The sequence below is a fragment of the Haliotis rufescens genome, unplaced genomic scaffold (assembly GCF_023055435.1).
Source record: "Haliotis rufescens isolate VD_foot unplaced genomic scaffold, xgHalRufe1.0.p SCAF_34, whole genome shotgun sequence".
Classification (NCBI taxonomy): domain Eukaryota; kingdom Metazoa; phylum Mollusca; class Gastropoda; order Lepetellida; family Haliotidae; genus Haliotis; species Haliotis rufescens.
Genome location: NW_025964046.1, coordinates 1,490,306 through 1,562,394, shown reverse-complemented (window position 1 = coordinate 1,562,394; position 72,089 = coordinate 1,490,306). Strand labels below are relative to the sequence as shown.

The 72,089-nt window shown below is 39.8% G+C and overlaps 2 protein-coding genes across 11 annotated transcripts; both read left to right on the top strand.

Moving 5' to 3' along the window:
- Nucleotides 1–23,131: 23,131 nt before the first annotated feature.
- On the top strand, nt 23,132–37,339 carry LOC124126523 (mucin-5AC-like). Of its 7 annotated transcripts, XM_048380999.1 has the most exons (15): nt 23,132–23,265; nt 24,815–24,876; nt 28,917–29,207; nt 29,784–30,083; nt 30,247–30,546; nt 30,994–31,293; nt 31,742–32,041; nt 32,205–32,504; nt 32,953–33,252; nt 33,701–34,000; nt 34,306–34,605; nt 34,951–35,130; nt 35,829–35,867; nt 36,650–36,701; nt 36,732–37,339. In XM_048380999.1, exons 2-15 carry the CDS (start codon nt 24,825–24,827, stop codon nt 36,895–36,897), a joined length of 3,180 nt encoding a protein of 1,059 aa, XP_048236956.1. In that variant the 5' UTR covers nt 23,132–23,265; nt 24,815–24,824; the 3' UTR covers nt 36,898–37,339. The 7 variants fall into 7 exon arrangements, with proteins under 7 accessions (XP_048236956.1, XP_048236959.1, XP_048236955.1 ...); XM_048381002.1 differs by lacking the exon at nt 35,829–35,867; XM_048380998.1 differs by having other exon boundaries at nt 36,650–37,339.
- A 6,193-nt stretch (nt 37,340–43,532) lies between these two features.
- On the top strand, nt 43,533–64,952 carry LOC124126521 (mucin-5AC-like). 4 transcript variants are annotated; one of them, XM_048380973.1, is made up of 13 exons: nt 43,533–43,712; nt 46,653–46,722; nt 51,965–52,264; nt 53,131–53,430; nt 53,827–53,859; nt 54,808–54,846; nt 55,261–55,302; nt 56,272–56,331; nt 56,961–57,263; nt 58,204–58,503; nt 59,148–59,447; nt 60,431–60,490; nt 62,091–64,952. In XM_048380973.1, the coding sequence occupies exons 2-13, from the start codon at nt 46,674–46,676 to the stop codon at nt 62,462–62,464; spliced, it is 2,160 nt and encodes a 719-aa protein (XP_048236930.1). In that variant the 5' UTR covers nt 43,533–43,712; nt 46,653–46,673; the 3' UTR covers nt 62,465–64,952. The 4 variants fall into 4 exon arrangements, with proteins under 4 accessions (XP_048236930.1, XP_048236933.1, XP_048236932.1 ...); XM_048380975.1 differs by lacking the exon at nt 43,533–43,712 and adding an exon at nt 43,881–43,900; XM_048380974.1 differs by lacking the exon at nt 43,533–43,712 and adding an exon at nt 45,996–46,194.
- Nucleotides 64,953–72,089: the final 7,137 nt, after the last annotated feature.

Sequence of the window (72,089 nt, the reverse complement as noted above, 5' to 3'; positions counted from 1 at the left end):
ATATAACTGTGACACTATTGCTTTTCAGGTGTTATTGCATTGCTATTATTATACTCACATATCCGATTATAATGCAGATACCAGAGAAAGCGCTTTCTGCAACAAAAACCAACCAGGAACCATTTTGAGTATTTGAACAGGGCAGACATTGACGACATATTACGGGGATATGTTTTTCCTTCATTTTGATTCTTGATTATTTGATTATTTGAAAAGTATCAGGACACAAAAAAGCATCGGCGTGTATGAAATGCACCATTTGTATAAGTTATAGAAATGGTTTGTGCATTGCCACAGGATATTTTGGAGATAAGCTTACTGTTTCTATTTTAAATGTGAGGTAGCCTAACTGTAGAATAGATACTTTCTATTTCAATTTGGAACCGAACGCTCTATTTCGAGGTTTCAAGTTAAAAAAAATGTTATACATACAGTTTAACTATGTAGATGAGCAAAAACGCTTTAAAAACCGTTCTCTTTTGTTCTCTTATGTAATCTTAGACCGTTCTAAAAAAACAACTAATATTACTGTAGTTCAAGATTAATTCCTTTTATTTTTAACTGGTTTAAAGTAATGGTTACAAAATACTTAGTATTATCAAATAACTCTCTCTATCTCTATCTCTCTCTCTCACTCTTTCCCTCTCTCTCTCTCGCTCAAAGAAATCTCTGTCAAAAACAGGATCGATTGTACGATTCCGCATGTATCACAAGCATATGTTTGTGAATCTTTCTCTAATAGTGATGAAACTTGATGATGTATCTCAGTGTACGTTATCGGTTGATTGAGGTTTTCATAAACATATTTTTGTGTGTGAAAAGACTCGTCAATTTTGAAGTTTCTGATAGAATTAGCTAGCAGGTTTCAACTGTATTTTGATCAGTTAGTGTCCTTGTAGAATTTTCGCTCCTTGCTTCACCACCAAGTTTCCTGTCAAACCAAACGATCTTTTCTTCACAACTATTTTTTTTCATGTCATGTCAAGCGAACAATTTCTCTTTTGAAACATGACAACAAATTATTCGTTGTTAATTTGAAAATATTTTAATATTTGTATGTTTATGCAAGATATGTAAATGAATCATTATTCATACTGGAAACATAAACAGTTTCAGGATTCATTCATTTCCTGCTGCGCTCAGGGTTCATTGTTAGGACGTTCAGGGGACACAAAACCTAACTTCACATTGTTCTGTACTTTCCTGTCACATTTGCATTTACTTTCAATGAATTCTGTTTAGATTTGCCCTTAGGTATGAACATAGAGGGAATGTTGTTGTCGGTGTGACAAAGAAGCAAATAAAACACGGTTTAGGTGTATGCCTTTTCTCCCCTAAGTTCTATGTCCATGCACAAGGTTCTCTTGTTAAACAATACATTGTGTAGATCAGGAGTTTAAACAGCCATAGGGGTGTGATATTGTTATTTATTCGAAAGCAAAAACACGAAATATGATACAGTAAATAATTTAATTGAGTATGTACTAAAACTCATTTAATTCTGTCAGCATTTAAATAAGCATGTGAGGTGTACTCCTCCTAATATACCCACGTGCATATTTCATAAACGAAGAAATATTTAAAATAAAATTTGGTGGAAGTGTGAACACAGCATAATCAGAATAATAAATGATCTGGAAAAGTGCAGCGTTGAGGTAAGCAATCATCAATAACCCGTGACATGTAAAAACATCTGACATCTCATAATTTAACTCACATCGGAAATGAATACACCAGTGACACTGATGTACACATCACGAGACACATCTTATCTCGACATATACAAATAAACAAAAGCAACAAAACCTTTTCCATAATCTTATGAACTCTGTTCTGGGCCCATTATACGATTGCGACTATCAGATATCTGATAACTTAATGCACATCGGAAATAAATCTACCTGTCGTATTTCAATAGACAAACGTCAGACACCTCTTATCTCAGCATATACAAATGAATGAATGCGACAAAGCCCTTTTCATAGAAATCCGAGAACACCAAGCCCTTCCCCAGAACTCTGTTCTTGGTCCATTGTACAAATCTCACTATATCATAAACATAAAACCTACCTTTGTAATGATTGCTCAGAGAGATGGAGTTTATTGCAGTAAAGGGGCCACCGGCCCATTATACAATACATATTTCATTGATTTTTTCAATTCAATTGAGCGCCATACAATATTATACATTGGTCAATCAAAGTGACAATTAATTAATATTGAGTTGTTTACATCTTTTTTTCATTGACAGGAAAATATATTTCGCTAAGACATTTACAGTGTAGGCATTTTGTGATGACAGTAGTTGTTGGAATTTAAAAAGAGTTGGGTTTTGTACATAGTATTTCGGTAATAGACTTCTTATATCATTATAGAATGGGCATATCATACAAAAATGGTATTCAGTTTCGACACAAGGTACGATACACAATGGACAGAATCTTTCATTCGCACTTATTCCAAGTGTACGTCCGTATTCAATCATAAGTTTATGGTTTGAACATCTAAATTTAATCAGAGCATTTCTATAAGGATGTACAATGACAAGTGATAGGTATTCTTCAAATTTAAAGACAGTCTTAACAGACTGGTACATTTTCAATTTAGAATATTTTGACAAATCCTCAAACCACATTTGGTAATCAATCTCTTTACAACGCTCTTCAAACTCTGACAAAAAGGAAGTGATACAATTAACATTTTGGTTTTTCCAAACAAATCCAAAACCGTACTTAAATAAAAGCATTTTAACATTATATGCCCAACAACTCTTGTCTAATTCAGCTAACCTACATTGAAAAGAATATGCCTGCTGTAGAATCACATTATCTTGTTGATAAATTAATCTCAGCCAATACTTAATTATTTTATACCAGGAACCACTGCTAGAGAACTGAACACCTAAATATTTATAGGAAGGAACTATTTCAAATGGTCTATTGTCAAGATAAAACTTTTCATAGTTCCTAAGTCTACCACCTTTTCTAAAAACAACTACTTTTGTTTTCTCAACATTAACACAGAGGCTCCATTTTTTACAATAAACAGATAATTTGTCAAGTCTTTTTTGTAGACCCTTTACTGTACTATCGAAGAGTGCCATGTCATCTGCAAACAGTAACATAAAAATATTACAAATACCCAGTTCTATACATCTGTCCTCATCTACATTCAAAAAATCTATAATATCATTAATATACAATGAAAAAAGTAGTGGAGATAGTTGGCATCCCTGTTTCACACCGTTTAAGCAGTTGAAAAAATCAGTAAAACCATCCTGCAGTGAAATACATGACTGAACATTGGAGTACATATTTCTAATAAGGCGAAAAACACTTCCTTTTATGTTGTACAACCAAATCTTATATAACATACTTTTTCTATTAATTGAATCAAATGCAGCTTTAATGTCAATAAAACAACAATATAATCGACCTTTATACAAAGCAAAGTATTTAGCGATCAATGTATCTAAAACAAAGATGTTGTCCAGTGTTTGAAATCCATGTCTAAAACCAGCTTGTTCAGGGATAAGAATATCATTAGTTACAACAAATTTGGTCAGTCTTTCACATATAATTTTAGCAAATATTTTACCAGAAACTTCCAATAAAGTTATGGGGCGATAATTTTTAGGATTGTTAACATTTCCTTTTTTATGAATTGGAAGTATTGCACCAAGTGACCACTGTTTTGGATAGATGCCAGTTCTCAATACTGCATTGTATAAAGTCAGTAATAGGTTAACGCAAGCAAATGGAGCATTTTTGAAAAAGTCAATTGGTATACCACTATATCCTGGAGCTTTGCCCTTTTTCATACCTGAAATAGCAGCAGTAATTTCATCATAACTAATATCTCTATCTAAATCATTCGTATTTACAGTTGTATCTATCAGATCATCGGTGATTGAGTCAATAAAGTCCATTAGGCTTTCAATAAAGGATTGTTCATCGGGTGAAGTGCTTATACTATTAAAGTGGCTTTCAAAATGTCTTATCCACTCAGCAGGTGTGATAACTGGGTTTGTGAATTGTCGTTTTCCCTTTAGAATTGACCAGAACAGTTTGTTGTCCCTATTAAGAAGGCTCTCCTGAAGTTTTTCCTTTTTCATATTGAGAGCACGTGTACATTTCAGGTGATACAAATGTTTGTATGATTTCCATGCCTCGATGTAGGTGAGGCGGTCGCGTGTACAGTTAGTTGCATGAAATGCACGAAGTTTACGGCGTGCGTCACACCTGGCTTGGTAGCATTCCGCATCCCACCAGTTATGTCCCTTGTTGACTGTGGATACTGACGATTTCTTGAAGTCCTTTGAACATGACAGTAGCAAGTCGTGGAATTTTTCAGCCACTTCCTCGACACGCCCACATGCTGCTTTTGTTGTTATTTCTAGGATAGAATGTTCCGATATTAAATTCCAATTTTCAGTATATTTTACCATTTTGTTCTCGTTCCAGACATATCTTGACTTTTTAGATAATGTATCGTTGGTCAACTTAGGTGATCTATATCCCTTGAACAAGACAGAGTATGTGATAGGAAAGTGTGTGGATTCAACTTCGTTACAAATATCGAAACTGGTAAACTGGTGAAATATGTTATTTGAGCACAAAACATAATCTACAACGCTTTGGCCCTCATTCACAACACAAGTTATTTTCCCAATGTCTTTATCTTGAAACAAACGACCATTGCAGATACGGAGTTCATTTTTCTTGCAAAAGTCTAACAATGACTTTCCCCTTTTGTTTACATTGTTGTCTTGAGATATTCTTGGGGCGGGTTCATCCATTATATAGTTTATATTTTCGTCAATTGGCAAATAGGTGGTATCATCATTTTCTAAATAGTCTGCTAAATTCCCAGTTCTGGCGTTAAAGTCACCATGTAGAATGAATTCACAATTAGGAAAAGAACTTCGAAACGTATCAATATCCTCTTCTAGAATATCAAACAATTGTTCCTTTGAGTGTGAGCTGGTTGATCCTTCTGGAGAGTAATACACAGTGCCTATCACCACAGTAATGTTTAACTGAAGTTTTATCCACTGGACATTATCTGTTTTAGTACAGCCATGTAATTCACAGACGTTAGTTGAAATGTCTTGATTCACGCATGTGAGTATCCCGCCTGAGTTTCTGATAGCACCACTTGCTTTAGTTCTGGTTTTGCTGTATGTATTATATCCATTAATGTCTACTTTATCTTCTTTATTCAACCAGGATTCCACGAAACATGCTATATGATGTTTATTGATAAAATCTAAAGAAAGACTCTTTTGTAGTAATCTCTTGAAACCTTCACAGTTCCACACTGACAGTTTTAGGCTGATATCTGTGCATAATGGACGTTGGCCACACCCCTAATCATCATCATTCGTATCTGTTGCTTCCGCTGATTCCGTCACTGCTGCTGCGTTGTTTATACCACTCCTAGTGACTGGTGAGAATGTCTTTATGTGTATTAGATTTTCATTTATGTGATCAAATCTGTACAGTTTCTTATCAATTTGAATCTTATCATATCTCAGTACTGCATACTTCATTTCATCTCTTGCTCAGATGTACAACACAAGAGAACGGGTGGAGGACGACATGGTTTTAGACTGATTACATGACGGCCTTAGTCACTGAGGCAGTGAATGCCGCTCAATTCTCTGACTGGGATATTTTGACGCTCGTGGTATTTGATTGGCTTATGTTTGTTGCAGGTTGATCGTAGTAATAATTTTGTTAATTGCATATAATTCCACCATTACGTCACAATCAACAGCCTCCCGCACCATGATTGTCTAGGTGGTTTAGCACAGATATCAGTAATGACGTGGGCAAAATGAATAGAATCTTGAACCTTGGTCGTCGTGTCAAGTTTACATACATGTCATTAATGACGTGGACAAAATCAATAGAAGCTTGTACCTTGGTCGTCGTGTCAAGTTTAGCATACATGTCATTAATGAGATGGACAAAATCAATAGAAGTTTGAACCTTGTGTTAATTTGTTCCTTGATATATATTAGTAACATAACACAGATTATTTCTGCAATGTTGAATGGCGTAGAATGGCGAAAAAATACCTTTTGAAAGGAGAAGTAGATATGTTTTAATAAATGTCACCATAAATATATTGTACCAGCGCGAGGTTGATTTGCTGGCAGCTGGGGTGCACGTGACTACAGAGGCTATTTGAAGGGATATCATGATATAATGTGATACGATCAATTGATTTTGTGTCAATAAAAAGGAAAACATGGGGCAATGGTACTAATTTGGCTAAAAGAACGATTTTTGTTCAAGGAAATCCAATAACATGATTAAAGTGGTAGCTGCAATAATCCACTCTCGTGTGAAAGGTGATTTTGTTATGCTATGATCGAGATACTGTTTCTAATCTATTAACCTTAAATAACTGAGGTCGGACAAGGAGTAGAGTCTTTAGTTTCTGAATGCTGGCGCCCATTATAGTTGTGAATAGAAGAATATGCAAACAAATGTCGGCACACTGACTTAGTGATAGATTAGTTTCCGATATGTAACATTATGAAAATACGAACACACTAAAACCTCAAGGCGTGTGCATTGTTAAGCATGCATAAAGAGAGCAGGGTTTTTAATTTTCTCACTGATTACCCAGAATAACTATTACTTGAACCTATCTTGAATTGCCTTCCTTCTACATTAATACAATCAGTGAAAAATAATGTTTGTACAGAGACTGAGTTGATAATTGGATGAACAGTACATACATAATATTCTGTGAATAAAATCATAATGTTCTAACATAACTTCCCCCCTTCTGATAGTTAATCCCTCAACGTATGTTAACGTGGCTCGGGACAGTGTGGTCTTTGGCTGATGTTAGAAACAGCACAGATGGAATTAAAAACTTGGAGAAAGCATTTTAAGCCCTTCTTCCTCACATTCTTGTAGATGTGAAGATGATGAATAAGCTATGCCATCTTTAAAATGTTGGAATTCAAATCTCAATTGCCGCTTTTTTCTCTTAACCTTTAATTTTCCCTTAACCTCGGAGCACATGTACTTGTTTCTAAATGAACCTGATAGTAGCTAGCAATAATGGGGTTTCCAATATATATATATATATATATATATATATATATATATATATATATATATAGAGAGAGAGAGAGAGAGAGAGAGAAGGTTTAGCAATATGGATACAAAAGTTAATGACTGGTTGACACTAATGTATTGTCTTCGGTGGATTTTCGCCATCAGCATCAGTTGGTACTGTGTTGTAGTAGACACTTCCTTCAATGATGCCTGAATGTTCTCCTCCCGTTGGCACTGTGTTGTAGTAGACAATTCCTTGGCTGATATCAGAATGACCTCCTCCTCCCGTTGGCACTGTGTTGTAGTAGACAATTCCTTGGCTGATATCAGAATGACCTCCTCCTCCCGTTGGCACTGTGTTGTAGTAGACAATTCCTTGGCTGATATCAGAATGACCTCCTCCTCCCGTTGGCACTGTGTTGTAGTAGACAATTCCTTGGCTGATATCAGAATGACCTCCTCCTGCCGTTGGCACTGTGTTGTAGAAGACAATTCCTTCGCTGATATCAGAATGACCTCCTCCTGCTGTTGGCACTGTGTTGTAGTAGACAATTCCTTGGCTGATATCAGAATGACCTCCTCCTGCCGTTGGTACTGTGCTGTAGTAGACACTTCCTTCGCCGATATCAGAATGTCCTCCTCCTCCCGTTGGCATTGTGTTGTAGTAGACAATTCCTTCGCTGATATCAGAATGTCCTCCACTTTTCAACTGTGTGTAGGTGTTGTCGGTAGTGTCAACATGATCCAGTGTGATGTAGGAAGCTGTCTCAACTGGATGGGCAGAAATAGGAGTATGAACATACGTGAAACTATGTACTTCAAGTGACACAATGTTGAAATTATGCTTGAATGGAACAGTGTTATTCTGCCTGTGGGTGTGGTATGAGTATCAGTATGTCAAAATGTGTACAACGACTTACTGTAGGAATGACGAGGATAGTATTTAAGTCATTAGATGTATCAGCCCATGTATTTGGTAATGAAATAACTATCATATATCATACCTGGGACATAAACTAGAAGACCAAATCATGGAAACAAAGGTTTGAAAGTGTTTTTGAGTTTCCTGATGTAAACTGAACAATTTTGACTTGGGCTGGCCGGTTGAAAATCCCGGGCATTTTGGGGAAGGGTCAACAAAGGTCAAACAGGGGTTAAAATTCAAAATTGTGTCGATATGCATATCAAATTACTCGACCTGTCATAAGGAACCTAGAAATATATAGTTTGTGATACTTCCGACCTTAAATGGGGGAGCTATGGCCAAAAACGTTGAAAGGTCAACATACTTTTGACCTTTCAACGTTTTTGGCCATAGCTCCCCCATTTAAGGTCGTAAGATTAACAAACTATATATTTCTAGGTTCCTTATGACAGGACGAGTAATTTGATATGCATAACGACACAATGTTGACCCCTGTTTGACCTTTGTTGACCCTTCCCCAAATTGGCCGGGATTTTCAACCGGGCAGCCCAAGTCAAAATTGTTCAGTATACATCAGGAAACTCAAAAACACTTTCAAACCTTTGTTTCCATGATTTGGTCACGGGACCTACAGGTTGGTCCTTGACTGACAGGAAGGTAGTGGTGTTTCATGGGGCTGCCTCTGTTTTTGCATGTAATACAAAATGTTTCCGCACCCATCAAATGAAAAGATGAATGAACCAATAAATCAACAAATATTGAAATAGGGTCAATTGCATGTTATTACAAATGAAATGATTATGATTAACATCAAAACTTGTTATCAAATACCCTTACCCCTGTGGTTGGTAAAAGACGTACATAAATGTAGTTATCAAAAGAAGTGATGGAGTGAAAGAGTGAATATTTCACTACACGAGAAGGTCTGGCAAAGTACAGCCATAGAACTTACGATTGAAAAACCAAAATGAGAAAGGTCTCACCTGTTTCAGACGTTGCATTAACCGACGGGTCCACATTTCTGAAATAAAAAAAAGTTGTTCATATTGTACGCATTATGCATATTCTATTTCAATTTTACACAATAAATGTTGAACTGTTACAAATAATAAATACATAATTATATTTGCACTGCAGCAGAAGAAAAAGGAGTAACCCCAAATTTCAAGCATGGGAGATTGTTATTGTTATTGTAGTGTGCCACTTCTGGTGTCCGTCATGGTCCCATACATTGCTTTGTCCTTTTGAAAAAACCCATTAACACCTGTAGGAGATAGTATCATACCTGGTTCTGTTTCTATGGGTGATAACATTTCTGTACTCCTAGACTAGCCTACCTGGAACTTGTTGGCAATGCCAATGTGTCTCCTCCATCATCATTTGTGGCAGACTCTGAAATGCATTTTGTTTATCTTATATGGCACAATTGTTGACTTATTATTAGCAAAATGTCAAAATGTATTTCCCTCTGTTCAAACAAAAACTTCAATGTAAAGTAAGATTTAAAGGCAATACACAGACAACACAAGGTGAGGTGGGGCTTACGGCGTTTAAGATTATCCATGCACTTGTGTGGTGGATATCCCACTCAGACACCACATTCTGACTCACAATTCACATATCGCAATTAGCATCATCTTTCAACTTGTTTTGGTCAGGGGTTCTAACAAACGACCTCCGGCTCTCCGGACATACGATATCGCCTCTAGACAGCACTAAGGGAACAGTTAAGCAGGTCTTGATGTGAAGCTATATTGTTAAAAACCAGTTGCAAGCACAACCTGTAATCCAAGGTACGGATCGTTGCTCAAGTTATTACCCACAGGATAGCAAAAAAACGTTTCACGGCACTGCTACACGGGAAAAGACGTTGACATCTCCACCATATCAAGATAAACTTACTCTCTCCAGTGTGTCTTTGTTTCACCAAACAAGAAATCAGTACGACCATTGCAATGATGATGATGATGATGATTCCAGCAGTTGTACCAGCTACAGTTTAAACTTGACCTGGAAGATGAATCAAAACTTTCATCGGATGCTGAATAAGCAGAAGCTCCACTGTACCCTTACCTACATTTTGTCACAATGGTGAGTGAATCGAGGAACGCCTGTGACAGTATGTATCAGGCTTTAACAGCAGTGTAATACCCAATAAGTTATCAATCTAACATTGCAATGCAAACAATTCCTGCTGTAGCCTGACGCTTGAAAATGAGAAAGAGTTAGAAATTTCATACTGGAAATTGTCAATACAAATAATATTGTATGCTATAAAAATATATTTAAAGCCTACACTAAAGTACACGCTTACTCATATATTTCCACATTTCTATCGCTACCACATAAAACAGTTATACATGGTAAACTTGATTATAATGTATTGGAAGTCGATAAACGACTTTGTATGTATGTATGTATGTATGTATGTATGTATGTATGTATGTATGTATGTATGTATGTATGTATGTATGTATGTATGTATGTCTGTGTGTCTGTCTGTCTGTCTGTCTGTCTGTGTGTGTGCGCGCGTGTGTGTGTGCGCGCGTATATGTGCGTATGTATCTGTATTTCTGTATGTGTGGTTGTCTAAATGATATTGTATGTGTGTGACTGTGATTGTCTAAGTGATATTGTTTGAATCATTGATACCTGCAGCTCTTGTCTCATCAGTGGATCCAGGCCTTGTGACATGTGGAGTTGTTGATGTTGTTGATGTTGTTGCTGAAGTCATTGATGTCGGGGATGTCGTTGTTTGTGCAACGTCTGTATTTTTTTTCAAACACAGAGCAGTTCAATAAACGACACATTTTGTCCATAGATTTCTCCAAGAAAATTAAACTAAATTGCTATGTTCTCGTATTTGAACTTTTCTAACACGTACACATAAAGCTATGACCCATGGAAAGCTTGCATATAAAAGAAAATCATCATTGCTCTCACCTACCTATCGTTACACTGTTGCTCCTTGTGTTGTTGTCCTCCAGCCACCACACAGAGCCGACCTGAGAGGAATCCACCAACAGGGTCACAGAGGACTCATAGTGGGCACAGCTCACATTAACACGTCTTGAGTAGTATTGGTTTCCAACAATGGTGCCATTCAGACCAGATTGATGTCCAACAGTGAATGAACATCTTGGATGGTTCATTTGCAGCACTAACACACGATTCATGTACCACCTCACAACAGTCGTCTTTATGTCATTGTGACTAAATAAGCTGAACGTCTTCCCTTCGACTGCTGGCGGTGGGGAGGCAGTGAGCTTCAGAGAACCTGGAATGCATAGCGATAAGCCTTTTGATCCATTTATGTACATGTTGAAATCATGGAGGTTACTATGCACACCATGGTTTTATACACAACGTTTTGTACATGAGTCGAGAAACGTCTCAATCTGAGACAGCATTGTAATACCCAAACATGATAAACAGCTACTGGCTGTGGTTTATGGCTTTTCAAAATTAGGAAGAAGTTCCTGTATTATGCAAATATATGGAAAACGAATTATTTACGTTTGTTAGAAATTTAGTTCTGTCAATACTAATATTCCAGTAAACAATCCTACTTACCATGCACACACGTGACTCCACCCAGTAACATAAAGATTATCAGAAACCTTCTATGTATATATGAAACGAAACACTCTTTGATTCGAAAATAGTTTACAGACATATTAAATACCGATGGTGCAGAGTATGACAATACTACTTACCATACACAAATGAGACTCCACCTAGTAACATCAAGGACATCAGATGTATTCTACCCTCCATTCCTTCACATGCAGCACTCTAAATACACCTCACTTACTCCCAAGTAATGGTTTTACAAGTAATATGACCATTTCACGTCAGCCTTATAACAACGTCACAATCAGGAACTTTTATTCATGCTATTTTAGCAACTACAAATAGAGAGATAACATTGAAACAAGTTTCAAAACGACATACACATTTAAATATAAGTTCTGTTCAGTATATGTTGCAGCACATATAACTGTGACACTATTGCTTTTCAGGTCTTATTTCATTGCTATTATTATACTCACATATCCGGTTATAATGCAGATACCAGAGAAAGCGCTTTCTGCAACAAAGACCAACTAGTGACCATTTTGAATGTTTGAACAGGGCAGACATTGACGACATATTACGGGGATATGTTTATCCTTCATTTTGATTCTTGATTATTTGAAAAGTATCAGGACACAAAGAAGCATCGGAGTGTATGAAATGCATCATTTGTATAAGTTATAGAAATGGTTTGTGCATTGCCACAGGATATTTGGGAGATAAGCTTACTGTTTCTATTTTAAATGTGAGGTCGCCTAACTGTAGAATAGATACTTTCTATTTCAATTTGGAACCGAACGCTCTATTTCGAGGTTTCAAGTTAAAAAAAATGTTATACATACAGTTTAACTATGTACATGAGCAAAAACGCTTTAAAAACCGTTCTCTTTTGTTCTCTTTCATAATCTTAGACCGTTCTAAAAAAACAACTAATATTACTGTAGTTCAAGATTAATTCCTTTTATTTTTAACTGGTTTAAAGTAATGGTTACAAAATACTTAGTATTATCAAATAACTCTCTCTATCTCTATCTCTCTCTCTCTCCCTCTCTCTCTCTCGCTCAAAGAAATCTCTGTCAAAAACAGGATCGATTTTACGATTCCGCATGTATCACAAGCATATGTTTGTGAATCTTTCTCTAATAGTGATGCTACACTTGATGATGTATCTCAGTGTACGTTATCGGTTGATTGAGGTTTTCATAAACATATTTTTGTGTGTGAAAAGACTCGTCAATTTTAAAGTTTCTGATGGGATTAGCTAGCTGGTTTCAACAGTATTTTGATCAGTTAGTGTCCTTGTAGAATTTTCGCTCCTTGCTTCACCACCAAGTTTCCTGTCAAACCAAACGATCTTTTCTTCACAACTAATTTTTTTCATGTCATGTCATGCGAACAATTTCTCTTTTGAAACATGACAACAAATTATTCGTTGTTAATTTGAAAATATTTTAATATTTGTATGTTTATGCAAGATATGTAACTGAATCATTATTCATACTGTAAACATAAACAGTTTCAGGATTCATTTTAATTTCCTGCTGCGCTCAGGGTTCATTGTTAGGACGTTCAGGGGACACAAAATCTAACTTCCCATTGTTCTGTACTTTCCTGTCACATTTGCATTTACTTTCAATGAATTCTGTTTAGATTTGCCCTTAGGTATGAACATAGAGGAAATGTTGTTGTCGGTGTCACAAAGAAGCAAATAAAACACGGTTTAGGTGTATGCCTTTTCTCCCCTAAGTTCTATATCCATGCACAAGGTTCTCTTGTTAAACAATACATTGTGTAGATCAGGAGTTTAAACAGCCATAGGGGTGTGATATTGTTATTTATTCGAAAGCAAAAACACGAAATATGATACAGTGAATAATTAATAGAGTATGTACTAAAACTCATTTAATTCTGTCAGCATTTAAATAAGCACGTGAGGTGTACTCCTCCTAATATACCCACCTGCATATTTCATAAACAAAGAAATATTTAAAATAAAATTTGGTGGAAGTGTGAACACAGCATAATCAGAATAATAAATGATCTGGAAAAGTGCAGCTTTGAGGTAAGCAATCATCAATGACCCGGGACATGTAAAAACATCTGACATCTCATAACTTAACTCACATCGGAAATGAATATACCTATATATATCACGAGACACATCTTATCTGGACATATGCAAATAAACAAAAGCAACAAAACCTTTTCCATAATCTTATGAACTCTGTTCTTGGCCCATTATACGATTGCGACTATCAGATATCTGATAACTTAATGCACATCGGAAATAAATCTACCTGTCGTATTTCAATACACAAACGTCAGACACCTCTTATCTCAACATATACAAATAAATGAATGCGACAAAGCCCTTTCCATAGAAATCCGAGAACACCAAGCCCTTCCCCAGAACTCTGTTCTTGGTCCATTGTGCAAATCTCACCATATCATAAACATAAAACCTACCTTTGTAATGATTGCTTAGATGTACAACACCCGAGAACGGGTGGAGGACGACATGGTTTTAGACTGATAACATGACGGCCTTAGTCACTGAGGCAGTGAATGCTGCTCAGTTCTCTGACTGGGACATTTTGACGCTCGTGGTATTTGATTGGCTTATGTTTGTTGCAGGTGGATCGTAGTAAATTTTGTTGTTGATTGCATACAATTCCACAATTACGTCACCATCAACAGCCTCCCGCACCATGATTGTCTTGATTGTTTAGCAAACATATCATTAATGACGTGGACAAAATCAATAGAAGCTTGAACCTTGGCCGTTGTGTCAAGTTTACCATAATGTCATTAAAGACGTTGACAAATTCAATAGAAGCTTGAACCTTGGTCGTCGTCTCAAGATTAGCATACATGTTATTAATGACGTGGACAAAATCAATAGCAGGTTGAACCTTGGTCGTCGTGTTAAGTTTAGCATACATGTCATTAATGACGTGGACACGATACTCAAAGGACTAACTCAAGCTAGTTGTAGGGAACTTGTTCACCAGATAGAGCATGCCCGAACACCCGGTATCATCTCCATCTGATCAGTTGACTGTGCTTTTATAAGAGATTTCTTATGATTGTGGACATTGATTTGTCGCTTTATGCCGCTTATTTAAAAGTATAGTGATAATGGAAAATTTAAATGACTTTTTATATTGAAATCTCGCAATGTCTTGAAAAACACTGATCAAAAACAGAACTATTGAAGAAATCGACAACATGAGGACAATATAACCTACATGTTATAACCTAATGCTTCTAGAGCTGACATATTAAAGATCGACTATCTTTATCAAGGAACCAGTTCAACCAGACACAGTTTTTAAAACATGTAGTTGGCAGAAAACGGTAATGTTTGGAATTTCATATTTAAAGCAGATAATGGACATCTTGTGTTAATTTGTTCCTTAATATATATTATTAACATAACACACATTATTTCTGCAATGTTGAATGGCGTAGTATGGCGAAAAAATACCTTTTGAAATGAGAAGTAGATATGTTTTAATAAATGTCACCAGAAATATATTGTACCAGCACGAGGTTGATTTGATGGCAGCTGGGATGCACATGACTCCTATTACAGAGGCTATTTAAAGGGATAACATGATATAATGTGATACGATCAATTGATTTTGTGTCAATAAAAAATGAAAACATGGGGCAATGGTACTAATTTGGCTAAAAGAACGATTCTTGTTCAAGGAAATCCAATAACATGATTAAAGTGGTACCTGCAATAATCCACTCTCGTGTGAAAGGTGATTTTGTTATGCTATGATCGAGATACTGTTTTTAATCCTCATATTAACCTTAAAATAACTGAGGTCGGACAAGGAGTAAAGTTTTTAGTTTCTGAATGTGGCGTCCATTATAGTTGTGAATAGTAAAATATGCAAACAAATGTCGCCACACTGACTTATTGATAGATTGGTTTCCGATATGTAACATTATGAAAATACGAACACACTAAAAACCCAAGACGTGTGCATTTGCATGCATAAAGAGAGCAGGGCTTTAAATTTTCTCACTGATTACCTAGAATAAATATTACTTGAACCTACCTTGAATTGCCTTCTATATTAATACAATCCATGAAAAATGATGTTCGTACAGAGACTGAGTTGATTATTGGAAAAACAGTACATACATAATATTATGTGAATAAAGTAATAGTTATCATAATATTCTAACATAACTTTCCCCCTTCTGTTAGTTAATCCCTCAATCTCTGTTAACGTTGTTGGGACAGTACGGTCTTTGGCTGATGTTAGAAACAGCACAGATGGAATTAAAAACTTGGAGAAAGCATTTTAAGCCCTTCTTTCTCCCATTCTTGTAGATGTGAAGATGATGAATAAGCTATGCCATCTATAAAGTGTTGGAATTCAAATCTCAAATGCTGCTTTTTTCTCTTAACCTTTAATTTTCCTAAACCTCAGAGCACATGTACTTGTTTCTAAATGAAAAAGTAAATGAATAGTTGCTAGCAATAATGGGGTTTCCAAAAAAAAAAAAAAAATGTATATAGAAGGTTTAGCAATATCAATACTAAAGTTAATGACTGGTTGACACTAATGAATTGTCTCGGGTGGATTTTGACCATCAGCATCAGTTGGTACTGTGTTGTAGTAGACAACTCCTTGGCTGATATCAGAATGTCCTCCTCCACCCGTTGGTAATGTGTTGTAGTAGACACTTCCTTCGCTGATATCAGAATGTCCTCCACTTTTCAACTGTGTGTAGGTGTTGTCGGTAGTGTTAACATGATCCAGTGTGATGTAGGAAGCTGTCTCAACTGGATGGGCAGAAATAGGAGTATGAACATACGTGAAACTATGTACTTTAAGTGACACAATGTTGTCATTATGCTTGACGGAACAGTGTTATTCTGCCTTTGGGTGTGGTATCAGAATCAGTATGTCAAAATGATTACAACGACTTACTGTAGGAATGACGAGGATAGTATTCAAGTCATTAGATGTATCAGCCCATGTATTTGGTAACGAATAACCATCATACATCATACCTGGGACATAGGAAGGTAGGGGTGTTTCATGGGGCGGCCTCTGTTTTTGCATGTAATACAAAATGTTTCCGCACCCATCAAGTGAGAAGATGAATGAACCAATAAATCAACACATAATGAAGTAGGGTTTGTTGCATGTTATCACAAATGAAATGATTATGATTAATATCAAAACTTGTTATTAAATACCCATACCCTTGTGGTTGGTGAAGACGTACATAAATGTAGTTATCAAAAGAAGTTTGATGGAGTGAATATTTCACAACACGAGAAGGTGTGGCAAAGTACAGCCATAGAACTTACGGTTGAAAAACCAAAATGAGAAACGTCTCACCTGTTTCAGACGTTGCATTAACCGAAGGGTCCACATTTCTGAAATCAAGTTGTTCATATTGTACGCATTATGCATTTTCTATTTCAATTCTACACAATAAATGTTGAACTGTACAAATAATAAATACATAATTATGTTTGGACTGCAGCAGAAGAAAAAGGAGTAACCCCAAATTTCAAGCATGGGAGATTGTTATTGTTATTGTAGTGTGCCACTTCTGGTGACCGTCATGGTCCCATACATTGCCTTGTCCTTTTGAACCCATTAACACCTGTAGGAGATAGTATCATATCTGGTTCTGTTTCTATGGGTGATAACATTTCTATACTCCTAGACTAGCCTACCTGGAACTTGTTGGCAATGCCAATGTGTTTCCTCCATCATCATTTGTGGCAGACTCTGAAATGCATTTTTTTTTTATCTTTGTTATTATATAGCACAATTATTGCCTAATTATTAGCAGAATGTCACAATCTATTTCCCTCTGTTCAAACAAAAACTTCAATGTAAAGTAAGATTTAAAGGCAATACACAGACAACACAAAGGTGAGGAGGGGTTTACGGCGTTTAAGATTATCCATGCACTTGTGTGGTGGATATCCCACTCAGACACCACATACTGACTCACAATTCACAATTCGCAATTAGGATCATCTTTAAACTTGTTTTGGTCAGGGGTTCTAACAAACGACCTCCGGCTCTCCGGACATACGATATCGCCTCTAGACAGCACTAAGGGAACAGTTAAGTAGGTCTTGAGGTGAAGCTATATTGTTGAAAACCAGTTGCATACACAACCTGTAATCCAAGGTACGGATCGTTGCTCAAGTTATTACCCACAGGATAGCATTATGTAATAAACGTTTCACGGTACTGCTACACGGGAAAAGACGTTGACATCTCAAGCATATAAAGATAAACTTACTCTCTCAAGTGTGTCTGTGTTTCACAAAACAACAAATCAGTACGACCATTGCAATGATGATGATGCTGATTCCAGCAGTTGTACCAGCTACAGTGTAAACTTGACCTGGAAGATAAGTCAATACTTTCAGCGGATGCTGAATAAGCAGAAGCTCCACTGTACCCTTACCTACATTTTGTCACAATGGCGAATCGAGGAACACCTCTAGCAGTATGTATCAGGCTATAACAACAGTGTAATACCCAATAATGTCATCAATCTAACATTGCAATACAAACAATTCCTGCTGTAGCCTGACGTTTGAAAATGAGAAAGCGTTTCTTGTGTTATGTAATTGTATTTAGAACGAAGTACATGTGTATGTTAGACATTACGTACGTACGTATGTATGTATGTATGTATGTATGTATGTATGTATGTATGTATGTATGTATGTATGTATGTATGTATGTATGTATGTATGTATTTGTGTATGTGTGTATGTGTGTGTGCGCGCGTAAATGTGCGTATGTGTGCGTATGTATGTGTATTTCTGTGCGTGTGGTTGTCTAAATGATATTGTATGTGTGTGCGTGTGATTGTATAAATGATATTGTTTGATACATTGGCCTGCAGCTCCTGTCTCATCAGTAGATCCAGGTCTTGTGACATGTGCAGTTGTTGATGTTGTTGATGTTGTAGCTGAAGTCATTGATGTCGGGGATGTCGTTGTTCGTGCTACCTCTGTAAGTTTTTCAAACACAGAGCAGTTCAATAAAAGACACATTTTGTCCAAAGATTTGTCCATGAAAATTAAAAAATAAATAAATATAACAACACTACATTTGCTATGGTCTCGTATTTACCTTTTTCTAACACTTACATATGAGGCTATGAACCATGGTAAGCTTGCATGTGAATTTATTTCATGCTCCCACCTACCTATCCTTACACTGTTGCTCCTTGGTATGGGAGTTGAAGTAGCCTTGATGTCGGGGATGTCATATTTCGAGCAACCTCTGAAAATTATCCATACACAGAACAGTAAATACCAGAGGCAATATCGAGAGTTTAAAAGCGAAATGTTTGCAAGGATATCCCTAGTACAATGAAAAGGAAAATAAAACCACACTAAATATGTTAGGTTCACGTATGTTTACATTTCTAAAACTTAGACATGAGACAGTGAGCAATAGTAAACTTGATCAAAATGCATAGAGACGTAAAGGACACAATCACATACACATGAATGATTTAATTTGAATTAATTAAAGTAAATTCATTGTTCTCACCTACCTATCGTTACATTGTTGCTCCTTGTGTTGTTGTTGTCCTCCAGCCACCACACAGAGCCGACCTGAGAGGAATCCACCAACAGAGTCATAGAGGACTCATAGTGGGCACAGGTCGCATTAACACGTCTTGAGATGTATTGGTTTCCAACAATGGTGCCATTCAGACCAGATTCTTGCCCCTCAGTCATTGAACAAGTTGGGTGGTTCATTTGCAGCACTAACACACCATTCCTGTACCACCTCACAACAGTCGCCTTTATGCTGTTGCTGGCAAATAAGGTGATCTTCTTCCCTTCGACTGCTGACAATGGGGAGGTAAAGAGCCTCAGAGAACCTGGAATACCAACCGTTTGATGTACCCTTACTTACATGTTGTCACAATGGAGTACGAATAGAGGAACGCCTGTGACAGTATGTATCAGGTTATAACAGCAGTGTAATACCCAATAAGTTATCAATCCAACATGACAATGTAAACAAGTACTGCCTTACAAGCATTACTACGTTGAAAATGAGAAAGAGTTTCTTGTGTTATGTAATTGTATACAGAATGACGTTCATGTGCATGTTAGAAATTTAGTTCTGGAAATTGTCAATACAAATAGTATTGCATACTATACACATATATTTATAGCTTACACTAAAATTCTTATGCTTACTCATATATATCCATATTTCTGTCTCTACAACATAAAACAGTTATACATGGTAAACTTGATAAAATGTATTGGAAGTCGATAAAGGGCTTTGTGTGTATGTGTGTGTGCGTATGTGTGCGCGTGTGTGTTTGGTTGTCTAAATGACATTGTATGTGTATGTGTGTGTATGTGAATGTGTATATATGTGTTTATGTGGTTGTCTAAATGATAGTGTATGTGTGTGCGTGTGCGTTTGCGTGTGCGTGTGATTGTCTAAATGATATTGTATGTGTGTGCGTGTGATTGTCTAAATGATATTGTATGTGTGTGTGTTTATGTGTGTGTATGTGAGCGTGTATATATGTGTTTATGTGGTTGTCTAAATGATATTGTATATGTGTGCGTGTGATTGTCTAAATGATAGTGTATATGTGTTCATGTGGTTGTCAAAATGATATTGTATGTGCGTGCGTGTGATTGTCTAAATGATAGTGTATGTGTGTGCGTGTGATTGTCTAAATGATATTGTATGTGCGTGCATGTGATTGTCTAAATGATATTGTTTGATACATTGATACCTGCAGCTCCTGTGTCATCAGTTGATCCAGGTCGTGTGACATGTGCAGTTGTTGATGCTGTTGTTGAAGTCACAGATGACGGGAATGTCGTTGTTCGTGCTACCTCTCTAAGTTCTGCAAACACAGAGCAGTTCAATAAAAGACACAGTTTGTCCATATAAATCTCTATCAAAATATAAGAGGGAAAAAACATAACAACACTAAATTTGCTATGTTCTCGTATTTCTACTCTTCAAACTCTTACACATAAGCCAATGATCCATGGTAAGCTTGATAAAATGTGTTGGAAGGTGTTAAAGATCACATTAATATACGCATTAATGATTGCGTTTGAATTATTCAATTCATATGAATATTGCTCTCACCTACCTATCGTTACATTGTTGCTCCTTGTGTTGTTGTTGTCCTCCAGCCACCACACAGAGCCGACCTGAGAGGAATCCACCAACAGGGTCACAGTGGACACATAGTGGGCACAGGTCGCATTAACACGTCTTGAGATGTATTGGTTTCCAACAATGGTGCCATTCAGACCAGATTCTTGCCCCTCAGTCATTGAACAAGTTGGGTGGTTCATTTGCAGCACTAACACACCATTCCTGTACCACCTCAAAACAGTCGCCTTTATGTTGTTACTATATAAGGTGAACGTCTTCCCTTCGACTGCTGGCAGTGGGGAGGTAGTGAGCTCAAGAGAACCTGGAATGCAAAGTGATGTACCATTTCATCCTTTTTTCTACATGTTGAAATAATGGATGTTTAATACACAACGTTTCGTACATGAATCGAGAAACGTCTGTACAATTCTGTCTCCGTCTATAACAGCAGTGTAATACCCAATAACGTTAACAATCTAACATGGCAATGTAAACAGCTACTGCCGTAAAGAAGAGATTCTAGCATTGTGCAAATGTATACAAAACGAAATATGTATGTTTGTCAGAAATGTTGTCTGGAAATTGTCATAACTAATAGTCCAGTATAACAATCCCACTTACCACACACACACGTGACTCCACCTAGAAACTTCAGTAACATCAGAAGCATTCTACCCTCCATTCCTTTACATGCAGCACTCTAAATACACCTCACTTACTCCCAAGTAATCCCTTTACAAGTGATATGACTATTTCACGTCAGCCTTATTACAGCACAATCGGTGATTATTATTCATGGTATTTTAGTACCTACAAAAAGGAAGATAACATTGAAACAGATTATTTTATTACATTCAAAACGACATACACATTCAACTATAGGTTCTGACATAGCTATCATGTCATACAACTGTGACAGTATAGCTTTTCAGTTGTCATTGCATTGCTATCAATACACTCACACAACGCATTAGAATGCAGATAACAAAGGCGATCCAGGAACTATTTTGAGTAGGGCAGACATGGGGGGCATATTACAGGGATATGTATAAAGCCTTCATTTTGATTCTGTACCTTTCTGTGTTTATTTAAAAGGTATCGGGACACAAAAAGTTTCTGAGTGTATGAAATGTAGCATTTGTATAAGTTATAGAAACGGTTTCTGTATACATCAACATTCATTTCCGGTTGTGTTTATTGTTGTGATGTTCAGGGAACACGAAATATAACTTTCTATTATTCTGTATTTTCCTGTCATATTTCTTTCAGTGAATTCAGTGAAAAGTTCCCTTTTGCTCTGCAATAATAGATGCCATTGCAGCCGTTATATAGAGGGAATGTTGTTGTGGGTGTTCTTTTAAACAACAAAGAAACAAATAAACACTGTTCACGTGTTCATTAAGTACAAGTATTCTCCCTTAAAAAGTTAAATGTCCGTGCACAAGGTTCTTATGTCAAACAAACCAGTGTGTAGATCAGGAGTTTAAACAGCCATAGGGTTGGGATACTGTTATCTATTCGAAAGCAAAAAAACTTAATGTGTTTCAGTAACTACTTTAATACAGTATGTACAAAATCTCCTTGAATTATGTCAACAATTAGATAATTTTGAGAGACTCTCCAAATACACCTTATTTTGACTTACGTGATCAATTCATAAACAAAGACATATGTAAAATCAAATTTGGTTGAAGTGTGACAAGAGCATACTCATAATAACGAGTGTCATCTACTGTCCATCATCCTGTCCGTTATAAACTTCTACGTCAGGCTTTACGATGTCCACAGTTTCAGTGTAAAGTTATAATACGGGAGACCTATTCAAGAAATAGATCTAGCTAACTTAGCCTAGTGCTAAAAATTATGTGTGTACATCACATAATTTTTAATCATGGATGCCAGATACTGAGTACAAAATAATTGTCTTGTGAAAATAACACAATGGGACGACCACATCTACCATGTGTGATATACCACTGTAACCCAACACAGTATGTTATATCACTATACCACAGTGTGACACATAGGTCATTAACAACATGTGTTACAAATGTACTAACTGTAGTTTATGACAACTGCTCATCTCGTTATGAACAGTATCGCCAGTGTGTCACAGCTTGTAGTAAAGGATGTCTCTGATTATATAAGTGAAATAGTTCTGTTGTCAATACAAATGTTTGGTTGGTAGCAACTCAGTGATTGTTTGTAAAACTTCCACTTTCTATGCGCCACCAGGACAACTGTTTGTGTTATCTCCGTGCACACACCTCTCTGCACCCCCCAAACCCCCCCCCCCCCCCCCCCCCCCCCCCCCCACCCCACCCTCTCCCAGCCTCCCCCTGCAGGACGTACCGGGGTTACTTGGACGAACCATCACTCTAACATACCTCGTTGCGTGGCGTGGCAGTGCGTCATGGCACGACACACCTGCTGTAAAACAGGGGACACACCCATAAGTTTTACTTGCCCCTGAAGTCATAATTACTGGATTGTCCGATTGTCCGTGTAGAGACACGCAGATGTGAGTAGAATAATATCAGCAAATATATATTCTGGAAAACGAAATAATTTTAACATGTGTATGTATTAAATATGCATTTCCGGGGAAAATACAAAACTGCTGTTAACTGTTTGGGATATTTTCCACCACAGACCAGTCACAAATGTTATTAATGTAAACACTATTCTTAATGTGGAAGGAACAAGAATGAGAACATTCCGTTTGGTATTGACTTTTAGTTTTATTGATGAGTAATAGATGTATCGTACATTTATGTTCTATTCTATTCTAGTTTGTTTTATAAGGACACTGCGTTAATTTGGGCAAAAACGTTATTGACACCAAACACGATACATTATGCTGTTCTGCCCTGATCGCAAGAGCTTTGGTGTCTGAAGGTTAAGGTCACAGCATAGGAACCACTCGGTCATTATGCCCCGCCAGTATTCTTGATCAAACTTTGTACATATATTCGCCTTGCCAAGAACTTGTGCCTTTCGTTATTTTGGCATTTTGGAATAAGATATTTCTGGTTTCCATGTCAACAATTTGGTTTTAGGTTCAAATAAAGGTAGCTACTGAAATGGCTGAAGGTACCAGTCAGCTAGCAGCGTGTTAATCAGATTTTGTGTAAGGGGCTTGAGTCTTGCACTCATTAAATCATACCATTGGCGGGTGATGTGAGAAGTTCATGCTTGTTGATATAAACATTATTATGTAAGTAGCAATACTTTCAGTGATAACAATGTCTACACTACTGAAACTAAAATAAACGTAAGTAGTAACCAGCTGAACTAATAACTATACAAACTATATAATGATATTATAACTTTGAAAAAGGTGGTATTGGAAAAAAGTAAGTATGTGCTTGATCCACATCCCATCGATAAGCCTTATGGGTACTATTCCGGCGGGGGATACAAAAAACGTACTTGTTTGTGGAAACGGAACTTGGTCTTCATGAAATCATTGATATGGAATAAAAATGGAGAGTCCCATCCTCGTGTCTTTTGATATCAAATATATCTAAACGAGTTGATAAAAGTTTAATACTCCGAGTCTTGCCGACGTAGTTTGTAGACTGTAAAAAGCAGTGTCTAAGTGTAAAAAAGTACCGCTAACAGCTTCAGTAGCAGACCCATTTGGGATGTCATTTGATCTGCAAAGCATTGTGATGCAGTTTCATTGATGTAGATATCGGTTGATCTCGCCCAAGCGATATCTCCTGTGGTATCCTTTGGGATGATAAGTAGTGTGTGCTGAGGCTCGGCTGCTGTTCTTCTGAGTTTTCTATCAGATAGAGACGGCAATTCGCTGTTGGCAAAACACGTTGCTTGACTCATAACCTTACCCACTTGTTCTTAAAGGACAGGGAAGGGCGGTGTTACACCCATGACACAAAGAGTGCAATGCAAACAGTGTTTGAGCGATCAAGCTTATGAAGTTGGTTACATGGTTATGGATAATATGATTTTTCACTTGAGGAACATCGTGTTAAGTTATGGGTCTAGTTTTGTACACCTGTCAAAATAGCTGTTTTTTATTGTTGATGATTTTATTTTATTTGTAGACATATCAACATGAGGAACCACGTGCCAGTGATTACTGTACTAATTTCTTCTATCATCTGTGGTAAGCAGAAAATTGTTGCCACTGTTGCAGTGCTTAAACGCACTTCTCGCTTCATTGTTGCTGTAATTTTCTTTGAAACATGCAACTATTTTCCCTTAATATTGCTTAACACACGACGCTATACACCGCTCGGCCGCCATAGACCCCTCAACAACATATAGGGATTTACTACCTACGAGAGTCAAGCATTTCGGGCTTCATAAAAAAACAAACATATGTGCCCAATGGTCATATCGTTTCTCGAGGGAAGATTCCTTAATAATGATTGGTTGATATTGACCTGAGCCTCGCTTCCACAAATCACTACTTTTTTCATTCATAAAAGTTTACTATGTGCTGAAAATTTACTACTGCAGTTCAGAATGTACGCTGTCGCGAGCAACAATAACATTGTTTCAGTAAACTAAACTAAATCATTTTTCTGGTTAAGAATTTTCTTATTATTGTAATATGCTTAAATATATAAACACAAAGTATCAATAACGATTCCTTCTGGTCTGACGAACGACACCGTGCCACGAGGGACCTTATTTCCGATCCCTCCATTCACTACTTCCATGACACAATCAGCTTCCACGCCTTACTACATCATGCACATCATCTAGTTCAGAATTTGACCAATCTATGTTTTCTCTGGTATACACGAGATGTCTTTAAGGCCTCAGTAAAGCTTTCAAAACGTCGAGAACATGTGCAGGACATTTCCAATTTTGACGCATCAGTGACAAAATTAATGATCTATGTTGCATGACCCTATTTTGACTTGTAGCATATGATCCTGTGGTTTTTTTAGGTGAACAATTGACTTGCCTTTGCATGTGTTTCGATGGAAGCCACCGCTGAGCCATGATGCTGCTACCGGTGTCATCATTGTTTTATAACGCTTCATAGACACATGCTCATGATATAGTCGGAATCGTACTGTCGACTCTGCTTCATGCAGAGATTTCTATTGGATATGGGTATAGGGGTTTTGTTGCTTTATTTGTTATCAATATAACTATCAACTGCCCAAGGTCCAGTAATGAAATTGCCACGAATAACGGTGTTGTTCGCGGTGTAACGTGTTCATCCTGATAACATAGATGTAATAACAGTGACTGAGTATGGTTTTACGCCGCGTTTAGCAGTATTCCAGCAATAACCACAAGACTACCCCACCGACCCAGATGTAATAACAGTGACTGAGTATGGTTTTACGCCGCGTTTAGCAGTATTCCAGCAATAACCACAAGACTACCCCACCGACCCAGATGTAATAACAGTGACTGAGTATGGTTTTACGCCGCGTTTAGCAGTATTCCTGCAATAACCACAAGACTACCCCACCGACCCAGATGTAATAACAGTGACTGAGTATGGTTTTACGCCGCGTTTAGCAGTATTCCAGCAATAACCACAAGACTACCCCACCGACCCAGATGTAATAACAGTGACTGAGTATGGTTTTACGCCGCGTTTAGCAGTATTCCTGCAATAACCACTAGACTACCCAATCGACCCAGATGTAATAACAGTGACTGAGTATGGTTTTACGCCGCGTTTAGCAGTATTCCTGCAATAACCACAAGACTACCCCACCGACCCAGATGTAATAACAAGTTTTCGACGTGAATGTAGGTTCACATCTACTGATGTACTCAACCGAACTCGGACTGGTCATTTTATCCACAAAGCATTCTTAGCCTTAAGATGATCGTAACTCCCATACTTCAACATCGACATACATTGTATGACGTCGTAGCGTGGGATCGCTTGTCGAACGGGACCCTGACGTTGATATTGGTCCAAAGATTTGAAACTGTTTGAAACTAGTTTTTCTCCAAAAAAAACGCACGTTCGATGCGTGTGACAGAACAGAGTGTCCGCCAGCGTTCGCGAAACAAAGTACAGTGTTTTTATATTTACAGTTGTAAAGGAAAATGCTTATCAGAATATTGTACTCCCCCTCTCGCACGGGAAATATCAGAATATCTGCGCTCGTGTCGTTAACATACTTGGTATGATACGGACACGTGAATACTGTCATCTGTATCTGACATCAACAGTTTTAGTGAAGTGCTGTTTCCCTAGGGCGTTGCCAGAACCCTAGGATCATGGGGTCAAGTTCCAGATTAAGCACCTACTAAAGGGACTGTGTCACTACTGGAGGAAAATGCAAGTGGAAGATGTACCGTCAGTCGCCGCCGCCCTATAACGGTGGCCTGACATGGTTGCATGTAATATATCACCCGTGTTTAGATTGTGTCGTCATGTTATAGTGTGATCTTTTTACTATTCTAAAATTAGTGTTTCACTCCGTGATATATTACAAGTCATTACATAAGCTTTTGACCACAATGTGTTTGTATGACATAAATTCAAAACTTGTCACGATATGGCAGACGTCATGCTAATGTAATGATTTATTTTAACTTGTAGTATTTGCCCGTGTTTGTTTTGGCGAACATATGGCTTTCCTTTACATGTTTTCGTGACGGTTGCCACCGGTGGGGCAGAATATGCGGGCCTTTTCCCTAACACCTAGTACCATGGAACTGTGAAAATCCGTGGTAGAATAGATCTTCAGCAACCCATGCTTGCTATAAAATGCGACTATGCTTGTCGTAAGGGAGGATACATGTCATCGATCCCAATTACGTGGATCGATGCTCATGATGTCAATCACTGGATTGTCTGGTCCAGACTCGATTATTTACAGACCACCGTCATATAGCTGGAATATTGCTGAGTGCGGCGTTAAACAAACAAACAAACAAACAAACAACCAAAACTTGTTGATGATACTATACAGTGATATATAAAGTGAGGTGAAATTGGGTTTAACGTCGCGTCCAAGATTATTGCGACATGCATGCGCGTGTATGTGTGTGCGTGGCTGTTTGTACTAGTCCGGACTGATGCCGATTTATAGTGCTAGCTCACTAAGATACCATGCCGCAGTTTAACATACCCCACTCAGACACAGTATACTGACTCCGAGCCGACCAGTCCTTGTTTTAGCCCCTTAATGCCGAGCGCCAGACAGGGTACAAACAGGTACAATCTTTTAAAGTCTTTTTGTATGACTCGGCCGGATTTAACACTTTCCCAGTGATATCGCGGCGTGTCAGCTTAATGTGGAAGGAAAGCCCGAAGAGATGCAGGTCTCAGACGTTTACCACTTCGGTGAAACCCAAAAGCACAGGGAAGGTGCTTTCAAACCTAAAACCATAATCGGGCGAACCGGGATTCGAACCCACAATCATAGGTTTCTGGCGTGCCCAAGGGACGCAATACTGGACAGCGAATCGCGGCGCCTTATCAGTGTGACGAGATCACTGAGGCTGTTGTCGTATGGTATGATTGTATAGTGAAGTGGTTAAAGTAACAAGTACGTTTTGCCGATGACCATTTTTTTATGTATCACTATGAGTGACGTTTCGGTGCAACTACTGCTTGAAAAATAAAGACGTTGCCAGCCATGCAAATTTTAAGTTATGAAACATCATTGTTTTGGCTCGAGGGGAATTGACTTTATTTGAATATTGCTACAATATTGTTTCCGTGAATAATGTACATGTATATTGCCTGGCTTCATGCAACGGTAGGCGTAAAATTATACTGACTGATCATTTATTTTTAGAAAAGTCGACAGAAATCCCCCCAAAAATCTTTTTTAGCTAGAACCTATTTGCAGTCGTTTTACCGAGGGACCAGTAACCCTAACAGCATTCATGCTATAGTAATGTATGACTTGTATCCAAGTTGGGGGCACGGGTGGCCCAGTCGTCTAAGGCGCCGCAATTCGCTGTGCAGAGTTGCGTCCCTTGGGCACGCCAGAAACATATGATTGTGGGTTCGAATCCCGGTTCGCCCCGATTATGTTTCTAGGTTTGTCAGCACCATACCCGTGCTCGTGGGTTTCACCGAAGTGGTAAACGTCTAAGACCTGCATCACTTCGGGCTTTCCTCCCACATTCAGCTGACACGCCGTGCTATAACTGGAAAACTGTTAAAAGCGGCGTTAAACCCAACTCACTCACTCACTTGTATCCAAGGTGCTGCTCCTTCCAAGTGTCCAGGTGTGGGTCAACTCGGCAAACAATACACGATTGTAAGTGCCAGGCACTACACAGGATTTGTGTGGGTGCGTCCCAGTGGTGGCCGGTATGTCGTCACCTGCAACCCCAGCTGCAGCCCTATTGCTGGATACAGGGCAACCATGAATGACACACACGCCACACTTACTATAGATAGTCTGACGATGGCTGACGTTGGCGCATGGGGACTAGTGAATGCAAATAAGGTTGGAGCCGTCGCTGTCAGAGTGTGTGTGCTTTGTGCAGCTGGTAAGTATACGTTTATGTCTCTCTCTTCCCCTGTCTCTCCGCCTCTCTCTCTTCCCTCTCTCTCTCCCTGTCTTTTCCTCTCTCTCTCTCCCCCCTCTCTCCCTGCTCGTGTACATGAAAACGAATGTAAAAATACATTGTAAATCAGCTAATAGCAGCAAAATTGAAGGAATGTTTTCCTATCCACTTAATCACGTTTAAGTTATTACAACTTTATAGCAGACGCGTTCATAGTATTAACATGAACCTACTCTATTATGATGAACAAATATGTATTAGGATATACAGTATTGTATGTTATGTAACGTACACGTGAGACGTGCATCGCACACTGATTCCCCAGAGCTCAAGATGTGCCGTTCCTGGAGACACCAGACTGCACCTGAGCTTAATTATGCTAGAATCGAACTTGGTTTCATTCAGATCGTATGCACATTGATATTGCACTTTAACTTGTGATAACCAAAATGCTAAAACATAATAATACTGCCATTATATGACAGTTGAACTTGGCACATGTAAGTTAATCCTCCCATGTGAATGGTGTCCTCTAATGGCTGAATGTCATATTACCAGGGCTCCCACAGTGTAGCGTCCGCAGTGACGAGGACACCAACTCCCTGGAACCTGGAGCACAGCTGACTCTGACAGTAAACATCACCCACTACTACTGTTCTGTGGAGACTGGCTTTGATCTCACGACTGGTGCTGTGACTGACGAGTTGGTGGCGAAACACAACGTCACTGGTGTATCAACCGACATCGTCAACCAAACATTCAATGTTGATGTCACAAGACTGGGAGATTTAACACTGACCTTTTTGTGTGGCAAGCGCTGGAATTTCCTTTGTGACGGTGTTAAAAAGTTAATAAAAAGTGAGTTTTGCTTTAAACCCTTATCCCTATACATTTATTCTAATATGTTGGTACTTTGAATTTGTTTACATTATGGTTTAACATTCATCAATAAAATAATATTTGAGAGAAATTTAAATTTTCTGAAAGAAAGTTTTATCAACTGTTTGTTTTAAATAACCAGGTCCTCCTCAGTGTGACGTCAGAAGTGACACAGACACCAACACACTAGGGCTTGGTACAAATCTCACTCTGACTGTGGACATCAAGAACTACTACTGTCCCCAAGAGACTGGGTTTAATCTGACGACAGGTCATGTGACAGACGAGTTGAGGGCAACACACAAAGTCAGTCATGTATCTGACCTATCGGTCAACAAAACAGTCAGTGTTGACATCAGGAGACTAGGAGACGTTACGTTGAACTATGTATGTGGCAAAACTCTGAATCTGACGTGTAATGGCGTTCACGAACTGTTCAAAAGTGAGTTCGATTGTACACATCCTGTTTCATATCAATGTTGTTTGTTGTTATTACGGTTTAATGTATAACTGTATTAACTGTTTGATGTTAATTAATTTTATAAATTTCATTTCATTTGAAAACATAAAATTCTCTAACTTTGTGTTCAATCTACAGTGTGACACACCTTTCAGATGATTCTTTTCCTTTGTATATCTTTCAATTTATGTCGAAATTTGATATCAACATCATATTCTGATAGTCAAAATGTATGAATAGACTAAATATTTAGTAAAATAATAATTTAGATCAAGTCTTTGAAAGGCATTTAGAAGTGATACACATAAGGAAGAGAATTATGAATGTCAACTTCTATAGTTAACATCCAAAAAATCCTTACCTTAATAGTTAAAAAATATTTAATATTTTCCAAACGAATTTTATGAACTGTTTGTTTTAAATAACCAGGTCCTCCTCATTGTGACATCAGCAGTGACACAGACACCAACACACTAGTGCTCGGTACAAATCTCACTCTGAGTTTGGACATCAAGAACTACTACTGTCCCCAAGAGACTGGGTTTAATCTGACGACAGGTCATGTGACAGACGAGCTGAGGGCAGCACACAAAGTCAGTCATGTATCTGACCTATCGGTCAACAAAACAGTCAGTGTTGACATCCGGAGACTAGGAGACGTTACGTTGAACTATGTATGTGGCAAAACTCTGAATCTGATGTGTAATGGCGTTCAAAAACTGTTCAAAAGTGAGTTGGATTGTACACATCCTGTTTCATATCAATGTTGTTTGTTGTTATTACGGTTTAATGTATAACTGTATTAACTGTTTGATGTTTATTCATCTTATAAATTTCATTTCATTTGAAAACATAAAATTCTCTAACTTTGTGTTCAATCTACAGTGTGACACACGTTTCAGATGATTCGTTTCGTTTGTATATCTTTAAATTTAAGTCAAAGTTTGATATCAACATCATATTCTGTTAGTCAAAATGTATGAATAGACTAAATATTTAGTAAAATAATAATTGAGATCAAGTCTTTGAAAGGCATTTAGAAGTGATACACATAAGGAAGAGAATTTCTGAATGTCAACTTCTATAGTTAACATCCATAAATTCTCTACCTTTATTAATTAAAAATATTTAATATTTTCCAAATGAATTTTATGAACTGTTAGTTTTAAATAACCAGGTCCTCCTCAGTGTGACGTCAGAAGTGACACAGACACCAACACACTAGGGCTTGGTACAAATCTCACTCTGACTGTTGACATCAAGAACTACTACTGTCCCCAAGAGACTGGGTTTAATCTGACGACTGGTGTTATGACTGAAGAGTTGGTGGCGAAACACAACGTCACTGGTGTATCAACCGACATCGTCAACCAAACATTCAATGTTGATGTCACAAGACTGGGAGATTTAACACTGACCTTTTTGTGTGGCAAGCGCTGGAATCTACTTTGTGACGGTGTTAAAAAGTTGATAAAAAGTGAGTTTTGCTTTAAACCCTTATCCCTATACATTTATTCTGGTATGTTGGTGCTTGGACTTTGTTTACATTTTGTTTAACATTCATCAATCAAATAATATTTGAGATATATTTAACATTTTCTGAAAGAAAGTTTTATCAACTGTTTGTTTAAAATAACCAGGTCCTCCTCAGTGTGACGTCAGAAGTGACACAGACACCAACACACTAGTGCCTGGTACAAATCTCACTCTGACTGTTGACATCAAGAACTACTACTGTCCCCAAGAGACTGGGTTTTATCTGACGACAGGTCATGTGACAGACGAGTTGAGGGCAACACACAAAGTCAGTCATGTATCTGACCTATCGGTCAACAAAACAGTCAGTGTTGACATCAGGAGACTAGGAGACGTCACGTTGAACTATGTATGTGACAGAACACTGAATCTGACGTGTACTGGCGTTCAAAAACTGTTCAAAAGTGAGTTGGATTGTACACATCCTGTTTCATATCAATGTTGTTTGTTGTTATTACGGTTTAATGTATAACTGTATTAACTGTTTGATGTTTATTCATCTTATAAATTTCATTTCATTTGAAAACATAAAATTCTCTAACTTTGTGTTCAATCTACAGTGTGACACACCTTTCAGATGATTCGTTTCGTTTGTATATCTTTAAATTTAAATCAAAGTTTGATATCAACATCATATTCTGTTAGTCAAAATGTATGAATAGACTAAATATTTAGTAAAATAATAATTGAGATCAAGTCTTTGAAAGGCATTTAGAAGTGATACACATAAGGAAGAGAATTTCTGAATGTCAACTTCTATAGTTAACATCCATAAATTCTCTACCTTTATTAATTAAAAATATTTAATATTTTCCAAATGAATATTATGAACTGTTTGTTTTAAATAACCAGGTCCTCCTCATTGTGACGTCAGAAGTGACACAGACACCAACACACTAGTGCCTGGTACAAATCTCACTCTGACTGTTGACATCAAGAACTACTACTGTCCCCAAGAGACTGGGTTTAATCTGACGACAGGTCATGTGACAGACGAGTTGAGGGCAGCACACAAAGTCAGTCAGGTATCTGACCTATCGGTCAACAAAACAGTCAGTGTTGACATCAGGAGACTAGGAGACGTCACGTTGACCTTTGTATGTGACAGAACCTGGAATCTGACGTGTAATGGCGTTCAAGAACTGTTCAAAAGTGAGTTGGATTGTACACATCCTGTTTCATATCAATGTTGTTTGTTGTTATTACGGTTTAATGTATAACTGTATTAACTGTTTGATGTTTATTCATCTTATAAATTTCATTTCATTTGAAAACATAAAATTCTCTAACTTTGTGTTCAATCTACAGTGTGACACACGTTTCAGATGATTCGTTTCGTTTGTATGTCTTTAAATTTAAGTCAAAGTTTGATATCAACATCATATTCTGTTAGTCAAAATGTATGAATAGACTAAATATTTAGTAAAATAATAATTGAGATCAAGTCTTTGAAAGGCATTTAGAAGTGATACACATAAGGAAGAGAATTTCTGAATGTCAACTTCTATAGTTAACATCCATAAATTCTCTACCTTTATTAATTAAAAATATTTAATATTTTCCAAATGAATTTTATGAACTGTTAGTTTTAAATAACCAGGTCCTCCTCAGTGTGACGTCAGAAGTGACACAGACACCAACACACTAGGGCTTGGTACAAATCTCACTCTGACTGTGGACATCAAGAACTACTACTGTCCCCAAGAGACTGGGTTTAATCTGACGACAGGTCATGTGACAGACGAGTTGAGGGCAGCACACAAAGTCAGTCATGTATCTGACCTATCGGTCAACAAAACAGTCAGTGTTGACATCAGGAGACTAGGAGACGTCACGTTGACCTTTGTATGTGACAGAACTCTGAATCTGACGTGTACTGGCGTTCAAGAACTGTTCAAAGGTGGGTTTGGGGCAATAATCCATTTGATAAAAGAATGCTAAAAAGCCATGTGTGTGTGTGTGTGTGTGTGTGTGTGTGTGTGTGTGTGTGTGTGTGTGTGTGCGTGTGCGTGTGCGTGTGCGTGTGTGCTGTAAGTATCATAATGTTACGTTTGCATAGTTTTCACAATTAATATTTTGTTATTGGTATTGGTATATATATTTTTATTTTTATTTTGTTCGTTATGTTTTTGTGTATCAAACAAGGCTAATCATTGGATGTCAACGGTAGCTACACAATATACTAATGTTGCTGTTTACAACCAGCCCCACCACAGTGCAACATCAGCAGTGACACAGACACCAACGCACTGGAACCTGGGACAAATCTCACCCTGACTGTGGACATTAGGAACGTCTACTGTTCGCAACAAGCTGGATTTGTTCTGACCACTGGAGGCATCCAAGCCGTATTGTTACAGAACCTGACAACGGACAACATCATGAACACTGCCCTAACCACCTCCTTTATTGTGACAGCTGATCATCTAGGCGATGTCAGTGTTACCTACATCTGTGACAACACCAGCACATCACTCACCTGTGGTGGTATTGATAAACTTAAAGGTAGGCTTTATAAAGTGAACGGTAGGTTTCTAATTCTTCATAAGACCCCCAGAACTCCGATGTGCAAACCTTTGTAAGAATCCGCTTTGCGGATTCATACAGTTTGCACATCGGTTTTTCGATTCATACCTCAATGAACCGAAATAAATACACGGTCAATCCTTTACTAAATTAAAGTATTTTGTCTGTGTGTAAAGAAACAAGTTTGTCTCTTAAAACAGATCTACATGTGTAATCTTATGGAGCTTCAGAAACTTCTTCCATAAACGTTTTACCCAGCAGAATCTGTCAAACCTCTGGAAAGCAGAGGTAAATTGCATCATACTGATTGTTTGTATTCGTTAGTTCTTCCATCACCAACAACTCCTACAACAGCAACGTCTCCTACTACTACTCCTACAACAACAACAACAACAACAACAACAACAACAACAACAACAACAACTTCACCTACTACCACTGTTCTTCCTTCCACCACCCCAACGGCTGCTACCCCTACTACAGAGCCATCAACGACATCGACAAGTACGTCATGAAACTTATGAGTGATCAACAGAATGTTTATATATTTTTAGCGACACAAAATGTTCAAAAAAGTTCTGGTATCTTTAAATGAACTTGACAAACGTCTCTACAGACAGTAGAAAGATCATATCAATAACTTTTATCATGGTTGAAACTATTTTGACAATTGAGATAATTATTACCTGCAAATAATCACATGTATGGTGTCTTTTCCTTTGACTGGAACATAACTTTATTATATTATATTCACGAGTTGTCTCCTCAACGGGATCCTGACAATCAACAGTTTCCGATAACAAGCATAGGAATATACATTATTCTCTAAAACTAGTTCATCCTTCAAGTAACATTGCAGGCATATACAGAAAACTCATAACAACATATATAAATATTTGAATATGTTTCATATCTGATATATTCCACATTCCACATATTTTCAGAATTTATTAGGGCAATGTGAAAAATATTCTCGAAATATTGATAATTTATTTCAATGACTAAAGTATATAAGCTGTAATTACATAGATTTAGCTAAACTTCTGTGTTCATCAAAATGTATTATGATAATGTATGACATTGAAATGACATAGAATTTGTGTAGGAAGACAACTGATTTATATCTTTACTGTCTCCCAGTGTGAAACGAGATATTTCAATCATTGCTTTCCAGTTTAATGGTATGAGAAATACATTTTCAGCTGGTCCGTTGACACAAGCTGGATCGCCTGCCGCTACCGGTGTATATCTAACGTCCATAACACATTCATATCCATTCATTGGGTTATAATGATTGTTTGTTTCTACTGACCTGGAAAGAGATATTGTTTGTTTCCATCAAATACATTTTGCTGGTTCGCTATATTCATTCATTTCAATAAAAGATAACACTTTTTACAATCGCAAATTTCAATTATTGATGTGAATATACGACATTGCTTAGATTCTTTTGAGACACCGCTTCATGTCAAACCTCTCTAGACTTTGTATTCGTAACGGTTTTTTAAGTCAAATAGCAGTTACATTCTTCGCACGAAACTCTGAATGACATTGTTTAAAAAAATTACGTAATTTTCAATTCATAGTATTAGCTTATTCAATTTCCCAGAAGTAATTAAATCCCCTGCGGCAAACAGCATTTAACCAATGTATTTCAGCGTATTGAAAGTGCTGACTATATGATATACTACTTAATCGTTGTGTACAGTAAGGCTAATTTAAGGACTTTTCAATTGTTCTTATTCTTTTTTACCGATGACTACTCACAATACGAGCAGCGATGTTTAAAAGCTAAAGTCGGTCAAATTAATGGAACAAATAAGTCATGTAAGATTCAACAGTACTAGTGGATGTTATTCATTGTGAACCTTTCTTTAAATACAAATGCATGTTTTATTACGTTAGTTTCGAGTAGAAGCCCAGCGTTCGCCCATTCAGAACCATCAAGTTAAAATTGTGTTTGTTTTTCAAGTTAACGTGTTTTACTAATATACATCATTTCATGCACCATTCCTTTGTTTAGAACTCACGAAGTCCGTCGGCGTGTCCTCTCCAACCGTCACTCCAGAGACGAGGTCGCCACCAACCGTCACTCCAGAGACGAGGTCGCCACCAACTGTAACTGAAACGACATCATTGACACACACTACTTTGATCATTGTTATTGTTCTGCTTCTCATCGTATTTCTCATCATCATCATCATCATTATTGTATGCTGTCGCAGGAAATACCACACGTACCGTATGTCACAAAAGCAAACAGGTTTATAAACTTCCTGATGACCACAAGAAATATATAGAAGATATTTCATGTGTCGAGTGAAATTTGTTTCTCTCATTGAGTGGCGGGATGAGAGAAGCATGATATATCACGAGACACATGGAATAACCTATTTATCATATACTTTTTGAGTAGAAAATAAAATTATTTCATTACAAATGTTAACCTTTAAACGTAAATTCTCTATACCTAACACACAGGGACGGGTCACCACCCCTTGTATTTGCGACTAAAAAGTAGTTTCGTGTTTGCAAAATCATAAAAAAAAATATAAACAAAAGTAACGATAAATATTTAGGGTCTCCAAAATTCTTTATCATGCATGTATATATGAGGTCTTTGAAAGACATTTAGAAGTGATACACATAAGAAAGAGAATATATGGATGTCAACTTCTTTATTATGAGACCGCCTCCGTGGTCTAGTGGTAAAGCGTCCGCCCGGAGAGCGGAAGGTCCGGAGTTCGATCCCCAACCGCGTCATACCAAAAGATGGTACTTGTTGTTACCCTGTCTGGCGCTCGGCATTAAGGGGCTAAAACAAGGACTTTTTTTAAATACCTAAGCATTCAACAGCTATTACCTGTATGTGTGTGCACAGTTTGGCCTTAGAGCAGCAATAAAAAAATAAAAATGACTAGCTTAGTCAGCTCCTTTTCCGAGTACCGGAAGCTAAACACACCACCCCCAGTTTCGCACCAAATGTCACCTACTTGAAAATAGCTGTGGTCGCGTTCAGCATAAGTCATCATGTTGAAAAAGACAGTACTAAATATAGAAAAACATGGTCTGTTTTAATAACTGGATGGATGTACATTTGAAAGACATAAAAATCTTACAGAATATCCTCCAATCACAGCCTGCAGATATCTCTCGATCTACACTGAAGGCTCCCTACGAAAACCGCACTGTCCAAACTGGTTCTGATTTGGTGTAGTAGAACCTATAAATGCAAAACTTAAATAGTAAGTTCTTAAATGAAGTGCTTATCTCTATATTGTCAGAGAACATTTAAAAAACCACAACCGCAACAAGTGGTTCAATAGAAACAGGCGTATTTGGAACAATCCGTATGAGAAAACTGTTTCAGTAGTTTCTCAGTGTAGCTTTCTGTATTTTTCCTAATAGAGAGCTGCCGTGTAGGCATCTCCCGGACTGCTTATCTAGTGCTGGCCTCTTGCAATCGCCTCTTGGTTTAACAAAACATACACCCCAAATCAGATAAAATAACCGATTGCAGCTGAATAATGTTAACGTTCTTCGTCTGAAAACTTAAAACATAATGCCAACATTATGAAACAGTCTTAGTCAAGGCAAAAACTGAAATCCCAATCAGTATGATGATTATGCCTTTATCTTTCATTGACACTGCGTCAGATAAGTAGGTGGTCAAAACATGGAAGTAAATGTTTCTTTCAGAACACAAATCTTAAACCATTATATAATGCCAACTCTCATTATGAAACACTCTCAGACAAAAAAAATATATGAAATCACAATCAGTATGCTTATTATGCCTTTACCTTTCATTGACACTGAGACAGATAAGTATGTGGTCAAAACATGGAAGTAAATGTTTCTTTCAGAACACAAATCTTAAAACATAATGCCAACTCTCATTATGAAACGCTCTCAGACAAAACAAAAAATGAAATCACAATCAGTTTGATGATTATGCCTTTACCTTTCATTGACACTGGGCCAGATAAGTATGTGGTCAACAAATGTAAGAAAATGTTTCTTTCAGAACACAAATAGTCTTGTCTCAAATAACTGCCACATTCTTCTGGTCATCAGCCTTTAACTTCTTATTTGACCAAAAAACCACTCTTATGACCATCTCCTGTTTCTATAGTTGAAACATTCAGACTCTTTACTTCTCATTTAATCACCAGACATCACGTTATACACACCAACAAGAACATTGTTAATAAACAAATTATGTCCACCATTTTTTCAGCATTAGAGTTTTCTTATGTGTTAAAACACACGTCTACCCTTGAGGGAACAGGGAATGATAATCGAGTGCACACTGATCGATTAACCGGGGAAATAAGAATGTAGCACTTTGAACATGACCTACCTACAATGTAAGTGCTGTGGAAATATAGCGCAATATATATGGAGGCGGAGTGGGTGCCCAGCGGTGCTGAGACCGTATCCCTCTATACTGACCGGGTCGTTTTTCAGCCTTGGGACCAACAATGTTTACAGGTCTTTACAGTGTTGTCACTACCCCTAGTATACAGTATATACACCCTGTGCACTCAAAACAACCCACTCGTCCGATGGTAGATGACCAGAAGGTGGAAACACGAATAGGTACATACACCCGAAATACAAGTGTCAAAACGTGTGGTGTCACCCTGGGCAAGTGACTTAGTTCAAATGTGCCTCTGTTCACCCAGCAGGGAATGGGTTCTGTGAGGTGGGTGTAAAAACCTTCAAGCGCCCTTGGGCAGTTTGGGTTGTATGATCCCCAGGGAGTTGAGAATGATAACTGGAATGCGAACGGATCCACTGGTCGGGGAACAAATAAAACCGCATTTGAGCTGATGCTAGTACCGGGTATATATAAATGTATGATATAATAATAATATGGCCCTTTTTATGATTATTTGATTGGCAAACCAAACGCATGTATAAACGTAAAACTGATGTGCTCACTGTGTAAGTCTACAACCCATAAGCTTACTTGAAGGGACGGGATGACAGGCCTGTCAATGTCTTGGTTCAAGACCTTAAAACACTCCTTGCTAGTGGTCTGACTGAACTTTTTATGATGTAGATCAAATTAGCAGTAAAAATTGTCGTAATGATAAATAGTGAGTGAGTATGGTTTTACGCCGCTTTTAGCAATATTCCAGCAATATCACGGCGGGGGACACCAGAAATGGGCTTCACACATTGTACCCATGTCGGGAATCGAACCCGGTTCTTCGGCGTGACGAGCGAACGCTTTAACCACTAGGCTACCCGACCGCCCCGTAATGATAAATAAAAGCATTTACAAATAAAATATATACGTACTGTTTTTCTTGTCTAGCTTTGCATAGGTACTCGCTCGTATAAAAAACTATATAAGTAAAACTATAATTTAAAAAAATCCAAAGAATGCAGGGATATGTCCCCAACGAGCTGCATTAGACTGGTTGTCAGTTCAGCAAGTAAGTGTTTCCGACTAAGAGTTAAGGAATCTTGAAAATGGCACTAAATGTTTGCTTAATGAACTATGCTCACTGATCATTTATTCATATATAGAATACATGTAGATCGCTGCGTGCCTCCTTGAAAAAATGTGCGCAGCCCATGCTTGTCGTTGGAGGCGACTAACGGGATCAGGTGGTCAGGCTAGATGACCTGCTTATCGTATCCAAATTGCGTAAATCGATGCTCATGATGTCACTTGACAACCAACACACAATCAAACAAATGATAGTGTTGACAGTTCATGTATTAAAATTCGCTCACCACGCTAAAGACCCGGGCTCGATTCCCTACATGGGCACAATGCCGTGATATTGCTGGAATATCGCTAAAAGCGGCGTAAAACCACAATCATTCACTCATGCATTAAACCTCGATGCTGGTTTGATTTAGCCAGGTGGGCTAACAGGACCTCCGCCATTTTCCCAAGAGAGGGTGCAACTGTTTAATTTCGCAGGATCGCATGTGGGATACATGTGGAATATGCGCTTCACATCACCTTTATGAATTATGCATATAATCAGTGTGCATCCGACCTAGGTTGGGTCAACAGAGATCGTCCAAACAAGTAGCTTCTTTTCTCACCAACTTCGAATGGAGAAAGGGGTAGAGCCTCATCAAAACATAGTTCAGAAACTATACCAAACACCTTTATAGATGTTAACTTACGAGTAGACGGGACATTCAGGAGCGAGTCTTGTCATCGGTTAAGCGATTATTATAGTTCTTACATTTGCAGTAAAAAGCTCAAAGGGGGCGTTGCCTATGAGCTTTTCTAGTAGTGAGTGAGTTTGGCTTTAGCAATATTCCAGCAATATCACGGCGGGGGACACCAGAAATGGGCTTTACAGATTGTACACATGTCGGGAATCGAACCTGGGTCTTCGGCGTGACGAGCGAACGCTTTAACCACAAGGCTACCCGACCGCCCTGCTTTTTTAATATCGCCAATCCTTGTTAATATATAATCCAAGTATACCAACGTATTCTATGAGCACTGGTGGTGCTGATGAATCAAGAATCATAGTCAGGTCAAATCTGGGGTTCGAACACAAGACTCGCGTGTCCTGGAACCGCGACTCTGTTCTGCGAATAGTGACCTCAGAGGAATCGATTCACCTTCCTTCCGTGACTTGCTCGTGATATTGTTGATACTCCAGATAACCTCTCTGGGGACTCCATAGGTGACATGACTGGCTCCAGTGGAATGTAAACATTGACAAGGGTCGTTGATTACAAATCAATTAACATTAATCTCTTTGATCCGATAAAGGAAATAGTAAGATTTGACTGGTGATATCGGCAAGTTCGGCAGATCCATATGTTGTCAGCAGAGATAAAAAGGGTTCTGCTATCTAATCAGGTGAGTGAGTGAGTGAGTGAGTGAGTGAGTGAGTGAGTGAGTGAGTGAGGTTTTACGCCGCTTTTAGCAATATTCTAGTTAGATCACAGCGGGGGACACCACAAATGGGCTTCACACATTACCCATGTGGGGTATCGAACCCGGGTCTTCGGCGTGAACAGCGAATGCCTAACCACTAGGCTACCCGACCCTTAGAAGGGTATGATACACTAAATATGGGTAACTGAGTGAGTCGCACTGGCAGAGTTGCGTCCCAAGGTTACAGTTCAAGATTTTCCCTGATTACGATCCTTGGCTTCTCAGCGCCATAGGGGGCGGTCGGGTAGCCTAGTGGTTAAAGCGTTCGCTCGTCACGCCGAAGACCCGGGTTCGATTCCCGACATGGGTACAATGTGTGAAGCCCATTTCTGGTGTCCCCCGCCGTGATATTGCTGGACTATTGCTAAAAGCGGCGTAAAACCATACTCACTCACTCACTCACTCAGCGCCATAGCTGTGGTCCTGGTTTCATTACAGTACATTTATAGTCACCGGTACCTTTATTAAGCGGTGTTACTTTCACTGTACATAACACATGAAGAAGGTGAGGTGAAATGGGGTTGTTATTTAAACAATATCTAATTCCAAAAAAGGAACGGGATTGGTGAACAGGCAAAGCCTATTTAACTACTCTCCATACACAGGGCATTTAACAATTAATAAGAGTAAATTGTACATAAAATAATAAATTTAGATTATTTATACCTACTCTTGTATCAATGGTATGATGCGAACATACAAGTCATACACAAATACACACATATATATCTATATATCGGTACATAACCAAAACAGTGCATCCATGCACATATCTGCTTGTACATACCCGTGAACATCCGGGGTAGAATATGTCTTCAGCAACCCATGCTTGCCGTAAAAGGCGACTTTGCTTGTCGTAATTATCCTGAGGATACTAACGGGATCGGATGGTCAGGCTCGCTGAGTTACGTCATACTTATGATGACGTCATAAACTACAACTGTGACGTCACAATGTATTTATATGTGCATAATATACTAATGTAATTAAGAATTGACTGTGTATTTCTTTCAGTTCATTGAGGTATGAATCGAACAACCGACGTGCAAACTGTATGAATCCGCGTAGCAAAAAACAAACAAATATGCTTGAACACATACGCATGTACCTCTACATACCAGCATGTCACACATACAAACAACTATTTGATTGATGCAATCGTAAAGAAGACACATATTTAAATCTTAAATCTTTTAGTTTTTGCAATGAACAAATGAACATATTGTATAATCAATTTAGCAGGGTAAGTATCAGTAGATGTAGCATTTCCATATAATACGGAATCCAAGTAATATTTTAGGATTTCCTAGGGTTTAACCTCACGTCCAAGATAATTGCACTTATATAGAGGTGTGTGTGTGTGTGTGTGCTCGCGCGCCCGCGTGCCTGCGTTTTTGTGTGTTTTGAGGTATTAGTCCGCACTGACTAATCTCACTGAGACACTATGCCACAGTTTAACATGAATACCCCACTCAGACACAGTATACTGACTCCGAGCCGACCAGTCAATGTTTTAGCCCCTTTATGTCGAGCGCCAGGCAGGGTAACAACAAGTACTATCTTTTAACGTCCTTTGGTAGGACCCAGCCAGAGATCGAACCACCGACCTTCCACTCCACGCAGACGCTCTCTCGTTGCCAATATGAAGACTAGCACCATCCCCGTGGGTGTGGTCATACTCAGTGGATAGGATGGTCAGGCTCTCTTACTTTGTTGTTGGCGTGTCAAAGTACCTCGACAGCGTGGTCGTTGCCCATCATGCTATCAATCACTGGATTATCCGGTCCAGACGTCATTATGTACAGACCTCCTTCATATAGCTAACATAATGCTGAGAGCAACGTTAAACGCGCACGCACGCACGCACAATGATGATAAGTCACACGAGGTCCTTGAAATGAGAACAGTTTCCCAACTGTTTCGAGAAGATATATTAGAGAGCCCATGTTAGTAAGAAGGTATTATTTGTCAGACGTCAGACCGTGGCTGTTATCTCGCCGATCGGAGGTCGACATATCTGTGCACGAGATAGCGTCTTAACGCTGCGTTGCATGGCAAGACGACATGGCATGTAGCACACGTATATATTACCCAATGTGACACGCGGAAGTTAGGCAAGTCTTGGTTGTAAGGTAGAACGGAATTTCCACGCAAACATGTGAGTGTTAAACTCTTTACTCATTTAATTTTATTGAAGTAACTACATTGTAGGTTTGACGTGTACATTAATGAAAACACCTAGCGTTAGAGGGGAGATAGCCTGTCCTATCACACATACCTTTCGTGTTTCTGTATACTGAACTGTGAGATTGTCCTGCTGCGTATCTATTGCACATAATTTGCGCAGTATGTACACAGCACCATATATGGTTTGATTATGAATTCCCCATGCTTGTGCTTCAATGTTTCATATTTGATTTTGTATATAGAAGTACTACTGTTTATAATGCTTTCTATAATCGTGATTGAAACGTTATAAAGTGATATCAATGTCACTAACAGTCAAATTGTAATTCATTTCAAATGAGACTGTAGCGAGAAAGTTTGAGGCAGAATGAGTGAGTTGGGTTTAACGCCGCTCTTAAAAAGTAATCCAGTTATATCACGTCGTGCCAGCTTGATGTGGGGGAGTGAGTGAGCTGGTTTTCCGCTGCTTTGAACAGTATTTCAGTTATATCACGGTGTGTCAGCTTGATGTGGGAGGAGTGAGTGAGTGAGTTGGGTTTACCGCTTCTTTGAACAGTATTTCAGTTATATCACGGTGTGTCAGCTATATATGGGAGGAGTGAGTGAGTGAGTTGGGTTTAACTCTGTTTTGAACAGTATTTCAGTTATATCACGGAGTGTCAGCTTGATGTGGGAGGAGTGAGTGAGTGAGTTGGGTTTAACTCTGCTTTGAACAGTCTTTCAGTAATATCACAGTGTGTCAGCTTGATGTGGGAGGAGTGAGTGAGTTGGGTTTACCGCTTCTTTGAACAGTATTTCAGTTATATCACGGTGTGTCAGCTTGATGTGGGAGGAGTGAGTGAGTGAGTTGGGTTTACCGCTGCTTTGAACAGTATTACAGTTATAAAACAGTGTGTCAGCTATATGTGGGAGGAGCGAGTGAGTGAGTTGGGTTTACCGCTGCTTTGAACAGTATTTCAGTTATATCACGGCGTGTCAGCCTGATGTTAGAAGTGTAAGTGAGTGAGTTGGTTTTAACTCAACCCATGCTTGTCGTAGGAGGCGACTAACGGGATCGGGTGGTCAGGCTCGCTGACTTGGTTCATACATGTCATCGTATCCCAATTGCGTCGATCAACTATCATGATATCAATCAATGGATTGTCTGGTCTAGATTTGATTATTTACAGACCGGCGTCTTATAGCTGGAATAATGTTGAGTGTGGCGTTAAACAACAAACAAAAAGACAAACAAACAAACAAACACTATTGAATAATGATGGTACCAGGTTTTCGCGAAAAGGTGAGCGTATTCTGCCCCACCGCCGGCACCCGTCACAAACACACGCAAAGGCAAGTCAGTTGTTCACCTGAATAACACGGGAACATATGACACAAGGTTCAAAATAGGAATTACAATCGTACGGAATAAATGACTACTTGGTACCAACAGGGAAACGAAATAAAGGATCACTAAAGGGTAGGATAATCTAAGACTACTGTCATCTTCGGAACAATTTGTACTTCCATATAAAGGGATATGATTTGAATTCAGTATTCTATGGAAATGCTACAACATCTACTGCTACTAACCTTGCTATTGTACAATCTGTCCATTTGTTCATTGCAAAATCTAAAAGATTTAAAATCTAAATATGTCTTCATAACGATTACATCGATCAAATAGTTGTTTGTATGTGTGATATGCTGGTATGCTGTTTGTTTATGTACCGATATATGTATGTGTGTATTTGTGTATTTGTATGTGACTTGTATATCATCATAATATTTGCAACAGTAGGCACAATCAATCTAAATTTATTATTTTATGTACAGTTTACTCTTATTAATAGTTAAATGTTCTTTGTAGGGAGGGGCGGTCGGGTAGCCCAGTGGTTAAAGCGTTCGCTCGTCACGCCGAAGACCCGGGTTCGATTCCCGACATGGGTACAATGTGTGAAGCCCATTTCTGGTGTCCCCCGCCGTGATATTGCTGGAATATTGCTAAAAGCGGCGTAAAACCATACTCCGTCAGTCAGTCAGTCTTTGTAGGGAGAGGTGTTTAAATAGGTTGAACCTGTTCACCAATCCCATTCCTTATTCTTGGAAATAAATATTGTTTAAATCATCTAAGACAAAATAGTTTGTCTCTCAGGCCTGTCTCCTCGTCCTGCTTTTGGTAGAGGGAGGTTAGCGTAACCACAGAGCGCAAGTCAGTATGTTAAGTGCGATATCAGTAATCACCAAGTAATCACCAAGTACCTGCGTATGTAGCTTACCTCGACCAACTGCAATCGATTTCTTCGACGTTGCAAAGTAGAAGCAGATGTAATCCACGCGAAGCGTGCTATCTGACAACATCGTGAGACCTGTAGTCGTTCAAGTGCATTCATGTTATGGGGAGTTGGTGTAAATGGCATACCTGAAGCGAACTGTCACCAGTAAACACGAAACACGCCCATCGAAACAAATCGGTAGGTTCATATATAGTTACAGTGAATGTTATAATGTTGCCTCTTATGAACTACTTATGAAGTGTCATTTTAAGGTGTACGTGTTGCGTGGAATGGACACCAGAAAATATATGGTGATATCTCAAATTAAGCCGCGATCAACCTGGTAGTTTTGATAACACGACACTCAACTCTCGAAAATAATTTTTGTTACAGCTAAGTTATACTCTGTGTTGCTGATATAAACTGGAATGAATAATCCTTCACTTGATCAGTTTACTTTGAATGCAACACTGAAGAAGAAATAAACCTTTTTGTGACGCCATATGTATTATCTCTACATTCAAGTGTCATATTTCTTTGGGCATTTTGTCTTTAACCTTTTACGAATCCTATTTTAAATTGTGCGGGTTTCGTGTAGCCTCCGTGTAGATCTGGAAAGGGACACAAGATTTTTAAATTCACGATTTTCTTATCAGTTGAAGTTCTGCTGAAACACGATGCACCGAATTACACTGTGGGTTGTCCTGACGTTCTCCTTCATCAAAGGTAAGCTCTTTCATCAATGGTAAGCCCCTTCACCAATGATAAGCTCCTTCATCAATGGTAAGCCCCTTCATCAATGGTAAGCTCCTTCATCAATGGTAAGCTCCTTCATCAATGGTAAGCCCCTTCACCGATGGTAAGCTCCTTCATCAATGGTAAGCCCCTTCATCAATGGTAAGCTCCTTAATCAATGATAACCTCCTTCATCAATGGTGAGCCCCTTCATCAATGTTAAGCCCTTTCACCAATGGTAAGCTCCTTCATCAATGTTAAGCTCCTTCATCAATGGTAAGCTCCTTCATCAACGTTAAGCCCCTTCACCAATGGTAAGCTCCTTCATCAACGATAAGCCCCTTCATCAATGGTAAGCCCCTTCATCAATGGTAAGCTCCTTCATCCAGGGTAAGCCCCTTCACCAATGGTAAGCCATTTCATCAATGGTAAGCCCCTTCATCAATGGTAAGCCCCTTCATCAATGGTAAGCCCCTTTATCAATGGTAAGCTCCTTCATCAATGGTAAGCCCCTTCACCAATGGTAAGCTCTTTCACCAATGGTAAGCTCCTTCATCAATGGTAAGCTCCTTCATCAATGGTAAGCTCCTTCATCAATGGTATGCCCCTTTCATCAATGGTAAGCCCCTTCATCAACGGTAAGCTCCTTCATCAATGGTAAGCTCCTTCATCAATGGTAAGCTCCTACATCAATGGTAAGCTCCTTCATCAATGGTAAGCCATTTCATCAATGGTAAGCTCCTTCATCAATGGTTAGCTGACTTGTTGGGGTTAAACATGTATTGGGTACTATGTTAAGTATCATGTAACGGTTACTGCCAGTGCAGCGATGATTTATGTTGTCATAATGACTGTGTTGTCATTGCTGCTGACGGTGACTACATGTCAGCTAGCCTGACCACCCAGTCACACAGGAGTAATGTCATCAGCCATGTCAGCAAGCCTGACCCTCCCGGTCACACAGGAGTAATGTCATCAGCCATGTCAGCAAGCCTGACCCTCCCGGTCACACAGGAGTAATGTCATCAGCCATGTCAGCAAGCCTGACCACCCAGTCACACAGTAGTAATGTCATCAGCCATGTCAGCAAGCCTGACCCTCCCGGTCACACAGTAGTAATGTCATCAGCCATGTCAGCAAGCCTGACCATCCGGTCACACAGTAGTAATATCATCAGCCTTGTCAGCAAGCCTGACCACCCGGTCACACAGTAGTAATATCATCAGCTATGTCGGCAAGCCTGACCCTCCCGTCACACAGGAGTAATGTCATCAACCATGTCAGCAAGCCTGACCACCCGGTAACACAGGAGTAATGTCATCAACCATGTCAGCAAGTCTGACCACCCGGTAACACAGGAGTAATGTCATCAACCATGTCAGCAAGCCTGACCACCCGGTAACACAGGAGTAATGTCATCAACCATGTCAGCAAGCCTGACCACCCGGTAACACAGGAGTAATGTCATCAGCCATGTCAGCAAGTCTGACCATCTGGTCACACAGGGTTAATGTCATCAACCATGTCAGCAAGCCTGACCATCTGGTCACACAGGAATAATGTCATCAGCCATGTCAGCAAGACTGACCACCCAGTCGCACAGGAGTAATGTCATCAGCCATGTCAGCAAGCCTGACCACCCGGTCACACAGGAGTAATGTCATCAACCATGTCAGCAAGCCTGACCCTCCCGTCACACAGGAGTAACGCCATCAGCCATCTCAGCAAGCCTGACCACCCGGTCACACACGAGTAACGTCATCAACCATGTCAGCAAGCCTGACCATCCGGTCAGACAGGAGTAATGCCATCAGCCATCTCAGCAAGCCTGACCACCCGGTAACACAGGAGTAATGTCATCAGCCATGTCAGGAGGCCTGACCACCCGGTCACACAGGAGTAATGTCATCAACCATGTCAGCAAGACTGACCACCCTGTCACACAGGAGTAATGTCATCAGCCATGTCAGCAAGCCTGACCATCCGGTCACACAGGAGTAATGTCATCAACCATGTAAGCAAGCCTGACCACCCGGTAATACAGGAGTAATGTCATCAACCATGTCAGCAAGCCTGACCACCCGGTCACACAGGAGTAATGTCATCAACCATGTCAGCAAGCCTGACCATCCGGTCACACAGGAGTAATGCCATCAGCCATCTCAGCAAGCCTGACCACCCGGTCACACAGGAGTAACGTCATCAACCATGTCAGCAAGCCTGACCACCCGGTCACACAGGAGTAACGTCATCAACCATGTCAGCAAGCCTGACCACCCGGTCACACAAAAAGTAGTATGATCAGCCATGGCAGGAGGCCTGACCACCCGGTCACACAGGAGTAATGTCATCAGCCATGTCAGCAAGCCTGACCACCCAGTCACACAGGAGTAATGTCACCAACCATGTCAGCAAGCCTGACCACCCGGTCACACAGGAGTAATGTCATCAACCATGTCAGCAAGCCTGACCACCCGGTCACACAGGGTAATATCATCAGCCATGTCAGCAAGCCTGACCACCCGGTCACACAGGGTAATGTCATCAACCATGTCAGCAAGCCTGACCACCCGGTCACACAGGGTAATATCATCAGCCATGTCAGCAAGCCTGACCACCCTGTCACACAGGAGTAATGTCATCAACCATGTCAGCAAGCCTGACCATCCGGTCACACAGTGTAAAGTCTTCAGCCATCTCAGCAAGCCTGACCACCCTGTCACACAGGAGTAACGTCATCAACCATGTCAGCAAGCCTGACCATCCGGTCACACAGGAGTAATGTCATCAGCCATGTCAGCAGGCCTGAGCACCCTGTCACACAGGAGTAATGTCATCAGCCATGTCAGGAGGCCTGAGCACCCGGTCACACAGCAGTAATGTCATCAGCCTTTGCAGGAGGCCTGACCACCCGGTCACACAGGAGTAATGTCATCAACCATGTCAGCAAGCCTGACCACCCGGTCACACAGGAGTAATGTCATCAACCATGTCAGCAAGCCTGACCATCCGGCCACACAGCAGTAATATCATGAACCATGTAAGCAAGCCTGACCACCCGGTCACACAGGAGTAATGTCATCAGCCATGTCGGCAAGCCTGACCCTCCCGTCACACAGGAGTAATGTCATCAGCCATGTCAGCAAGCCTGACCACCCGGTCACACAGGAGTAATGCCATCAGCCATGTCAGCAAGACTGACCACCCTGTCACACAAGAGTAATGTCATCAACCATGTCAGCAAGCCTGACCACCCAGTCACACAGGAGTAATGTCACCAACCATGTCAGCAAGCCTGACCATCCGGTCACACAGGAGTAATGTCATCAACCATGTCAGCAAGCCTGACCATCCGGCCACACAGCAGTAATATCATGAACCATGTCAGCAAGCCTGACCACCCGGTCACACAGGAGTAATGTCATCAGCCATGTCGGCAAGCCTGACCCTCCCGTCACACAGGAGTAATGTCATCAGCCATGTCAGCAAGCCTGACCACCCTGTCACACAGGAGTAATGTCATCAACCATGTCAGCAAGCCTGACCACCCAGTCACACAGGTGTAATGTCATCAACCATGTCAGCAGGCCTGAGCACCTTGTCACACAGGAGTAATGTCATCAGCCATGTCAGGAGGCCTGAGCACCCTGTCACACAGCAGTAATGTCATCAGCCTTTGCAGGAGGCCTGACCATCCGGCCACACAGCAGTAATATCATCAACCATGTCAGCAAGACTGACCACCCGGTCACACAGGAGTAATGTCACCAACCATGTCAGCAAGACTGACCACCCAGCCACACAGGAGTAATGTCATCAACCATGTCAGCAAGACTGACCACCCGGTCACACAGGAGTAATGTCACCAACCATGTCAGCAAGCCTGACCACCCGGTAATGTCATCAGCCATGTCAGCAAGTCTGACCACCCAGCCACACAGGAGTAATGTCACCAACCATGTCAGCAAGCCTGACCACCCGGTAATGTCATCAGCCATGTCAGCAAGTCTGACCACCCAGTCACACAGGAGTAATGTCACCAACCATGTCAGCAAGCCTGACCACCCAGTCACACAGGAGTAATGTCACCAACCATGTCAGCAAGCCTGACCACCCGGTAATGTCATCAGCCATGTCAGCAAGTCTGACCACCCAGTCACACAGGAGTAATGTCATCAACCCAATCAGCAAGTCTGACCACCCGGTAACACAGGGGTAATGTCATCAGCCATGTCAGCAAGCCTGACCACCCAGTCACACAGGAGTAATGTCATCAACCATATCAGCAAGTCTGACCATCTGGTCACACAGGGGTAATGTCATCAGCCATGTCAGCAAGCCTGACCACCCGGTAACACAGGAATAATGTCATCAGCCATGTCAGCAAGTCTGACCACCCAGTCACACAGGAGTAATGTCACCAACCATGTCAGCAAGCCTGACCACCCTGTCCCACAGGAGTAATGTCATCAAGCATCTCAGCAAGCCTGACCACCCTGTCCCACAGGAGTAATGTCATCAACCATATCAGCAAGTCTGACCACCCTGTCACAAAAGGCAATGTCATCAACCATGTCAGCAAGTCTAATCACCCGGTATACTCTTACACGGAATCCCAACAGGTTTCTGTTTCTGGCGATAGTTGATATTGCATGATGCATGATATTGACAGCGATATTACAGATATATTTCCCATGCTGATGCATGTGTGTCTAGCAGTGGCATCACATTTTAATGTTTGCATTGTATTGACACCGGTGTTACAGGTATAGTTGCCAATGACGCCCCATGTCCAGGTTGTATTGACACCGGTGTTACAGGAATAGTTGCCAATGACGCCCCATGTCCAGGTTGTATTGACACCGGTCTTACAGGAATAGTTGCCAATGACGCCCCATTGACACCGGTGTTACAGGAATAGTCCCCAATGACGCCCCATGTCCAGGTTGTATTGGTTGTAATGATACCGTTGTTACAGGTTGTGTTGGTTGTACTGATATCGGTGTTACAGGTATAGTCCCCAATGACGCCCCATGTCAAGGTTGTATTGGTTGTACTGATATCGGTGTTACGGGTATAGCCCCCAATGACGCCCCTTGTCCAGGTTGTATTGGTTGTATTGACACCGGTGGTACAGGTTTAGTCCCCAATGACGCCCCATGTCCAGGTTGTATTGGTTGTATTGATATCGGTGTTACATGTTGTATTGGTTGTATTGATATCGGTGTTACAGGTATAGTCCCCAATGACGCCCCATGTCAAGGTGGCGTTGCAGAACTCAACACAGATTACGAACTGACCGCTGACAGAAGAAACTTCACAGTTTTTGTGTGGGTACAACCAACTGATGAGCGGCATGTTGCGACATGCAATCTGACATGCAGTGCTGTAGCTGGATATAGGGCAACGATTAATGATACACACACCACATTAACACTCGACAGTGTTGGGAGAAACGACTCTGGTACATGGAAGATATTTGATGCAAATGACTCAGCTGTTGTCATTGACGTGTGCCACCTTGTCACCGCTAGTAAGTATTTTTACTTTAGACACACCGACTAATAAAAACAAAACAGTCGTATTTCATACTATTATTTTAAGATAGGTTTCGTAGTCGTGGTATTAATTCAGCTAAACATGTTCCACATTTTTGGTTTTGTCATTGAATAACTGTAAACCAGAAAGAACATCAAATTCCTTTACAGTAGTAAATCTATTCTGTTTGACAGTGACATTTGACATTTTGCCTTTTTGACATTATACAATATCAAATTTCATTGCATTGCATAGAAGATGACTTCTACACTTCCCTAAGTACTTGTATCGGAAATGTTTTTCAAGCAGGGTGGGACAATATACAACATGCGAGGACAATATTTAATATGAGAGGACAATATTGGTATAAACACTCTTCCAAGGGAATTATTCGCGTGGTGTCCTCCTTAGGGTAACATAATACTCACGTGCGCTGGAAGAGTGATACTTAAATATGTATCAATATGTAACACTTACTTTATATGCTGTTATTTATTATCACATCATGAGTTATTAACTTTACTGCACCGTCATTGATTAGGATTATCATATGATCATTCACTTACACATTCAACTTGGCCAAGTCGTCTAAGGCGCTGCAATTCGCTCTGCTTGAAATCTATGATCGTGGGTTCGAATCCCGGTCCGCCCCAATAATGTTTCTAGCTTTATCAGCATGATAACCCCACTCGTGGGTTTCGTCAACGTGGAACACGTCTGAGAACTGCATCGTCGGGCTCTGACTTTAAGCTGACACGCCGTGATATAACTGGAATACTGTTTAAAGCGGCATTAAACCCAACTCACTCACTCATCCATTCCTGACCCATCTAACAAACTGCATATTCGACTTTAAACCAGATCCACCACAATGCAATGTCAGCAGTGACGTAGACACCGACGCCCTTGAACTTGGCACAGAGGTCACGCTAGCGGTGGACATCAGAGGCTACTACTGTTCTGGTGGAACTGTTCTGGGCCTTGTGACTGGTAACATCACAGACGTGTTGCTACAGAACCACACTACTGGCGACCTCACCGACGCTGCCCCGAAAATAACGTTCAACATCACCTCTGACCGACTAGGAGAGGTCAAGGTCAAATATGAATGTGACACCAGGAACTGGATGCTAAGCTGTGGCGGAATTCAAAGTTTAAATGGTATAAGGCTTTGATCAATATGGTTTTACATAAGATGCGTTTGTTGCTAATGAAACCTTTATTGAATGTCCATAGTTTTGGGTGTTTGGTTTGAAATACTTACTGTTGTAAAACTTTTACATTCGATGTATTTAATAACCTTGATGTTGAAATTTCCTATTCGATGCTCCCAATGTTAGTTAGTTTGATTGTACGACGCTTTGAACATCATTTCAGTTATATCATGAAGTGTCGGCTTATTGAGATAGGAACTTTCGAATTGAAGCTATTCTTAGACATTGAAATCTTAGGGGAAACTCACGACCACGACTAAAGTGCTTGTAAAATGAGAGGGACATTTATCCCAATGCAAAACTGATCTATTTGTTTAAACTGACTGATTATCTGACATTCCAGCTGCGATCTCTACAACAGTTGTCACTTCAACAGGTATGTTAGTAAGAGTGCCACATCATATCTCAAAAAAACGAATGCGGTGTACATTCCTTGTCTCTTTAGCTTGTATACATGTTCACCTGTATCCGTCATAGAATATAGCTATCTGATTGGTCTGTTACCTGTCCGGCTGTTACCGTTGTCCAGGTGATTACTAAGAGTGTTCAGGCGCGCCACTTTTGACACTGTCTGTTCGATCATAATTGCTTGAACGCTTTCATGAAGCTTTCAATTGTTAAATGTTTAATAGTGTTTTCGAATTTCGTTCACACGTCCTTTTTGTTTAATCGTCATTGGAATATTTGTCAAGGAGCCCTGGATGATAAGTTATCAGGATGTATAATTAGGCTGTAATACAACACGGAGACTAAAACAATGGTGACGAGGGCATTGAAGAAGGGATAGCGGTAATGAGGTTAACGCTTCTGAAGAGTAGAGTCATGAGTTGTTGTTTCTGAGAGAAATCAAATGACCAAATAGAAGGGATGATGCTTTTTTCCATGTATAAAGCATCCAAAGAAGTTTGAACGTGATGTTGCGTTTTACAACTTACAACGAGAATTTTTAAATGTAAAATAGTGTTTTCGAATTTCGTTCACACGTGCTTTTTGTTTAATCGTCATTGGAATATTTCTCAAGGAACCATGGATTGTAAGTGATCAGGATGCTTAGTTATATAATTACAACACGGAGACTAAAATATAGGTGATGAGGACATTGAAGAAGGGATGGCGGGTAATGAGATTAACGCTTCTGAAGAGTATGGGCATGAGTTGATGTTTCTGACAGAAATCAAATGACAAAATAGAAGAGATGATGCTTTCTTTCATGTATAAAGCATCCAAAGAAGTTTGAAGGAAATTTCGAGTTTACAAATTAAACAATGTCTTCTGATAAAAATAACATCCTTATTGATTTTTTCCTTTAATACTCTCTTGCCAGCTGCGACATCCCCAACAAACGACACACTGACGTCTACTGGTACGTTAAACGTCTATAGCACTGAATACGCAGTGCCATTCAATAACCTTGATGCAAGTAATTCTTGAAAACGGTTTCAGCGAATTACTTCTAAGTTAACATCAGCTATGTGAGAACCAAATGATTTTGTCAGTGATTTCACTGTTTTCAGGTTTAAATAAACCTGTATTTGCAAAAGCAATATTTTTTTACACGTAAACAAAACTTTGATTTATTTTATATTTCATAAACACTCTTTAAGTTGTCTATAGTTAATTTTCATCACATATGTTGTACTAGATCGGCCACTTTAGACAACGTTTAGAAAATTGGAAAAGACTTTGGTTGGGCAGGGGAGGAAGGTTCAGGGTCTGTTCTCATGTCACTGATAAGTTATCTCTCATTCTCTCATTCTCTCATTCTCTCATTTCGTAGCCGCTAGTCCATCTACAACAACAGAAACACTCACATCAGCAGGTAAGCTTACACTGTAGGTTATGTATTACACGTACATTGCTGTCTCTAGTGAATGAGGGGGGCACGGGTGGCCCAGTCGTCTAAGGCGCCGCGATTCGCTGTGCAGAGTTGCGTCCCTTGGGCACGCCAGAAACCTTTGATTGTGGGTTCGAATCCCGGTTTGCCCCGATTATGTTTCTAGGTTTGTCAGCACCATACCCGTGCTCGTGGGTTTCACTGAAGTGGTAAACGTGTGAGACCTGCATCACTTCGGGCTTTCCTCCCACATTAGGCTGACACGCCGTGATATAACTGGAATACTGTTAAAAGCGGCGTTAAACCCAACCCACTCACTCACTCTAGTGAATGATAACGTGACACCTGGTGTCATCACTAAATTTCATGAGCAAAGATTTGACCTTGATCTTGATTAATCTTTTTAAAGGACAGGTTACGAGTATGAATTGATCAAAGGCATTTTGTTGCACAATCACATGTGGATCCACTGTTTTATAAAGACCCGTGAAGATCCGGGGTAGAATAGGTCTTCAGCAACCCATGCTTACCGTAAGAGGCGTCTGTGCTTGTCGTAAGAGGCGACTAACGGGATCGGGTGGTCAGGCTCACTGACTTGGTTGATGCATCTCATCGATCCCAATTGCATGGATCGATGCTCATGATGTCAATCAATGGATTGTCTGTTCCAGACTTGATTACAGACCGCCGTCATATACACATGTAGCTGAACTATTACTGGGTGTGGCGTTAAACAATAAACAAACACAACAAGACAAGAACGTTATTTGGATTTACAGTGGTATTATTCTTTATTCAAAACATCCTCTTTCGATATATACCAGTACTACACATAAACAGTTGTTCGATGGAAAATGTGGGGACCCTTCTTTGAGAGAAAGTAACAGTAAATCTTGTAGTGCTGACCGGGAACATCATCTTCATGTTCATGTTTACTTGTTTTCTGTTCGATAGAGGCGTCTTCAGCAGCAGCAGCAACAACAACAACAACAACAACAACAACAACGTCGACAGGTACGTGAATAAAATATTATGTGCAACAGGTTGTAAATATCTGTAGATGTGCATCGAGTTATATGGCGAGAGCGGCCTTATCGCTATTTAAACTTTTCACAAGGATGTCAAAGAGGATTTTCCAAACCGTAATTTGCTTCACAACACAACCACGCTTGAAACGAATATAAAGGACTGTGTGGGTACTGCAGCTTTCTACTTATATAAGAATACAGTGGATGGATACTGAACTGTTTGTGCAAGTTGTGGCGTAAAAGGTTGTAGATAAAATTGCAGTAAAATACGTTTATAACGAACACGCTTATAACGAACTGACGGATATTACGAACTTAATTTTTGGTCCCGGCCATTTGCTGTATAGATGTTGTATATATGCTTATAACGAACTACGGTTATAACGAACTAAAATTAAAGGCCCATTTGGGTTCGTTATAACCGTAGTTTACTATACAGTAAAGAACGGTTATAACGAACTAAAGGGGACTACTAATTTTATAACCGTAGTTCGTTATAAGCATATATACAGCATAACTACAGGACATAGTCGGGACCAAAAAAGTAAGTTCGTTATATCCGTCAGTTCGTTATAACCGTAGTTTACTGTAGTTTATATCCTCTTTGAATCAAAGGCGCATCTCCAACGGATTCTACGTGTATTGGAGGAGTAGGACTACTTGGCGCAGAATACCAGATGGTTGGTGACAGAAGCAACTTCACAGGCGTCGTATGGGTACGACCAACTGATGGCCGGTATGTCGTCACCTGTAGCCCCCACTGCAGCCCGGTGGCTGGATACAGTGCCACACTTAATGATACACACTCTACACTAACCATAGACAGTGTTGGGGAGGCAGATGCTGGTACTTGGAAGATCGTGGATGCAACTGTAGTGAATCCCATCCCTGTAGACGTGTGTCACCTGACGGCAGCAGGTGAGCTAGCATACACTCATCATCGTTTGAAAGGAGGACTTGTCATGTTAGGTGTAGATCAGGAACCAGTTGCATAAGTTAACATGATATGGATTATTTTCTAGAGCTCTACAGCAGCATTTGACCGAGTCGTCTGCCTGTAACACAAAGACGAAAAGCATGGCGTCGTCATATCACACGATAAAGAAATAAGTGACGTATATATTATTCCAAATCAATCACAAATATTATATATTATATCGTATATACTCATATGATAACACAAATGACTATTCTAATATATATTCAAAACACTATAGAAATTTAAACCGTCAACGCCAGAGAATAGCCAGTCTCTATTATCCGCCGAAACAGATTCAGTTGATTGTAATAGCTGAAATAGTGGGAAAATAGTGATGACGCCAGAACCCGCCACGCACACTGTTCAGAAATAGTAAATGAGTCTTGCCTGACGCTACACAGGGCAACGCCTGGCATGCGGCGGAAGGGTGTAAACAGACCAGAAAATCCAGAAATATTAAGAAAAGTAATGTTTTCTTTTCTTGACAACCTCTCTTTATGGATACATATCTCATCCATTATCCTTATTACCCTTTCTGGAGGCGGTCGGGTAGCCTAGTGGTTAAAGCGTTCGCTCGTCACGCCGAAGACCCGGGTTCGATTCCCGACATGGGTACAATGTGTAAAGCCCATTTCTGGTGTCCCCCGCCGTGATATTGTTGGAATATTGCTAAAAGCGGCGTAAAACCATACTCACTCACTCACTATTACCCTTTCTGATAAAGGTAATCGTATCCCGATTGCGTGGATTGATGCTCATGAAGTCAATCACTGGATTGTCTGGTCCAGACTCGGTTATTTTCAGACCGCCGTCATATAGCTGGAATATTGCTAAGTGCGGCGTTAATTTTGTTTTTTTAAAATAGTACATTTTTATTAGAGCTCCCACAGTGTAGCATCAGCAGTGACGAGGACACCGATTCCCTGGAACCTGGAGCACAGTTGACTCTAACAGTGGACATCACCGACTACTACTGTTCTGTGGAGACTGGTTTTGATCTCACGACTGGTGCTGTGACTGAAGAGCTGGTGGCGAAACACAACGTCACTGGTGTATCAACCAAAACCGTCAACCAAACATTCAATGTTGATGTCACAAGACTAGGAGATGTAATGATCAACTTCCAATGCAGCAGAAGTTGGACTCTAACTTGTAATGGAGTCCAGAAGATGTTGAAAAGTGAGTTAAGTCCAAAGCCTAACCAATCATAACACTGGTCCCATTTAAAATATGAACGATTCATCATATGACACCATCTAATCATAAGACGTGTATCCCCGATATTTTCATTTATATTTTGCGAACACAATGACTATAGTCTCTCTAAAGACACAGCTGACGTCATTATAAATTAATTTTTGGTTCTTTCTGGAGAATGTTTACGTAGTTATTCGTTATTTGAAACAAAAATATGTGTGCGTTATTTATTCAATATTGATATATTCATGTTATCTGCATTTTTCACCACATGGGTATTTATTGATTATCAAGTGTTCATTAAACCGGGGGGCACGGGTGGCCCAGTCGTCGAAGGCGCCGCAATTCGCTGTGCAGAGTTGCGTCCCTTGGGCACGCCAGAAACCTATGAGTGTGGGTTCGAATCCCGATTCGCCCCGATTATGTTTCTAGGTTTGTCAGCACCATACCCGTGCTCGTGGGTTTCACCGAAGTTGTAAACGCCTTAGACCTGCATCACTTCGGGCTTTCCTCCCACATTAAGCTGACACGCCGTGATATAACTGTAATACTGTTAAAAGCGGCGTTTAACCCAACTCACTCACTCACTCATTAAACCAGGTGTTAAGTTTTGTGTTTACATCCAGGTCCACCACTGTGCAACATCAGCAGTGATACAGACACCAATGCTCTGCATCTTGGTACATATCTGACTCTCATGGTTGACCTCAGAAACTACTACTGTCAATACCATGCTGGGTTTGGCATCACCACTGGCAGCATCAGTGACGTGTTGCTACAGAACCAGACAACGAACAACATCACCAACACTGCCCTGACCACCTCCTTCAATGTCACGGCTGATCATCTCGGAGACGTCAGTGTTGCCTTTATGTGTGACGGAGTGAACAAGGCGCTTGAATGTGGAGGAGTTGGCAATTTGACAGGTAGGTCTATTGTCCAGTGTTTCTGATATGGATGGCTATATTGCAATTGGGCCAATGACAACCAGGAACACAAATAAGCCAGTTTCCATTGGACGTAAAATGCAAAGTAGCGGTGGAAACTATATCAAAGGATCACCAGCATATCCTGACCGACCGGAAGTACTCGCTATTCATACAACTGGCTTAAAAAAAGCTTTAAAATATGTTTGTAGCACTCGAGCATTGTAATTTCATGTAGTTACAACTAAACGTGAAGGTTAGCCTTTTGCAGAATCAGCTTGGAAACTTCTTAGCATTTTATGATTTAGTAAAATTTTAATGCTTGTGTCTTCTTTTCTGTATTGTGTCTTCAAGAACCGTCATTAAAATAACCCGTTGTATGTTTGGATACATATAGATTTCATGTTAATCTGTAACATCACGCATATATAGTAGATGCTAGTAAAACGATATTAGTCAGAAGTCTGGAATAGTGTGTTTATTGATTAGCGTTCTCTGAAAAATGTTTGATTTGTTTGTTTGTTGTTGAACGCCGCACTCAACAATATTCCAGCTATATTACGGCGGTCTGTAAAATAATCGAGTCTGGACTAGACAATCCAGTGATTGACATCGTAAGCATCGATCCACGCAATTGGGATCGATGACATGCATCAATCAAGTCAGCGAGCCTGACCACCTAATCCCGTTCGTAGCATTTTACGACAAGCATAGTTGCCTTTAACGGCAAGTATGGGTTGATGAAGACCTATTCTACCCCGGCATCTTCACGGGTCCTATGAAGAATGTAAATGAATCCTGTATTGACACTGACTGCTATTTTAAGACTCAAGAATTTAGAATGGTATTTGAACACTGGGTTCTGGGGTACCAGAAGAAGCAATAACGTGTGTCAATCAGCTGACGTTAATATAGATGCACTAGAATCAGATTCTTTAGAAAATAATGGCAATTTTCCAACATTTCATCTTATATCTTCGTAGAGGCCGCTCCCACAACCACCTTCTCAACGTCAACGTCAACGTTAACGCCGACATCTCCAGGTTGTACATACATGTCTGAGTGCAATTGTATAGAGAACCCTGAAATACGTTTTATCAGTTTTCTAGCAAATATTTATTTTCAGTGTTTTCATGTCCCCGAGGACTCCATTTGTTAGCATGAGTCATATAGATTAGATACACAATGTTTGTATGAGTTATCAGTCAATAGGATTGCCAAAAACTTAAGGATAAGAATAAGAATATCAGTAGAGCGGCTATGGCATTATGTATTGTTTGAATAAACTGTGGGGATAGTTTTTGTAGAGTTTAAACTACAAGGGCAGCACAATAAGAAATGTCAATATTTATCACATAATTTAAAAAAATTGAGATTTAAATAATTATTTCCACACTATTTTCAGTCTTTCTATATGACGCTAAATATTTTCAGATTGTTTTGTCCTGTTAATTCTTCTAAAAAAACTCTTTCACCCCACAGAATTAAACTTTTATTGCTAAATGTACGCTAATTGGAAATAAAACAAAGAAGAGATTTAACGACAAAATGAACATTATGTCAGGTATATCCGGGCGTGTCAGCTTGATGTTGAAGGGAAACTAGGCAGCCATTGAGTGAGTGAGTGAGTATGGTATTACGCCGCTTTTAGCAATATTCCAGCAATATCACGGCGAGGGACACCAGAAATGGGCTTCACACATTGTACCCATGTCGGGAATTGAACCCGGGTCTTCGGCGTGACGAGCGAACGCTTTAACCACTAGGCTACCCGACCGCCCCTTGAGAATACTCAGTGAGGGTGATGGTACTGTGCGTGGGCGTTGTGTGAGTACATGTCGTTGACACAAAGGTAAATTTATGAGCTGTAAAAAACGATCGTGGCGCCTCCTTGGTTGCTGCCCTGACAGTTTGGAGGGTTGGGCGTTTTCTTAACATGTTTATGACACGTTGTTTAACAAGTTTAGATGAGAGCTCTGGCCTATACTTATAGGCACAGATGATTGTAATAAGGTTGTATTCTTCTTGGTGTGACATTATGGAAACAAAAAGCTCGAATACATTCTCTTTTTTAAAGATGTTGATATAAAATGACCCATAGGGATTGCGCGTTAAGATAGGTCCTCAGCAACGATTGCGTATTGGACTACACGACTAAATGATTCGATAGTCACCATACACCACGATTTTGGACGCTGTTCGTGCTAACCATCACTGGAGTGTCTGGTCCAGGATCTATTTGTTTCTTAGTGACAAATCTCTTTCATTTAGCTGGAAAATGTGCTGAGTGCGACGTTATTAGATTTCTGAATGTTTTAGTATTCCTAGAAATATTTTTTATGTGAAATGTACACGATATTGAGTATTTCCATTGGGCATGGCCGCAAAACTGTCGTTCATAAGACTATCAGCGACGTATGATAACGTTCATATGTCAGGGGTTAACCTCGCTGACTTGGTTGATGCATGCCATCGTATCCCAAATTATTGGATCGATGCTCATGACATCAATCACTGGATTGTCTGGTCCAGACTTGACTATTTACAGACCGCCGTCATATAGCTGGATTATTGCTGAGTGCGGCGTTAAACAACACTCAGTCATTAACTTTTTTCATATCTAACATTTTGTTTTCCTTCTAGAAACAACGTCAACCTCGACCAGCACTCTCCCCACCACGTCACATACAACGTCACATACGACGTCAGAGGAACCGAAGATGACGTCAGATGAACCGTCAACGACCGCACGTTCATATTCCACCGGAGATGCAGGGCTATCATCAGATCTGACTGTCGGTCTGTCGGTCGGCCTGAGCTTATGCGTAGTGTTATTTATTGTCTTCGTTGCATTCAAGATCTACAATGGAAGACTGACAAAGGAGAAACAAAACAGGTATATGCCTGACACGAACGAGGATCGCGGAGTAGACTTGAAAGGTATGACAAATATGCATGAAAATGAAAATTACGTACCTTATGTTGCAAGTACTGAGGTTAAAAATAATAATCCTTAAAACTCACGACTGTCTCAAAACTATCAATCGTATACAACCTACCTTTCGATAATCTAATTTTCTCATTCAGTGTGAACGTTTAACACAGCAGTGTTCGGGAGTGATTGAGCCAAAATGAATTTGTATTGTCCGCAATAGAAAATTAATGCATTCGAGGTTGTCTGACGCATGTAAATCGAAGAACAAACTAAAATCAACACGTCTCACATCAGCGTCACCTCATGTCAGAGACCACTATGAGCCAGTCCTGTCTACACACACCACTACGTCTACCCAATGTTGTATGGGGTAGAAATAGCTGTAGAAGTGCAGGAAGTCATCGAGCGATACCCATAGGCCGGAATACCTAAAACACCACCTAGTCCCAAAACGTAACAAATCTCTTTCTGCAAACAGTGGTGCTTAAGATGGCGCGATATGTCAAGGCTTCGTTTAAAGATTGGAAGGATCCGTGATTGCAAATAACGCCAACATGAAGCAGATAGTTTTATCCAAATGATGTTTGGATCTATACAGTTTTCATGAATGCAGTGTATTCATGTGAAACAGCATGGCCGCATACAGGGGTACCGTTGGTCCAGTCGTCCGCAACAGAACGACGTGAGCGGCGGTCGGGTAGCCTAGTGGTTAAAGCGTTCGCTCGTCACGCCAAAGACCCGGGTTCGATTTCCGACATGGGTACAATGTGTGAAGCCCATTTCTGGTGTCCCCCGCCGTGATATTGGTGGAATATTGCTAAAAGCGGCGTAAGACCATACTCACTCACTCACTCAGAACGACGTTGGCTCACGTCACGATGTGGTGTTGAACCCAACTCACTCACTAACACCACAAACATATTATACCAACAGTCTCTCCGTGTTGGCAGCTCTGTAAAGTAGGGACGTCAATGTAGAATAGTATCTGAATTTAGAATGTGAAAAGAATAATATAATCTTGTATTACAATGACGTCGGGGCACGGTTGACCCAGTAGTCTAAGGCGCCGCAATTTTCCCTGATATTTTTTTCTAGATTTTTTTGTCAGCACAATATCCGAGATCGTGTTTGTCAGCAAAGTCATCAACGCGTAAGACCTGCATCACTTTCGGCTTTCATCACACGTCAAACTAACATGCTGCGATTTTACTAAACTATTGTTCAAAGCGGCGTGAACCTCAAACGATACGTCAATTATATTTCACGAAACAAATTGATAAGTGTTGTAGTTAGTTGAGCTTTTTTTGCAATTAATAAGCAGTAGTGTGAGGAACAGGGTGTAGATGGTGACGGAGGGTATCTACACAGTAGATGGTGACGGAGGGTATCGACACAGAGGATGGTGCTCCTGCCCTGGCTGTTTCAACAGCTGAACCCTACTAATACTGATTAGTAATAATCGGATATACTGATTTACTGATGTATAAAAAACATAATGTTTAATATACAGCCCTTGTCCACTTGATCCATGCTCGTATAACTCAATGTGTGACATGGACTATATTGACTAAAAGTCTCCTGCAGTGGTAAATGTAAATTTATAACTTGCTTTGTACATAACTACTGGTTGAAACCAGTGTTATTGTTGTCCCGTTATCTGTGCTAAAGCATGAAGTATGTTTTTCTCTGAAATTATAGTTACATGTCTTGTGGTTACTTGAAGCATGTTTTTCTCTGAAATTATAGTTACATGTGCTTGGTTACTTGAAGCATGTTTTTCTCTGAAATTATAGTTACATGTGCTGTGGTTACTTGAAGCGTGTTTTTCTCTGAAGTTATAGTTACATGTCTTGTGGTTACTTGAAGCATGTTTTTCTCTGAAATTATAGTTACATGTGCTGTGGTTACTTGAAGCGTGTTTTTCTCTGAAATTATAGTTACATGTCTTGTGGTCACTTGAAGCGCGTTTTTTTCTGAAATTATAATCATCTGTACTGTGGATACTTAAAGCATGTTTTTCTCTGAAATCATAGTTACGTGTGCTGTGGTTACTTTGTTTCTGAAATAATATTCATCTGTGCTGTGATAACTTGAAGCATATATTCTCTGAAATCATAGTAACCCGTGCTGTGGTTACTTGAAGCACGATTTGTTTCTGAAATTATAATCATCTGTGCTGTGGTTAGTTTAAGCCTATTTTTTCTCTCTGAAGTTTTCTGTTACCTGACCTTTGCTGCGGTATCATTTTGAATCTTCAATAATCAGCGCTGTTTGTGACCTCTTAACTTTTCTATGACGTGTGCTGTGTGTTTTTTTAAAAATCTTCTATTACCTGTGCAGTAGTTACTTTCACCACTTCCTATACCATGTCTGTGCTTTCCCCTGAAATCTGGAGATTTTGCTTCTACAATAGTTTCTTATGATATCTGGTGTTACCTTAGTGATTATCCCCAGTAATATGTTCACTGAAATGAGTTTCTGAGAGTTATCAATGATCAATGACAAAGGACCATATACAATGTATGACAAATCCAAACAGAAAATAAACCTGACCATGGTCACAGATCGTCGCTATGTGTTTAAAAATGTCGTTGCAAACCTAATTTAGATACTTGATGGAAGGATTCTCATAGTCACACGAGTCTCTGATTCTCATAGTCACACGAGTCTCTGATTCTCATAGTCACACGAGTCTCTGATTCTCATAGTCACGAGAGTCTCTGATTATCTGATTCTCATAGTCACACGAGTCTCTGATTCTCTGATTCTCATAGTCACAAGAGTCTCTGATTCTCATAGTCACACGAGTCTCTGATTCTCATAGTCACACGAGTTTCTGATTCTCATAGTCACACGAGTCTCTGATTCTCATAGTCACACGAGTCTCTGATTCTCATAGTTACGAGAGTCTCTGATTATCTGATTCTCATAGTCACACGAGTCTCTGATTCTCAAAGTCACACGAGTTTCTGATTCTCATAGTCACACGAGTCTCTGATTCTCATAGTCACACGAGTCTCTGATTCTCATAGTCTTTGATTCTCATAGTCACACGAGCCTCTGATTCTCATAGTCACACGAGTCTCTGATTCGCATAGTCACACGAGTCTCTGATTCTCATAGTCACAAGAGTTTCTGATTATCATAGTCACACGAGTCTCTGATTCTCATAGTCACAAGAGTCTCTGAGTCTCATAGTCTCTGATTCTCATAGTCACACGAGTCTCTGATTCGCATAGTCACACGAGTCTCTGATTCTCATAGTCACACGAGTCTCTGATTCTCATAGTCTTTGATTCTCATAGTCACACGAGTCTCTGATTCTCATAGTCCCACGAGTCTCTGATTCTCATAGTCACACGAGTCTCTGATTCTCATAGTCACACGAGTCTCTGATTCTCATAGTCACACGAGTTTCTGATTTTCATAGTCACACGAGTCTCTGATTCTCATAGTCACACGAGTCTCTGATTCTCATAGTCACACGAGTCTCTGATTCTCATAGTCTCTGATTCTCATAGTCTTTGATTCTCATAGTCACACGAGTCTCTGATTCTCATAGTCACACGAGTCTCTGATTCTCATAGTCACACGAGTCTCTGATTCTCATAGTCACACGAGTCTCTGATTCTCATAGTCACACGAGTTTCTGATTCTCATAGTCACACGAGTCTCTGATTCTCATAGTCACAAGAGTCTCTGATTCTCATAGTCTTTGATTCTCATAGTCACACGAGTCTCTGATTCTCATAGTCACACGAGTCTCTGATTCTCATAGTCACACGAGTCTCTGATTCTCATAGTCACACGAGTCTCTGATTCTCATAGTCACACGAGTCTCTGATTCTCATAGTCTTTGATTCTCATAGTCACACGAGTCTCTGATTCTCATAGTCACACGAGTTTCTGATTCTCATAGTCACACGAGTCTCTGATTCTCATAGTCACAAGAGTCTCTGATTCTCATAGTCTTTGATTCTCATAGTCACACGAGTCTCTGATTCTCATAGTCACACGAGTCTCTGATTCTCATAGTCACACGAGTCTCTGATTCTCATAGTCACACGAGTCTCTGATTCTCATAGTCACACGAGTCTCTGATTCTCATAGTCACACGAGTCTCTGATTCTCATAGTCACACGAGTCTCTGATTCTCATAGTCACACGAGTCTCTGATTCTCATAGTCACACGAGTCTCTGATTCTCATAGTCACACGAGTCTCTGATTCTCATAGTCACACGAGTCTCTGATTCTCATAGTCACACGAGTTTCTGATTCTCATAGTCACACGAGTCTCTGATTCTCATAGTCACACGAGTCTCTGATTCTCATAGTCACACGAGTCTCTGATTCTCATAGTCTCTGATTCTCATAGTCTTTGATTCTCATAGTCACACGAGTCTCTGATTCTCATAGTCACACGAGTCTCTGATTCTCATAGTCACACGAGTCTCTGATTCTCATAGTCACACGAGTCTCTGATTCTCATAGTCACACGAGTTTCTGATTCTCATAGTCACACGAGTCTCTGATTCTCATAGTCACAAGAGTCTCTGATTCTCATAGTCTTTGATTCTCATAGTCACACGAGTCTCTGATTCTCATAGTCACACGAGTCTCTGATTCTCATAGTCACACGAGTCTCTGATTCTCATAGTCACACGAGTCTCTGATTCTCATAGTCACACGAGTCTCTGATTCTCATAGTCACACGAGTCTCTGATTCTCATAGTCTTTGATTCTCATAGTCACACGAGTCTCTGATTCTCATAGTCACACGAGTCTCTGATTCTCATAGTCACACGAGTCTCTGATTCTCATAGTCACACGAGTCTCTGATTCTCATAGTCACACGAGTCTCTGATTCTCATAGTCACACGAGTCTCTGATTCTCATAGTCACACTAGTCTCTGACGCTCATAGTCACACGAGTCTCTGATTCTCATAGTCACACGAGTCTCTGATTCTCATAGTCACACGAGTCTCTGTTTCTCATAGTCACACGAGTCTGATTCTCATAGTCACACGAGTCTCTGTGTCTCATAGTCACACGAGTCTCTGATTCTCATAGTCACACGAGTCTCTGATTCTCATAGTCACACGAGTCTCTGATGCTCATAGTCACACGAGTCTGATTCTCATAGTCACACGAGTCTCTGTTTCTCATAGTCACACGAGTCTCTGATTCTCATAGTCACACGAGTCTCTGTTTCTCATAGTCACACGAGTCTGATTCTCATAGTCACACGAGTCTCTGTGTCTCATAGTCACACGAGTCTCTGATTCTCATAGTCACACGAGTATATCAACTCAAGTGAGTATATCAACATCGCAGTCTGCAGAAGTTCAGCCATGTCATGTTCTCATCGTCTATACACGACATCGGTTGACATAATAAGCATCGAACACGCCGCCTAGTCATACACGCAAAATATGCCAGCAAACATCACATGTATGTCTCCGGACACGGGTGGCCGAGTCGTCTAAGGCGCCGCGATTCGCTGTACGGAGTTGCGTCCCTTCGGCACGCCAGAAACCTATGATTGTGGGTTCGAATCCCGGTTCGCCCCGATTATGTTCTAGGTTTGTCAGCGCCATACCCGTGCTCGTGGGTTTCACCGAAGTGGTAAACGTCTGGGACCTGCATGACTTCGGGCTTTCCTCCCACATTTAAGATGACACGCCGTGATATAACTGCAATACTGTTAAAAGCGGCGTTAAACCCAACTCACTCACACATATATTTCAAACCCTTCATTGTTCGATTTGCCGATGTGTTCCACCAATGTTCCAGCTAAATGATGACTGCGTGTTACGAGAAGCAAGAGATTAAAACATTAATTTCATTTGTGTTTTAAAATTGCAACGGATGACATCTTAAATATGCACCTCGGTCGAATGACAAACCACAGAGTAAGGCAGGATTTAGAACCATGTCCAAACTTCTGACATGCGTATCATAGTATATGATGTTGGACATGCATCTCCAGTCCGGTATTGAAATCATCATTCTTAATATTTTTCGAAACTAAAGTAAAGCAAGCAGATAGATATTGATGTTACTGATACAACACGATCTATTGTTTTGATGATATATTTGACTGATGTTACACCTTCATCCGCTGGCTCTGCTGCAATGTCCTGTTCAGACATGTTGGACAGGCACCAGGCTCTGCCACCAACACTGCACCGACATGAGTTCAGACAGACAGAAAACAATGTCAGTAATAAAGGCCATCGGCCCACAATACAATAATATGAATATTTATAATATCCTGCAGATAAGAGTTTTCTCATTCTTATTGTAAAAATTTAAGCTAAGTATATAGAAAATATTTTACTAATGATGAGGAATAGCGGATTATCTGTCACGAGCCTTGCACAGTTAAATTCACAGATGATCCGTCATTCCTCGTCACGAGTAGTTTATTGTTTTTATTAATCATCGTCAAATTTAAACACAGGAAGATAATAAGAAACACCTTCATTCACCGTTATGAGAGAGGCGAAGTCACATTTTGTCATATTCATACAGGTGAAACGGCATCGATTTGCTGGAATTCCACCGAAGGACAATCAAACTACATTATTATTCCACGATAGTCAAATAGCTCAATTGAAACGTATCTAAATCTGTGAATATTAAACCAAATATTCCGTTATAAAGCATTGAGAATATGTTTGTATTCATTTACTGTTAACATAAAGTAATTCACTGTAGGAGACAACTGATATCTGATAAATAATAAAACACGTGCAGTTTACTTCGATCAAATCACCATTTCATAGGTCGTCATTGCGTCAGGGGCGGTCAGGCAGCCTAGTGGTAAAAGCGTTCGCTCGTCACGCCGAAGACCCGGTTTCGATTCCCGATAGGGTACAATGTGTGAAGCCCATTTCTGGTGTCCCCCGCCGTGATATTGCTGGAATATTGCTAAAAGCGGCGTAAAACCATACTCACTCATTGCGCAAAAAGCAAGCTGACAGAATGGAAATGCAAAGAAAAATTGCTATTTCTACAATGATCGCAATGCTTCTGTCTCAAAATGTGCCAAGGCCTAACAGCTGTAATACACTAATAGGGTGCCATTCTTTATAATCTCATATCAACACAAGGAAATAGTTCTTTCAAGGAAACCTGTGCCAACCAGAACCATTTACTAACCAGCTCTAAACTCGTATCTGCGCTTTCAAAAAACAACTGCTCCATGAATGCATATGGCTCCATCCCGGATGTATGGAACAATCTGGAGAAGTATCTGCTTCTACCCTTCTCACATGCTTTCATGATTAGTTGTACATTTCCTGTGCAAAGAAACAGGAAATATATTGTAAAGAAAGTAATTCATGACCAGGAGGAGAAAGAATGGAACACCCGAGTATCTCTAAATCACGACCTTAAACATTTCAGGAAAATCTTTTTCACCAGAAAGCCTCACCTAGCCTGGTTCATAGCAAAAACCCAACCAAACATTAAGAAACAGTGTGCGTTCATTGTTCATTTTTGTGCCCTCTTGAGATCTGGCAATGTTCAAGGAAGCTGCTTTCTCTGTGGTCTACACTACGATGACCTTTTATGAGACTTTATGCATGTATCGAGACATGCTGTGGTGTGACATCATCAACACTGGAACTCAGTGTCCAACACCAAGATAGACCCGACACTGATCTTGTCTGCAGTCTCCTGTCCTGCCAGCTTCCTGTTTCCCTGTCCGATAAGGATCAAGAACTGTTCCCAATCTGAGAGGATTGCATGACATGTTCACCTTCCAAAGTGACTCTCGATCGATGTTAAATCTCTCCTCTTCACTGTTAACTTGTTACCTTTCTTGTACTCTCCTATGAAGGAATAAAAGCATATATATATATATATATATATATATATATATATATATATCCGGGAAGGGAGATGCGGGTCAGTACATGTCCTGTAACGAGGGAGGTTACTGTTTTCGCTTCCAGCTGATTGGCTGTTTCTGAAATGCTGCCATTACTTTCCTCATTCATTGTGAAGGTCATTCATTTTATTACAACGAACAAACCACACACAGACACAGACACAGACAGACACAGACACAAACACACATAGACACACGCACACACACAACGGGTCCAATAAGGATAATCGTCTACACTTGTTGCCACACAAAAAACATATAAATTGATAGGGTTTCTTAAAACATTAAGTTTGGAACGTACAGGGCGACAATATCCGATAACATTGAATGATCTATATAGCTTATCAAGATTGATGGAAATGTAGCTGCAAGTATTTTACACATTATACAACCAAGACATTGCTAAACAAGCCAACAGCTCTGTAGAAGTCAACGACAGTGACATTAACAAATGTTTGGAGGACAAGGAAAAGGTCAACACAACAAAAAACGACGCTAAACATGAAATTTGTGAGATCCTCCTCAATATCTTGTCGATAACTGGATGAGCAACGCCCAGTGGAAAACATCCCTGCCTTTGATCTGAACATGTCCTTCATGGGGCGAGAAAACAAAATGGGTCTGAATACGAACCAAGCTAATTTTTTGGGATGAGGGGCAGTTTGGAACGCCATTTGAAGCGAAAAGCTATGGATTTTCTGTTTCAGATTCCATAGAATGTTCGAAATAACGGGATGTCTTGTAGTCTAAAACTACATCATTCAGGAAACAGGGGAAAGGAAAGCTGCGGTGCTCTATTTAACTTAACTTACTGAAAGTCAACTTAGCTTACTTCATGATCTGTTTGTCCGGCGTCAGTCAAGCATCCTCTCAAACCTCTGGATCAATAAAGCAAAAACTTCACAAGCTTTTGATCCACCAATGGTGACACCCCGTTTTGTTCAAGAGGTTTAAATCAAATTTCCATTATGGCTGCCACGTAAGTCTCATTGAAACACCCAATTATGGCCACAACCCAGACATTGGTTTTCAAAACGGAACGAAATTTTGTGCATGTGCAATGTGGCACAAGAGACACGTTCCGTTTTTTTTGCGATATTTAAATTTTGACCTTTATTTGACCTTTGCTAAAAGAGTATCTTCTTACGGCCATTCCCCAGCCATATCTGTCTAAAAGTTTATGAAATATGGTAAATGGGTGGATGTTGTATATGGGTGAATATTTGTGGGACTCAACACGAATGTTCCACGTTTCACGTTATTTACAATTTGCTTTCACCATGCTCTTAAATTCTCTCAAAGCCACATTGGCTCTGCAAACTTTTCCTCCTCCTCTGATACTGACAGACTGGGTAAGCGTAACTTTGGCATATTTCTCCCAATGAGGAAATAGTATTTTGTTCAATTCATTAGATTGTTTAGAGTAATATAATATGATCTGTGTTTGTTGATGACTTTTAACTTGACTGTCCCCTAACATACTGTCAGACGAGCGACAGTGCGCGTGGCACTATGTTTTTCCTTTCGAGTTGAACCAGGTTGTTGTAGTGCCACGATGACAGATATTATTCGACACCACTGTTTCCCACCATAACTTGGCATATTCCTCCTTTTGAGGACACAGTAGTTGGTTCAGTTATGTATAATACGATCTGTCTTTGTTGATTGTGTCAACCTTTCGACGACAAATTCAGATGAGCTACAGTGCACGAGTGAAACCAGATTGTTGAAGTGCCACGGTGAAAGATATTTTTTGACACCACTCTTTTCCACCGGCCATCGAGTGTCAACAAGGAAAGTGTTACATC

Excerpts from the sequence above, each read along its gene's own strand:
- LOC124126523 (XM_048380998.1), top strand. The coding sequence starts at position 24,825 with ATGAGGAACCACGTGCCAGTGATTACTGTACTAATTTCTTCTATCATC. Across the intron at positions 35,131-35,828 it reads GCCATCAACGACATCGACAA|CTGGTCCGTTGACACAAGCT; the intron begins GTACGTCATGAA and ends ATACATTTTCAG. Across the intron at positions 35,868-36,649 it reads TGGATCGCCTGCCGCTACCG|AACTCACGAAGTCCGTCGGC; the intron begins GTGTATATCTAA and ends TCCTTTGTTTAG.
- LOC124126521 (XM_048380973.1), top strand. The coding sequence starts at position 46,674 with ATGCACCGAATTACACTGTGGGTTGTCCTGACGTTCTCCTTCATCAAA. Across the intron at positions 52,265-53,130 it reads GTGCCACCTTGTCACCGCTA|ATCCACCACAATGCAATGTC; the intron begins GTAAGTATTTTT and ends ACTTTAAACCAG. Across the intron at positions 57,264-58,203 it reads GTGTCACCTGACGGCAGCAG|AGCTCCCACAGTGTAGCATC; the intron begins GTGAGCTAGCAT and ends CATTTTTATTAG.